Genomic DNA, 72089 nt, shown 5'->3' on the forward strand with positions numbered 1-72089 from the left:
GTGAATCTCGATACATCCATGAACGATCATCCATGACTTATATCGAACCTCTATAAAATTATGATGACATCATGTATTAATTAACTAAGTTAGGTAAATAAACTTGCAAAAATATTACTTTACCTCAAGATTATCCAACAAACCAATCACAACTTCTCATAAATATTAAATATTCATTATCATTTATCAACGTCCATACAAATTAAAATATATAAATTTACAGAAATTACCATTCTGCAATACCATTGATAAAACTTTAAATGGACCCATTAAGCAAGCTATTAATTATTTCAAAATAGCACATGTAATTCGGTAGTTCCATAAAGTTTTAACAATTTACAAACAAATACAATCTTACAAAATCTAAAACAAACCATAACAGGTATAAAATTATACATTCATATACTACAAGTTTGTTTGAGAAATAACAATAAAACATGTACATCTACTAACAAAATACATATACTAAAAAAACAATAAAATTGACATTTAATTAAATATTAAAATTTAAAAAGATAGAATTACTTACAAAAATTGATAAAATCCGTCGGTAAATCAGAACACGGATGTTGTGACCACAAAACTTCAATAAATATAACTTGTTGTGCTGATATGAGGAAGATTTGTTTTTAGGGAGGAGGGGGGGCTGATTGTTTAATTGCAGATGGGGAGAGTTGGGATTAGGAAGAAGAAGGAGAAATAGGGGAGGAGAGGGTCGGCAGAGCTGACATATATTAACTTTTTCCAACGGTTTCATCGACGGACTATCCGTCGGTGATTACATCGGTGATTCTGACGGAAACATAGACACGTCACCGTATGGATCTGCCATTTCAAATCCCTCGGTGAGTCCGTTGGTAATTTAAACGGCGAACCAGTCACGTCACTGTACGAGCACTGCACAGGCTGTCGTTTTGAATCCGTCGGTGATTCCATTGGAAAAAAATAACCCGCCAAAACCTCCACGTTAGCGACCCGCCTTTTTTTTTAATTCGGAAACTTTTCTATCCGTAATTCAGTCAGTAACTATCGACGAAAAATTCCGTCGGTAGTTACCAACTGAATTACGGACGGAAAATGGCCCGTCGGTAGTTACCAACTGAATTACAGACAAAAACGTGTCTGTCGGTAATTTCGACCTCAAATTACTGATAGAAATATTCCGTCGGTAAATTCTTTGGTATTTAGCGAATTTCTGGTAGTGATTCACATAGGATAATGAATCATCTCTTAATTACTCAAATACCTTCATATAGTTTATTTTATACCCAATATTAGTCTATTTGTTACCCTTGATTAGAATAACATGTCGTTAGGATCCAAGCATAACACTCCTTATATAAGATAACTTAATAATCTCAAATTTAAGGATCATTTGCATAACTATCACATAGGCTTTTCTATAGTCACATGTGATCTCTTTATATAGAATTCTCTTACAGGTCAGTTCAATGTGCATATTATTTAATAAGCACCTACATATTAATTTCAAGTATCCCTCTTATTATAGTTTATGAGAGCAATTGATTCATTTCATAAAACAATGAGCATATTATGCATCAATATCAACAACTCTAGTTAATATACAGTCATAATAGAATATTGACAAAGAATATTTAGAAATAATGCTTTGATGCAATAAAAATATCATAATTATAACAACTTTATAATTTTATATGCAAAGCATTTTTGTTCCACAAACTTTATTTTTACTGTAGATTCATTAATCAAATATAATTGAATATTAATAATAAAGAAAGCCTTTATTCATAATAAATATGTTTTACATGAATAAAATCAGTATTACATGTAATCAACTGATTGGCTACATGATATATTCACTAACATAAGCCATATTAGAGCTTCATCACCACTATGTGATGTTGTACAAAAAAGGCTCCTATTGAGATGATTCTAACGGCACCAAGAAAGACTGTCATCGGAGCTTGGAGAAGGTTGCACATGCCTCCCCAACATGTCAACTTTCCTCTTCATTTAATTCAATCTCTGATTCTCTAATAACTTGTTAATTTAATCTTGAATTTCATCCCACCAAAGCCCAATAAAGGCTCAATCAAGGAGGGAAGAATGGAAGGGAAAGGAAAGAGACAAATGACCCAACCATGTTAGTTCATCGTGCATGGTTAATGTTCATAATCTAAGTCATGATTTGGTGGGTTAACTTGGGTTTACCCGGGTCAATTCAATATGCATAGTCTCAATATTTTTTTAAAAAATAATATATTTAATTATTTTTTTAAGCGAAACCACATTTTTATTAGTCTTCTAGGTTGCATTTAGACCTGTCAAGTTAACGAGGTTACGTCAACTCAACTCTTATAAGATTTAATTTGAAGTTCAAGCTAAGCAAGGGGTTAAGCTAGAGGTTTCAAGGTTAACCCATAAGGTCTAGTTTAATAAAACTATAAAAAAAATCTCTCATGGCATAGATATTTTTAAAAAAATTTAAAAAATATTGTTTAATATTTTTTAGTCAAATCATGTTTCAACCAAATCAATGTTATGAATTTACATGTATTTTTTCAATGAAACAATTAGACTTGTAAGAACATTACTGATATTTCAAACCCATACATACATACATATAGTGGAAAGCTAAAAAAAATTTAAAACTTCACATGTATTAAACCAAATAATAACTACATGTATAAGAAGTTTTGTGATCTCAAATCTTTAGATATATAATTAAATAATAAATAAAATTTGTGAATTTGTAGTCCTTGTTTAATGATGGATTCTTATTATTTTTAATGGAGATATTACCATTTGTATAAAGATAAAGATCCTACATTTGTTTATTGCAAAGTGGGTAGATTATTCGCCAATTTAATTAAGAGCATAGTTGGAGACTATAATATTTTTTATTCCCCACGCAAAACATGATTAGGGGGTGAGCTGGTCCTTCTTACGGACAATGACAGCCTTCTGTTACTTTAGCACCCACTCCGAAACCTTAAAAAAGCCACTTTGGGACATTGGGGGACACAATGGCCATTCCATAAAAATAAAGGACAGGTTTCCACTTCCCCAGGGGGTTTATTTATATATTTCTTCCTTCTCTCAGAACAAAATAATAATACAATTATAAAATAAAATTACCGAAATAGGAACTACGGTCTACGTATCCGTATACCACACGCGTCGACGATCTATACGTTAGACGGCTCTATTTATTTTTTAAAAGTCTCTCAGCTTCTAAGTGGACCACGTGACCCAAAAAACAGAAAAAACCACTAGCTGTTTTATACACAAGACCAGTGGTTTTTTTAGGTTTTAAGAATGTGAACTTCCTAAAATACACTTTCCTTATATAGCTTCTTTGATGATGTACCCTCCTCGCCCAAGAACGACGTCTCTGAAACCTCACTTTGTCTCCATTAACACCCTCTCTTCTCCAAGTAAGCTTTTTTCTCTTTCTCTCTCCCTCTCTTTTTTTCCCTTCTCCTTTCTTCAAAGCTTTTTTTTTCCTTAATTTTCTCTTCTTTTTTTCTAACAAAACACACATACATAATACAAAAATATGATGGATCACCATCTCTTCCTTGTTTTTTGTTGTTGATTATTGTCTTATGACTTCACTGTTAGGTTTCTTTGGAAGAGAAAAAAATGGGGAGGGGGAAGATAGAGATAAGAAGGATTGATAATTCGACAAGCAGGCAAGTGACCTTCTCAAAGAGGAGGGGTGGGTTGTTGAAGAAAGCCAAGGAGCTGGCGATCCTTTGCGACGCAGAAGTTGGAGTCATGATCTTCTCTAGCACCGGCAAGCTCTATGATTTCTCTAGCACCAGGTCAATTTTTAAGATCTCTTTGATATATTCTTGTAGTTTCCTCTTCCACTTTAATCAATATCATCATCATCATCATCTCTTCAATATTACTTACATCATGATCTTATACTATGTATATTAATGTTTTTTTTTTCGCTATAATGCAATGCTATTATCATCATCTGTACCTTTGATTTGTGTGCTTGATCAAGTTAGCTTCTTATGGTTGTGATTTTATGAAGTTGTTTGACGTATTGATCCAAAAGTTTTGTTGGTAACTATCATCATGCAACTTGTGATGTGTGCAATAATAGGACCTATTTTGTTTGTTTGTTTTTTTTTTCTATTTTCAATTAGGAGAGTTTAGAAATGGAAGTGTTCGAGCAGAAGAGATGTTAATGTTGCTTAAATAGAGCACAACACAGCAGCTAGCACTAGAAATTTGGAAATGTTTTTAGTTGGAAGTTTCATCCGAGATATCAAGTGTTTTAGAGTCGGCATTAATTGCTGTATTTTCCCTGGAGACAGATCAATACAACTCTTCCCGTGGCAAAAAAATAAAGAAACTCACCGTGTTGTTGCATTTTTAGGACGCTCGATCTTAAGTTCAAATCCGAGTTCTTAATTATGAGGAATCTGCGTCTTCTTAATTTTAGGTTTTTCTTCTGGGGATTTGCTAAGTTTTCACAAGTTCTATTCATGGATGTGCATGATCATATATAAATATATCAAGCAGAAACTCTCTTTGCTCACAAATGTAGTAAGAATTTATAGCCCTAAATTGGTTTCCTAGCAAGCACATCAGTTTTTTCGATATCAACAATTAATTAGTTAAACTAGCGACTCATACATTTTCCAACTAACCATACATTAATTCTCCATTTGATGATCGAGCAAATTAATACATGTCTAATTAAGCTTTTCTCATATATAATGAAAAGAGCATATATATAGATATAGAATAGACTTAAATGAAGTTAGCTCCCTCCCTCGTTGAGGAGACAAATAATCGGGGCTGATTATTACAAGTGGGTGTTGGTTCGGGCACTAAGCGTAAACTTTGGAGAGATTTGGATTAGGTTTATGTATGTTTTAGAGTTTGGTTGGACTACATGTATACTTATTAGCTAGTCAGTCTTCTTAGAGAACCAACACTCATCATGGTTTAGAAGTAGTTGTGAAATTAATAACGTTAGATCAGATGGACTTGTGATCCAAATGATGAGGAAATTTCGCCAGACCTCATACAAATTAAAGATTCTATTTTACAGAATAAAAGCACCATATATATTACGCTGGTTCATTTAAGATTCACGTAACTGTAATGATCTGGATATACACAAGTGATGTGGTCTCGAATGAAACGCTGCTATGTAGAGGTTAGCTTTCGATCGATGGTGCAAATATATATAGTTCTAGCAGATCGAGGTGACAATTTAGCTGGAATAAATGGTGACTAATTGGCATGGATGGTTAGCTGATGATCTCCCATTAATTTGAGAAATTAATTAAATTGTCCTTTCCCTAGGTCGAGTAAGGAAACTAGCTAGCTAGGCCGAATTGAAGCTGTATGTATGCATGGTTTGCCACCCTCGGAATGTTAAACGAGTTTAAACTCTTAATAAACACACATTAGTTAAAGGAGAAGTTGTGTTGTAAGTGAAAGCTAGAGATTCGCCTTGAGTTAATAAGGGGCATATGAAATACATATGAAATATCCCAAATAATTATTAATTAGAGTGATTAAAAGATGATATATAAATAATTATACACGGTTTAAACTTTTAATTAATAAATTCAAACAGTATCACGCATATTTCTATAAAGATTTCGCAGCCTCACCATGCAGAATTAATGCAATGTAGAGAGATAGAGATGTAGTTAATATATAATGGTAAGAAAGGTACGTACGTTGCCTAAAAGATTTGAGTAGCTAAGGAACGCCGTCGCCGTCAGGTGGTATTTATTGTAATATCTAACTAATTAATTGAGAATAAAGGAATTCTTTATACACACAAACGCTATATATATATATATATATATATATATATATATATATATATATATATATATATATATTCCTAATAAGCTAGCGTGCGTAAAACTTTGTTTTAGAATTGATTCAGTCGATACAAATTAGTTTTAGAAGCGAGCTGGTTATTAGCTTTAGCTGTACGAAAAACATTAAAATGTCATGCTGAATCATTTCTCCGCATGACGAGGACACTTTTAGTGAATTTTCACTCTTTCGGGCTGAAAATAAATTTTAAAAAATAAAAAAATATAGTTTAATGTATTTCTAAATAAAAAAATACTTTAAAAAACAACCGGTTACTATATATATATACGGTCCAACTTCTAAGTTATATGATGTTTTCGAAAAGTTTAGTAACTCTGTGTATTATATAGTTCATGGCTTTCTAATTAAGATGATAAATTCACTTATATATCTTTATATTTTTGAATCATTTTAAATTATATACTCTTTAATGTATAAATATTTTAAAACTAAAAATATTTTTGTACCCTAGTTTTGCATAACCCTTTTAATTGTAAATTTGAAATGCAATACTTTTAGTGTTTTACATTGTTTTTAACCTAAAACAATGTAAAACTCTTAACTAACCTTCTTCTTTTTCTTTTTTAATTAAAGAGTTCATTAGAAAAAATAATTAAACTAAAATTATAATTTATTTTATCAAAACAAATTAAGATGTGATTAAGGAATATTTGAAATACGTTCATATATATGGATAAATTGACAAATTGTTTATATGCTCGTCTTGTATTCTAGCTAGGAAAATAAAAGTGTGATGATAAGTTAGCATATGCTCTAACTTGCGCGCATGTGTGTGTGTGTTAATTAGTCATATGCATCATCAAATTACAATATTGTACCTTCCAATCTTTCATGCTACATACAAATTGCCTGATAATCGATGACTTTAAAGTAAACACAAAGAACAGGCTTGTATGAAAATATGTGTGTGTGTGTGTTAATTAAAAATATATTCCTAATAATCAACTCTTGATTTTAATCCTATATTCAAAAACTTTAAATTAAAGATAAAGCTGGATCAAGGTTTGGCATGATGCATGGTGAAATGAATGATGCATTTAAACCTAAATCATAAATTAAGGATATAATAATAATAATAAAACTGTTGAGAGATTAGGATACGAAGACAGGCATATGCATGCATGCATGCATCCATAGATTTAATAAAATTCGCAAGATATATAAATGAAATGATCAAAACATACTCTGATGGTATATAATTATTAGGACACCAACGTCAGGGAGATCCTGAGTCATGAGTTCCAACTTGGAATCTCAAAAATCCTTAATATATATACAGTCATTTTAACGACGAACTCGATCTTTTCCTTCTTCCTTTCATCTGTTGAATTCTGTCAACAATGAGCAATTCCTTGGAAATCAATAGTGAAGAATCATGAATGTATTGCAGCATGGCATCTAATTAGCCGATGATTTTCCTTGAATGCAGCACATTATCAAAATACGTACAGATGCTACTGATCATGTGAAGAATAATTAATCGTTACGCTGGTGGGCCACAAACAGAGAGATTAGGTTATAATAATATTAATTAATGGATCTTAATTGTTCAGCTACGTGCATGCATTAGATTCTGAAATTGCATATATTGCACTATATCTGTGCTATCAATGATTAGCATATACTTCAAATCTCTTTTGGATCCAATATATATACATATATCTGCCTCGCTACTTTTCTTTTTCTTTGCAATCTTTGAAACCATTTTTTGGTTGAGCAAGCTAGGAAATAAGATGGAACTATACTAGTGAGATAAAACTTATAAAGTCTAAAAGTAAATGAATATAACTTATAAAGTATAAAATTAATTACACACGAGGCTTGTAGCTCAGTGGCCTTGGCAGGCTTTGCCCTGCCTGAGTGCCCTGGTTCGAGCTCTCGTGTGTACCCAGCACATGAGGGTTTAACTGTTGTGGTCAATTCGTGTGACTTGTTCCGCTCCCGTCCCAGGTTCGACCCTCTATGTGTACGCCTGTCACCCCCATGATGCCTTACCTGCTCCTGGGCTTGCAGGATGTCTAGCGGGCCGTGAGGAATAGTCGTGGTGCGCGTAAGCTGGCCCGGACACCCCACGTAAATCAAAAAAAAAAAAAGATTCATACAAGCTAATCCGAATATCTATATTAATAAAAAAAAAATCTAAGTAATGCGGATACGTTGTGTAAGAGTCAAATTGAGTAGACTATAAACTCCAGGCACAACCTCTCTGCCTAAGAGAAATATTTTGTTGATAAAACTCATCAAGCTTAATTCTAAGCCAAGAGTTAGGTAGGACCCCAACAAGGTAGAGGCAACATCTCTCGAAGAGAGACTATTTGTAGATAAAATCCAACAAGCGTATGGATAAAAAAGTTCAGGTTCAATGCAAAAATAACTCCTCTATAGAAACCTAGTTCTTGACGTGCAAGGGCGGAGCCACAAAAGAGCCAAATTAGAAACAAAAATTTAGAGAGGGAAAAAGTTAAAACTTACTAATTTTAGGGCTAAAATTTATAATTATTCAAGGGAGAGGCAGGGGAAAATATAATTTTTACAATCTCCTACATCTGTTTCAATTTACGTGGCTGAGAAAAAAAAAATTATTATAAGTCAAAACTCTTAAAAGATAAAAAAAAAAAAAAACATAATTACAAGTAATCTAAAATATTTAATCTTTATTTATTCAAGTGTCGTTCGAAGTCAATTTTGGAATAGTTTTGTGATAATGAAACCAACCAACAAAAAACATCAAGGCTGCAAAGACCAATACACCAATTGTTATAGAATACAATTGTAATTCACTAGTTATTTCTGAAAAAAAAAAAAAAACCGGAAATTATTTGTATTCCTCGAAAACTTCCACCCACATCACCATTCAATATTTCTTGGTCCACTATTGGCCAAACTACTTTGATGCTAGGCCCAACGTGAGTAGGATCGCTTAGCCATGCTTCATAATTGGAAAAACAAGCACCGTGAAAATACATGCCACTAAGCCAAAAAAAGATGACGGAGAGTTGGTCGAAATCAGCACTAGAGACTTTTTAGAAGATCTCTTCCAAATCACTGGTATGGCTATCAAAAGGCTATTATAAATTTTATATAAAAAAATTAAAAAAATTTAGTAATATTGTGTTAGAAAAATAAAATAGAAACATCAAAAAAGTCTAATAACATTGAAAATGAGAAATAAAAACTGAAATTATTTTTAAAAATAAAAAAATAAAATACAATTCATAAACTAAACAAGAAGAAATAACAATAAGTAAGAAAAATATTTATTTTTTTAAGAGAAGCTCTTACATCATTTTTATTAGTTTGGAAAGAACTTATCATTGAGTTTAAACTATTTTTAGAGCAAAATCTCCTCAACCAAAATTCATCATACATCGTGAAAACATCTAATATAACATGTTTTAAACAAAGACTTCTTAGTCTGAAACCATTCAACTCCACCATGAACACGCCTTTCTATGCAAACTTTAACCATAATAATTAAACCGCACACAATAAAAATCACTATAAATGATTGTGATACCAACAGATGCAATGGAGTAAAGAATAATAAAATTTGTGACAAATTAAAACTTTCATAGACTAACAGAATTTAAGTCAAAACTCACAAAATCAAAAACATTATGAGACATTCAAAGTATTTAATTTTTATTTATTAAAAAGTTATTACAACCTTTTATATTGAAAAACTAGAAAACCTTAATATTACTTAAATATGAAATTTAAAATAATTTCATTTTAATAGAAAAAATAAAATTTCGAAACTGAAAAAACTGACATCAGTTAAGTAAAAGTTTCAAGTCAACATAATCCATTCATCTTTCGTCAAAACACATGGTGTGCTAGAGACTCTCATCAATATCTCATGCTAACTAGGAGTCAAAGAGGAGACATAGTTTATAATTAAACTCTAGAAGCACCCTCTCTTTCAAGTTCATGGACTTCTTTCAACCGTATCAATATTCCCAGGGTAGTTTGACTTTGATTGTTCATAAATTATTTTATCATGTCAAACCTGCACAGTCATGAAATCGACGTTGTACCCCAGATGCTAATAGGCCCTTTGTTTACTCGAGTGAAAGTTCATACATAATGCAGAGGGTCTCATAAAATGCAGCTCGCTACATCCTGTGTGCAAAATGAAAATTTCCAATTAAAATGCAATACAGACAAGTGAAAACAAAGCATCAAACTGGGGTTCAAGTTCCTTTCACTAATATCAATAGAAAACTCGAATGCATTACAAGCATGCTTTTTGCTAACAAACAAACAAACAAACAAGTAGGGCTAATGTAACAAATTCAATGTGTTCGTCAGAAGTTTCAGATAGCACAAGTCAAATATCAGGTTTAGATACTGAAAACATATATATACAGTAGACAGCTGCTCATTCTCCTTCAGTAAATAATATCAACACAGCATCAACAACTAGGATATCGACAAGAGCTTGCTGTGATTTGGTCGTCTTCTAATCCAGTCTAATTTAATTCTGTTTATATATCCAACCTCAAGTTTCTTCATCCACTCTTGGTTGGGTCTTGGACTTACTTGAAGGACTATTACAGATCCGAGATGACATGCTTTAGTTGCACCAATGTATCAATAATAGGATCTAACAAACAAGATGAGATTACAGATTACTACGTTTATCTTGGTTTTGGGGGTGGGCGGGTGGCTGTAATCCATGTATTTGCTCTACTTGAAACTGTTAAGATCTGGTAGAAAATCATGTCAGTCTCATATAGAGTGGTTTATCAACACCAAAAACTTCAGATTGCTGGAAAGTGTATTAGAGAGGTTGACCACAAGGTTTTTGTAAGATCTCAATCACCCTAATGAAGAAATGTAAAGGGGAAGCAATATACAGAACTCAGATAATTTCGTTTTCACAACATATAGCTACAAAATTGTCAGGAAGGGATAAGTACTCTAAATGAAGCTCCAGATATGCAGCATTTAAGAACAAAGCTTCATTTTACGAATTTGGATATAGCTCACGAATAATCTTTAGCAGTATTCAAATATTGCTATTTTACTATGGAAGCAGCAAAAATCCACAGCCTTATGCATCCGCACAGAGGAGTGAAAGCTGTTCATTATTAAGTAGTTTGGAAGGTGTCCCTTCTTCCTGTGAATGGAGAGTCAACAATTCAAGAAGTTGAAAACTTGGGAGTCTATCTGCTGCTAATGAGTGTAAGAACATCTTAGTTGCGCATTTTCAGATGTCAGTTACTTGCCATTTTCCAACAGATATTTCCTTCTTTCATCTCTCCTTAGAATTGCCTTGGTCTAGCCCTAAATCTCACACATGGTCTAGCCCTAAATTTCACACATAGGCCTTATAAATTTTATTGAACCAACAATCCACATAATTTAAACTCCTAAAGATGCCGCAGCAGCTTTTCCAAGTACTGAAGACAAAACCATAAAATTATGGATTTTCACCTAATTAAAATGCAAAATATTACAATTCATATTATAAAATTTCCAAACATAGCAAGTCTATGCTTTCTGCACAATCATACAATAAATGATTGCAAGTAGTTTGTTATACACATTTCATCGGTACACAATTCTTGACAGTGTCAGACGAAGAAAAATAATGAAGAGGGAAGAGAGTACAATAGGAAGTGAGCTTCCCTTTTCCACCCCATAAAAGAAAGAATGGTTAAAACTGACGCGAGATCTATCAACATCAAAACCAGCATCAAATAAAACAAGGATTGGAAACTTATCTTGAGATGGTGCTCCAATTGCTATCCACTTGCAGACTAGATTTTCTTTATGGATATTCCACTGGTAGCTCAAACTCCTATAGCCAGGACAACTCGAATGACTTCTTCCACACATGAATGATATAGTTTAAATGTGTCCATTCTGCTTCGTCGAGAAATTATCCTTGCGGTGATTCCATACATTTTGTTCTTAAATGTTATTAGAAAGCATTCACATAGAACACGGCACCCATCCCTGATGCAATATAAATCTGCTCTTGCAGCATGAAATCAGTCATTGAACGATACAACAAATCAAAAGAGGTGCATCATCTAATGGGCAACCCAACCTCAGAACTCAAGGTATTTCAGTACCCAGTGAATTTAGATTTTATGACTTCTAACAAAATTTGATTTGCCTGATTTTTGCCACATTTATACATAAAATTTGGGTATGCATTAAAAAGAATATGTAGATTTTGATTGACTACTTTTACTTCAGAGAAACAGCTTACACATCTCTAGTTTTTCAACATTGCATTTTCATCAAAGATAGCTTCAAATACAATCATCATGTTGAACTTTGCTTTTGCTACTTTAAACAATGCTATTACCAACATGAGCAACAAATACAGCTCTTTTCTTTTCTTTTTTGTTTACAATAAAAGATACTGTATTTAACAATTTTGTATTTCAGCTAAAAGTCTGCACCTAAAGTGCGAGCTATACTTACAAACATAGCATTATGACATCCAAGGGTTGAGATATTTTGTTTCACAAAAGGAGTTAATAAAGTAAGAAAATCTTAATGTTTCTGGTAATTTATCTGTAGTATATGTTAACTAACATGGGCCATCTAACTAAAGAAAGTATCAGGCATAATGAGGCTATAAAGAATGGAACTGAAGATACAGTTGTACAGACTACAGATAAGATGTGTCACATCTAGGACATGGCCTTTGATATGATTGCAAAGAGGCAAAGAGCCATTTGAACATGAACATAAAAAATTGTCGCAAATTACAAAACCAGTATAGTTCCCAGTTCTACTATTGCTGAAGGAAATAACATATCAATTTTTTGAGTCCAGAATGACTTAGGGATGACGAACAGAAACCAATTATATTTCTCAACTGGATTCTGATATTTTAGCACATGATAAATACAAAAAAAAAAAAAAAAAGACAATGACAATGGGAATGCCTGGTGTTCGCTGCATGAATGTACTGTCTACTATAGATATCCTCCAAGTTAAAAGCAACAGGAAAATGAAATGCCAAAATCGTGCAGCAAAATCAACTAATATTGAAGTTCAGTTCATACCAATGAAGAGTACTTCATTAAGCTTCAAACTATTGACAGGAAATCAGCCTTGTATTATCTGTTATAAATTAGCAGGATAAACACACATTATATGACAACATTCATGTATTCAGGCTTAGGCAAAGCATGAAACAACTGATTAAATAAATATAACCACCTGAATAGATAAATAGTATTATGTCAAAAATTATCATAAAGCACATGAACTCAACACAGCCAAGCCTTATTGATTGATTCAAGTTATAAGGTGTAGCTACATATCTTACACTGGACCTCTGCTAACTGCAACTGTCCTTTATCCAGGATTGGGACCATTTCTGTCCTTTATCCGGGATTGGGACCATTTGCATGACGATAGAACTCACAAGACATTTTATCAGTAGCAAGAACAATAGATGACATCTTGAAGCACATTTGTGTGAAGATACTAAACAAAAAAAAAAACACTTCCTAGTTTTAGAGAGAAAAATTGGGGGAGAGCTACATGGATATCAGAGAGGGGGAGGTCATCAGACACAGAAAAGAAAAAACATGGTGTAATAAATCATAACCATTACATGGAGATCAGAGAGTGGCTTCTCAGCCTTGAAACAGATAGATGTTTTTTTTATCTATTTCTCTTCAGATGTGTTTTCATAACAATAGAAGCCAATTACTCTTCATTTTGGTGTGTGCATGTTGACCACAAAAGTTAGCAATTCCACTAAATTGCGCATTACATTTGCTAGTTCTGGCAAAGGGAGACAGCAATGTTGAGACTGCAACTGCAAAACTTGCAAGAAAATCATCGGTATGATCCATTCCCTTTGACCAATGTTGTTTTATATGAGATATATGAACATAACGAGTGACATCAGAGTAATTGCAACAGACTAAACATGAAAAACTGAAACTTCTGATGGCGCATGCTATTATTTAAGGTTGAATATGAAAAACTGAAACTTCTGATGGAGCATGCTATTATTTAAGGTCAGATGCTTGCAGGTATCACTAGTGTCCACGTGACAATTTAGTCACAAAAAAGATTCACTTGTGTCACACTGAAAAAGTTCATCTCAGTCACCTGAAAAGAATGTCAACATTGTGCATCAGGAGCAAAGGGGGGCACATGAAGGCATCAGCCACACATCCTCTCCTAAACATATTCAAGTAGTGCTGGTCTTGTTTAGGACCCCCAGAAATTTTATCAGTGTTAAACCAATGACTTTTAAGCCAATTAAACAATTTCAATAAACTATCTGCAACTTTTAAAACTAGAGCAAGTAATTTCCATAATGTCTTTCGAAGATTAACTAAACAACTAGAATATTTATTTTATGTACAAACAATGGAAAACTAAGGAAACATGAATAGACCCGCACAAGTGAGGAAAGGACCAACTGTTTTCTCATAGTAGAACTAAACAAGAAAAATAACCATGAGAGGAAAAGATTTGCATCTGAACAAAAAGGAAGCATCCGCAACAGCTTAATGCTATTGAAAAATCCTTCAGAAACTGAATACTGTAAGAGGATGAAATGAATTATTGCTTTTCACTATATGCCTAGCTAGCAAAGTTTACATTTCCATATGATGATAGCAGGCAAATGATGGGTGAAGAACTTTCTGGTTTAAGCGTAAAGGATTTGCAGAATTTGGAGAACCAGTTGGAAATGAGTCTCCGGGGTGTTCGCATGAAAAAGGTTTGAAATTCCTAAAACCCCAGTGTGCAGTAAATTTCCAAGATGTGGAGCACATTCATCTCACTGATACTGATATTGATTTCATCAGGACCAAATTTTAATGGATGAAATACTAGAACTAAATAGAAAGGTAGGCCTGTAGACAAAAGCTACTAACTTCCTTTACATAAGTTTTTTAATTCAAGTAGCTGAACTTGATGTATCTGTTGCAGGGAAACCTCATTCACCAAGAAAATATGGAACTCTATAAGAAGGCAAACCTAATTTGTCATGAAAATCAAGAATTGTATAAGAAGGTAGAAGTTTGAGCGTGCAGAAACTTATTTGCAAAATATTGATTCAAACCATCAATACCTTAGTCCTGAATGAAATTGTAAGGTGTTTTATTCCACCCTCATCAGCATATTTTCACATCCCAGGTTTATGGAACCAGAGAAGTAAATGGAGCAAACAGGAATTCCCTTCTCACAAATGGTCTGGGCATGGGAGAGGAATCACATGTACCTGTCCATCTCCAGCTTAGCCAGCCACAGCAACAAAACTATGATACACCAGCAAGTGCTACAAAGTTGGGGTATAATTTCGTCCATACAAGTACTTTGTGAGCTATCAATTACTTTATCAGTCTTTGATGCCAAACTTTTGTCCCCTAAAACTGCAGCAGACTACAACTGCATTAGCGAAGAAGTTGCGTGATGCATCGTCACCAGGAATGGGTATTTAATGGCCCATAAATTAAAAGACCATGCTTCTATTATTGCACAGTGGTATGCGTGCCAATAACCATTAAGAGCATGCTTTGGTTAGACATGACCAATGGAAAAAACTTCTGCACTGTGTGCTGATCAAGACAGCTACTTGTGTAAAAAATGAGATAACTGTAATAAAGAGAAGTGACATTGGACTGCGTTTTTAACACATTTTTTAAAATGACTTTAATCTTCAAAAATGGGTGGGCAGAATTAGAAGTCATGCATACTACCATAAGCAATTTTATTTAGGATGACATTTGATCAACTCACAACATACCGATAACACCAGGTAGGTACTTTAGGAAAATAGTAATTTGCTGACAGGGAAGCAAATTTAACAAGATACTTCAGAAATTTGTGGGGACATATACTGCATACTAACTTTGATTTCAACTATGTTTAAATTTAAGAAAATCATTGAATGCAGTGGCATAATAGTCTACCTTGTTCATTTCATAGGAACAGTTACAATCAATGAACAACTCACTTTCTATAAAATAAAAAGTTTCCAGACAGAACAACACATGGCACTCAAAGACAAAAATACCCTTTGTTGGTCAAATTTACAGAGGAGAAGATAAAAAGAACATGTCAACAACCACTTAGTTACAGGAAGGAGAGGGTGCAGGGGCTCGATAATGTGTGTTTTTAATGTTAGAAGCAGTGTTATTGCAAGTAGACTAGATAAAGAAGTTTCTATGAACCATGACTAGCAAAACTAAATCATGCCACGTGGAATGTGGAAAAAAATATGTGCTGCTTGTTATTCCTAAAGAAAACCTTTCTGTATGATACCAACTACACTTCTGATGCAAAATTTGAATGACAGAAAATTCAGTGATTCCAAAATGCAAAAGCCCTCGGATGCGATAGAAGATGCACCTCCATTATATGCCTTTTGGTCATACAAAATTCATATGGCTAAAGTGAAAGGAGAAGAATTCTTTCATCAATAAAAACATTAAGTTCCAGATGATAACTCGAATGCCAAATATGAAAGAGCAGCTGGGGCCTGGCTAATATCATCTCTTGTTCAAGGTTGGATTCTGATGCTGTCAGTTCAGTTTTGTAAGAAAGTTTAGCAGTACAGAAAACAGGTTTCCCTTCCAAATGACGCACAACTGAGAAGAACATCAAAGTTTTGGAATAATTTGGAAAATAAGATTTCAGAAACAGGTTAGTGGTGGTTGTTAAGTCCCCTACAAACAGGTATTACAGATTCAGGTTTGTTCTCATCTAGGACAAAAATGCATATAAGAATAAGAGTGTAAGCTCTTGATTTCTAGACCTCAAATTCTAAAGGATCATTTTTTTTAAGAATATTCTTCGTTTGAAAATATTTCAGTGGTACATTTTCAAAAATGTCTGTTGATGTTCTCCAATATTTTCCATCCAACTAACAAATAATAGTCTAAAAATAGTTATTTGGAAGGTTTACACATAATTCATTTCTAAACAGTAAAAAGGGGAAATGAAACAGAGACATAAAGCTCGTTTAAGTTACATTTGGCCAGAAAATTGTGTTAATTCCTATAGGGAAAATTTCTGAGAAAGAGTTGAACAAAAGTTGAATCACTTTTTGATACAAAGTCAGGGATTATCTGGTGGAGCACGAAATTTTTTGGCATGGTCATACAACTTCTCACAATTTACCATACTAAAATTATATTTTTTTTATGTAAGAACTTGGTAAGTTTTCAACAAGAAGAAAAAAAAATAACAAATTTTATAAAAAATAAAATAAAAAAATCCGATGTGTCCAATATATATTAGATGATAAATTGATGATGTAAAATGAAAGTTTTTGTCATGGAAACTATAAAAGACTAATGAGAACAACAAGAAGAAGAATATAAGAGTTTGATGCTAGAAGGAGAATAAGAGAAAAGGTCAGTGTAAATAACAGTAAGAACACGAAACTATGTCAAAAGAAATATATAATTAACATTTCGTGATATCTCATATAAGGTTATGACTGTTAAAAGCAATAAAGACGAGAACAAGTAAATCAATCATTTCATACATGCATGATTATGTATGTACAAGTATTTTTCTCTTTAACATAAATTAAGAATTTCTCAATATAGAAACAAAAATAATTAGTGCATAAGAATAGTGTCCCCTCTATTAGCATATGTTTTTCAAAATTGGGAGCTCGTATCCATGCTTGGTATTCATACCATGTCGGACTCCAATATATTTCATAAAAATTCAATGCATGCACACATGGTAGTTATTTGACTTTTGAAACAAACAACTAAACAAACACTCAAGAATTCAATTTACTTAATAAAATAAAAACACTAAGGTGCATTATGGTTAATTGTGTTGTGTTGTGCTTTGAAACAAAGCAATTAAACATCATTGATAATAAATTGTGATCTCATGTTGTGAATAAATTTATTGTTGTGCTATTTGAATTAAAATGAACATAAAGGGTATAAAATTAATATAAGGATTTTAATAACTAAATTAATTATTAAAAAATTGACATTACTATTTTAAAGTTGAAATATGATATTCATTTAATATAAATTTTAATACATTTATTTCAATTTAAAAATCTTATAAAAATTATCTTTTTATATATCTCATATTATAATGTATAACAAGATGAAATGCATAAATAAAAACTAAATGCAAGTTCATTTAAATGAAAATTATATTCTCTCCATCCCAAGGAGATTGTGCTACTTTTCATTTTTGTTTGTCATAAAATGATTGTCCGATCAAAACATTTAATTCATGAAATTTTTTGCAATACCCCTAATTAAAGTCCATTTGTAAGGTATCTATAATTAAATGTAAGATAAAAGATGAAAATTATACTCCTTCCATTCCAAAAAGATTGTCTTGCTGTCTATTTTTGTTTGTCCCAAATGATTGTTTGATAAGAACATTTAAGTCATATTTTCCTAATTCATAAATAGATGAGTCTTTTACTAACATTTTTAGTTCCATTAAAATTTTAAAAAAAAATTTGATTGGTATCACCCATGATTTTATCTTATATGTGTTGCAAAGTATCACAAATTTTGGAAAGAACCAAAATTCTAAATTTGATGTGGGATGATCTAGCATTTCTTCATTCATTCCCATCCGATCAAGAAGGTTTTTTTTTTGTTTGGTTCCGGTATCAATTCAGGATTCAATATCGAATTTCTTTCTAAGACCAAAATGGAGAATTCTCCAATCCAAATATTTTCTATGCGAGATTTTTTTCTTATCGATAATATCATCTTCTGCTAGATGCTTATTGACAGGGATACCTCCCAACATATCAAATAATTTGCTTTTATCTATTCTGTAATTATAAAACATCTCTTGCTTATTATTTAATTGGAATGGTAATTCATAAATAGATAAGTCTTTCTTATCTTCATAATTAATGGATTTATATAATAAAATATTATATCTATAGTATTTTTTAAAATTATGTTTTTGGTTAGATAATGAATCTTCTTCAAAATTATTTTGTATTTCATAATGAATTAATTGGTCTTTTTTCATATAAATTCCATTTATTTAAATCTTTATTTTGAATCATATATTGTTGATTCATTTTATTTTGCTATTTTTGCGATATTAAACTAGACCATCTGATCTAAGATAAATCATATTTATATTAATAATTACTTACCTAGTTTTTTCATTCATTCATTACAGAATTTTTAAAATTTATATCATTTAATTTGAATTGAAATCTTTCTTAGACTCCAAAATAATCTTTTATTTCATTCTTAAGAAAAAGAGATGCTCCATGATAAACAAATCTTAACTTATATAGGTTAATAGCTTGGACTTGTGATAATTAGTCAAATACATATACTTATGCCAAGGAGGTTACATTATAAAAAATCTTTGAGTTCTTATTAAAATTACTATAATTAAATGCCTTTTATAAATTACTATAATTAAATACCTTTTTTATAATCGAGATAAAGTGAATTAGTGTATTTTGATTTGTTTTATCAATTCTTTTGTGATTATCTTTTTTATTATACATATAAATGTATTTGTTAATCATTTTTCTTGGTGGTTCAAGAAAAAACTGTACATTGATCCTCAAAATATTAATAATAGCGAGAAGGATATTTATATATATCTTTTCAATCAAAAATTTTATAAAAAAATATGATTTACGGACTAATTGAGCATTGTTTCTTTTTAATATCTGTAAAATACTTTTTGATGATTTTAATTTTAATCTTTTAGCATTGTAAGTTGTTTTGTCGAATCAATTGCTCTAGACCTTTGGTCTCTATCCGGACTCAATGACAAAAATAGGATCACTTATTATGGACTTGTTGAGAATGATTCTGATCTAGTTCATGGCCAATTAGAAGTAGAAGGTGCTCTAGTGAAATCCTCATGGATAGAAAAAGATTGCATTCAGTTTAATAATGATCGAGTGACATTACTTCTTCGGCCCGAACCAAGGAGTCCTTGGCCCTTGCGAACAGCTTGATGCACTATCCTCCTTCAACCTTTTAGCGAAATGCAAAAAAAAGGAAGGAAAATCCATGGAACAGCCACGTTGTCTCCACCCGTATGAACTACAAGATCACCTAATGGACAGCTTCGGCATCCAGGGGTCGTGGAGCGACTATAGAACCTTGTTCAATACGTGGAACACATTATCTGTCCGCTCTCAAGTTGGGTAGTAAGGGTCGGAGAAGGGCAATCACTCATTCTTAAAACCAACATTCTTAAGACCAAAGAGAGGCGGAAAGGGGGGGAAAGCTCCTTGTTCAGAAATCATTTTTTTTCTTTTCTTTTGTATTTTTTTCTATTTGATTTCTTATTGTCTTTGTTCTGGCATTGAGATCTTTCTTCTTTTTCTATCAGGGAATAGTTTATCCAATCCATAGATCAAATTGAAGTGGAAAATTTATGAATTGTCCGATTATTGATTGGTGAATTTTTTACATTAAGATTATAGAGAGAGGGTTACTACATCTATAGAGGCATACAAGTATTTGATTATCAATAGCCTACGAAGTGGTAATTCAAAGATCTTTAACCAATTGAAATTATGCACATCTGATCTTACTTGGTATTAAAATAGTTTATTGGCGGGCTAAGACTCGAGGCCCTAAGAATCATCATCCTGTTAGGTTAAAAGCTGCTTTGAAAGTAGGGGGCTAATAACTTCAGTTATAACTAGGAGACAATTAGACTCATCTTATATAGGCTAATGCAATTAACGAGTTAGAAGATGTTGCTCATGACTGGGTCTTGAGAAAAGTTGGATTTGAAGCCTTCACATGAGACAGAAGCCTAGCAAGCCTGATATTTTGAAGCCTCTTATTCTGATCCTTAGGCTAACTATGACTACTCAGAAATCACATAAGAGAAGCAAGGTAACCGAATTGCCCAAGCTTAGGACAATGAGCGTCCAGAGTAACTTGTAAAAGGGTAAAACCAAAATTAGAAAGAATCGACTAAAAAGTTTGTTCCATAGGCTTTCATGAATGGGCTCATGACTTTCAGAGTCAAAATCATTCGAAAGAACATTCTTCACACTTCAAAAAAAAAAAGACAGAGACAAGAAGTAAGATTGAAATTTAGTTTATGCAAGCAATGTCTTTTAGCCGAGCCTTGTAGTGGTATACTACTTCATGTAATTCATGTAATTTTCCACTTTATCATTATCAAACTAGACCTTTGCTTTTGAACAGGGGTTTAAGGAGGAAAAGACTGGCCAAAAAGCCATTCCTCAGCTTGCAAACGTTGGACCCCTTGGAATGATGGCAAACTGAGGAACAGGGTATAGAGAGAATTCCATATTTGGCTTCCCATCAGACTATTCGGACCAATCGAAAGCATTGCATAAGAGGAATGTGGGTTAGTGGAAAAAATCCAACTACATAGGACCAACATCTAACAGTATAAGCTTGGAGGTCCTGGCCTGAAAAGATTGCCTTCTCTTGTATTCTCTTCACGATTTCAAGAAGACCAAGGCCATAGGCCCTGTACACAGGTAGTAAATACAGGAAAGAGGACTGCATCTTATATCTTATATAAAGAAATAGAAGCACGAGGTCTGGTCCAAGGAAGCAGGACTTCATATTACTATTATAATTTGATTTAAGGTACCTGACGTAAATGGATTGTTATTAAGGTGTGATGATAATAGTTGAATGCATTTTTTATTTTATTTTTTTGGAGAATAATTGAATGGTTGAAATGGTAAAATAGCTATACGGTAAATAGATGTAGTGTATAAAAAGGATATTGCGGCATGGTAAGCAATAAAAAGGATATAGTTTTGTAATTGAATGGTTGAAATGATAAGATTGGTTGCTTACTAAAAAATGCAATAATCTTCCAAGAGATTTAGAGTACTATTGCCACTCCTACAAATCTCTATATCATTTGCTTTGAGACAATACGTGTTAAATTTAAAATTATGGCATGGCATAAGTTATTTGCGGGTGACAAGGCTATGCAATTAGAAAGTCAATAAAGAACTAAAGTGAGAGTTTACAAAACTACAGTTAGAAGGGTTATGCTCTACGGTAGCAAGAGCTAAACAGTGAAGAAGCAAAATGTTCATAAAATAAAACGGGAATGATATAGATTTTGGTAGGAACAGAAAAAACAAAAAGAACAAATTGTCTAGACTGTATTTTACGTGGTTTCCATGACAAACTTGATTTTAAAGAATCAAGTTCTGCCTTATGAGATTAATCATTCACAAACACAGTGATCATAGAGCAATAAATGTCATAAAATAAGGTGAACTGGTGGAGATCTAATGAAAGATCGGTGTGTAAGAAGCTGACAACCATGTCCAAATTAATATACTATGAATCAATCAATCATATTAAAAACTGAAATCAAAGTAAAGCAGCAACACAACAGTTTAAACTTCAAGAGTGAACCTTGCTATACGCTGTACGGACACAGGCAAAAAGAACATGATACTTGAGTACTTACCTAAAAGCGAAAAGCATCTCGCTTCCAATCCAACTCCGTTGCTACTCTAAATATCTTCTGCAAGTGTTTCAAAATAAGAAAAACAAATATCAAAAACAAAAACAAAAGGACAAAAATAAAAATAGAAGGATATACACCAGACGAAACAAAAAAAAAAAACCATTCTTCTTCGTTTAACTGCCGAAAAAATCTCATAATTAACGAAATGGGAGTTTGCAATGAGTGTAATGATGTCAAAAATTTAGGTTTTGCTTATTTTTCTTAAAGTTTCTCAGCAAACAAAAGGATCGACGCATTTTGTTGATCCGACACGATACACACCCAACGCATGCAACATTGAAAAGGCACAAATAAGAACAAAATTGATGGTTCCTAAACCATTTAAACGACAACTTACTGTGAAGAAAGCAGCATTTGATCGATCGTGAATATCAAGCTGACAAAAGGTTTAGAAAGAGCCAAGTGAATTTGCGTAGATCAGAAGTGGATAAAACTGAGATCAGAAGAGAAATTCGGGCAAATCTCGGTGGGAAAATCGGAGCGAAACAAGAATTAGAAGCTTCAAGTAGATTAGAAGAGATCTGCTTCATTTAAGGAGACATGACAATTTGCGTTGAAGAAGATAGAGAGACGTTGGGGGCGGGGGGGTATGAAAATATTGTATAGCCAAGTATTTGCAGAGGCAAGGCACCGTTTTTAAAGTGTTTTTTTAAAATAAATTAATTATTATTTATTTAAATTAGTATTTTTTATATTTTTAGATAATATTAATATATTTATTCAAAAATTAATTTTAAAAAATAAAATAATATTGTTTTAAGTAAAAAGCAATAGTTAACGTAGTAATAATAAACGAGAGGTCTAACCGGAGATGGCCCACTCAATCTATACACGTAATCAAATAATCCGGTGTACTTTTTGCTTAAAGAAAGAAAGAAAGAAAAACAAATTCAAATGTCGAGGAGGTTCAGATTCTCCTAAAATGGTTTTTCTTCGTTTCGGGGACATATGCCTTTTTACTGTGGGTAGCACATTGGTTTACTATTCAATCGGCGCCCAGTTATATCTTCACCGCGCGTTATGATCATGTGCGCTGCAACCAGGTAGAATCGCAGGTTTTAGTTTTTTTTTTTTTTTTTTTTTTTTGATGTTTCGACATTAATAATAAATTTTAAATATAAAAAAATATTTTATTTTAATATATTTCAAAATAAAAAATACTTTAAAAATCAACATTTACCACATTAATACTAATTTTTTAAAAAAACACTTTCAAGCCATCATTAATCCTTAAAAAAAAGAAACTATGTTACTTGAGATAGATTATAAAGTTTAAATGATGTGTCGGGAAAAAAATAATTTTGAAGAAAAAATAATTATTTTTTAATGACCACTTGAATGCAAAATACCATAAAATAAAGTATAAAATTTATATAAATAAAAATTAAATTACAAATACTCAACTATAAACATACATAAAAGTCATTTCACACGGTTTACATATCAGTATATCTCATGTAGTTTTAAACAAACATCATATTAATAATTATTTGATGAAATCTAATACAAGCATTCGATAAGAAAAATTTTAAGAAATTACATATTTGAATAATATAAATAAATACAAATACATTCAAATCAAGAAAAAATTGCATATCAAATCAATCTACTAGCTTTTCTTTTTTATATGCAGTTTTTTGAGCCTGTTTGTTTTTGCGTTTCAAAAGTATTTTTAAAAAAAATTGAATTTTTTTACTTTTGTTTTGGTTTTAAATTATTTTTTTTATTTTTAAATCATTTCGATACGCTGATATTATAAATAATTTTAAAAAAATAAAAAAATATTATTTTAATATATTTTCGAGTAAAAAATACTTTAAAAAACAACCACATTTTCAAATATGCTCGAAATAGAAGTTAGTATATTTTCGTTAAATCCTGAAATGTGACTTAATCCCAGAAAAATAGCAGAGAATTTCATTTTAAAACCGAGATTCTAAATAATGGTTTTGTTTAAAATCATGATTCAAGATTTTTTATATGTCATTCTTCTAAAATTTTATACCAACAGTGTTATTTTTCAAAAAAAAATCCAATTTTTCTATTCTCTTTTTTGAAGGTATAAAGAAAAGAAAGGCACTCTTTCTGTCAGAAACACGTGTCCAGCAGAAGACTTTGGTTCTATTGTTGTTCGTCCTTGATTCTTGCGTTGTAGAGTTTTTTTTTTAGGACTCTAGCATGGTAAAACAATAATAAAATAATATAGTGTAAAAAATATTTTAAAAGAGAGTATAATTTAGAAAACTGCGGATGATATCTGGGTAAATGTTATTCGTGTCTCTCTTAAATTGCAAAATTGATAAATACAAAATTTAATAAAAAGAAAAGGAAAAGGAGATAAAAAAAGAAAAAACAAAAAAAAAATTTTATCGAAGATGACACTATAAATATTGTTGGAAAGATATTAATGAGATGAATCCAATAACATTAAAATATATCACTAATAATAACTATAATGGATCATATAAATGGCTTGAAGGCAAATAAAACCTGATATTTTTGAATAACTCATAAATATAATCTTAAATTTTTTATTCAAATGATATAGTATTATAAATCTGAATGCATGTTGAAGAAGAGATAATTATATGTGTAAATTATATCTAAAAAACCAAACTCTAATAAATAAAAATATTCATATAGATGAAAACACGAAAAAATCAATAAAAAGGGTTGTAGTTGTTTTAACATTTATTCTCCTTTAAAAAAAGAAAGGCGCACTTACGTGTAAAAGTCCCCGTTAAAAGAAGCAAACTTTTCTTTCTTTAAAGAAAGCACAGCATAAAGCATTAGGTCGTGTCAAAAAGAGATTGGTAAAATGGTTAGTTTGCTCGTCCTACCAGCCTCGATCATTGCTAGCTTGCTGTCATCACTCAAAATCTATGTCGGCAAGGAAGCAACATCCTTCATGCCAACCACATCCAAGCATCGGCATGGAAAGAACAGTGCATGGTGGATGAATCGGGAAGCCCTGGCTGGCTCTACTTTATGTAAAGTTGAACATGTATCAAACGATGCGTTGCGTAGACTCGCGTGAGCTGCATGTGCACATCTCCTCCTCCTCCTCCTCCTCCTCCTTCATTTTTTTTTTTTTTTTTGTCATTGATGATGATCGGGTTATAGGTGTATTTGATATTATGCTAATTTTTGTGATTATAATTTGACAAAAATTATTTTATAAAAAACATGTTTATTTGAGGTTGATTTGGTATTTATATATATTTGGTTAAAACTATGGTTGAAATTGAGGTTAAATAAAAAGTAATTTACAGTGTTTAGTTAAGAATCCGTTTGTTTTCATGATTGCATTTGCTGTTGCAGCAAACCACAGAAACTTGATGTTTGGTAACATGTAAAACGTCTATTACTGTGCATGGACCCCACCATTAATAGCGTTTAAAACGCAGGGTTGTTAAAAGCAGCTCAATGCTGCTTTTAACTCGTGAAGTGGAGAGTGACTCCACTGTTCACGTGAACAGTGGAGTCACCCTCCATTGTTTCGGCCGGACCAGGTCCGATTCAAAGCCAAATGCATTGAACCCGGTCTGATCCAATAAAATAAAAAATATATTTTTTATTTTTAATTGTACGTGTTTTATTCAAAAAATTAGTGTTTAACATTATTCAATGACACTACATAAATTAGACGAAGATCGCTTAATGACGTAGCATTTGTAGAATTTGATCGCAATCCCGATTTTATTCCTGATGATATTCAACCTGATGTTGTTACGCGCTTAAGAAACCAAGGAAACTGTAATTCTTGTCGGATGTATTTCATACATGATGGAGTTATAGATAATTTAATGGAACAATAAAAAATATTTTATATAAAGTATTATTTATTTCATGATGTAATAGCAGTAATTAAATTTACAATATTTAAATTAAAAACCATCAATATAAATAAATATTTTTTGAAATTATTTTATAACCTCAATTTGAAAAGCATTCCTAACCAAACACATTAAACTATTTTTTTTCAACCATAATTTTAACCAAACATATATAAATACCAAATCAACCTCAACTAAAAGTACCTTTTATAAAAATAACTTTTTTGCAAATCACAACCACAAAACCTACTACAATACCAAACACGAATGCTTTTCAAATTGAGGTTATAAAATAACTAAAAAAGATATATATTAATATTGATGATTTTTAATTTAAATATTGTAAATTTAACTACTATTATTATATCATGAAATAAATAATACTTTATATAAAATATTTTTTATTGTTTTACTAAACTATCTACAATTTCATCATGTACGAAATTCATTCGACAAGGACTATAGTTTCCATGATTTTTTTAGTGTGCAACAAAATCAGGTAAAGTATCATCAGGAACAAAATTGAAATTATGATAAAATTCTGCAAATGCTACGTCATCATGCGATCTTCTTCTAATTTATGTAGTGTCATTCAATAATGTTAAACACTAGTTTTTCGAATAAAACACAATTAAAAATTAAAAAAATTAAATTTTTTTACTGAGTCGGACCTGGTCTAATGCATTTAGATTTAGGCCAAACCCGAACCAGCCATGAATAGTGAAGATGTTCTCCACTGTTCACTTTTGTAAAGTGAACAGTGGAGAGTGAATTAATTCACTTTCCATTGATGGCATAAGAAGAGAAGCAGCTTGAAGTTGCTTTTGATTATCCTGTGTTTTAAACGCAAATTCTAATGGGTCCCATAAATAGTAAATTACATTTTATAATTTACTAAATGGATTGGAAATTTTGTTCCAAATTATGGTTAATAAACACTTTTTTAGTAATCAAAATTAAAAGTTGGATTTATTCCTTTTTTTATTAAAACTTTATTTGAGTTTATTTTTCAATAAAAACTTTTTAACATGAAACATTGTGAATGAATAAAATATTAATCTCAAAAAAATCTTAGTTGATATGTTTCGGGAAATATAAAGCACCCTTTCTTATATAGAAAATAAACAATATTTTTTTGTAGTTTATATAATAGGAATATGAAAAGTTAAAATTAGATTCAAAGGCATCAAAAATTTTAGGGGAGAAATGAAATTAGATTCAAAAGCATCAAAAAATTTAGAGGAGAAATGACCTAAGTAAAGTGAGTTTAAGTTACACGTGATTTTGCTTAGCTTGGGCTTACATTTACAGTAAAATAATCTTTTTAACCATAGAGAATTATCTTTTTTTCCAACCTATTTTTGGACTTGGATTTAGGTTTATAATTATTTGGCTCGTAAATGGCTCATAAAAAATTACTTTTTGTCAACTCATTACTATATCTAACCCATGAATAAAGAGTTTGAACAATTTCTTCAACATAGGCAATTTATTCAAACAAAACATCAAATTTAAAGTAAAAGCTATTAGGTCTAATACTGATTTACAATGGGTAATTAAGATTGATAATGAAGGGAATTAACTCTAGTAATTATCAAAATTAATTTTATATTAGTTTTGGTTCCAAGATTCTCTATAGAAGGGGTTGAAGAAAGAGTGTTTCTAGATAATTTTAGGAATTCTTTACAAACTTTTAAACACTTCTTTACCTCTGCTTTTTTAGCTTTATTCTCTTTGTTTTTAAGCTCAGTTTCTCTTCTCAATTTTCCTCATACTTTACAGCTTAAGTTTAATCTTTGTAGGGATATATTTGAGTAAATTTTTCTTAAGTTTGTGTAACTTGTTTAGAAATGCAGCTAAACAAGATGATATTGTTAAAATTATAGGAGACTTATTGAAATTAATATATATTTGTATCAAGAGATAAACAGTAAAACATTAAAGACAAATGATTGATTCTTGAACAAATATTTAGCTTAATCAATTTTTAATTGTTTCAAAAAGGAAATGCCTACATTTTTTTTGTTTAAGTTTAAAATTTAATATATACTTGCTATGCATGCTATGACTATGTAGTATTGGATCCCAAAAAGGTCAAGATATGACTTAAAACCATGTATTATGTTTTTATCAAATATACTTATAATAGTAGTGCATATATCTTGTTCACAAGTCAAGTATTAAGAATATTTATCCTAATACTATTATAAAATTAAAGAATGTTAGATTATGTGAAGATGTATTTCTATTTAAGAAAGCACAAGAAAGTCGTTCACCTAAGAGAATGATTGATATTAGCTCAGGTTATCATCATTAATTAGAAGATGATGAAGTTAAGCCTAAAATAACTAAAATGACTTCTTAAAAAATAAACCTATGAGTTATTCAAAGACAATGTTATGCCCCGAAGCTTTTTATTGGAAGGAGGTAAACAATAGAGAAATTAAATTCATTATGAATAATTATATATGAGGACTAGTGGATCTTCCATCTAAAAGTAAACTATTATGATATAAGTGGATCTTTAAAATGAAAATGAAAGTTGTTGGAACTATTGACAAATACAATACAAGATTTGTTATTAAAAGATTCAAACAACAATAATATATAGACCTTTTTTGACATAAATTTTTCTATGCCAAGAGTAAATTTTATATGAACATTAATATCCACCACATTTATTAACAAGCTTGAAATATATTAAATAGATATAAAAATAACTTTCTTAAATGGTGACCTTATGAAGAGGTTTACATGGAATAACTTGAAGAGTTTTTTTTTAATAGAAAAAAAACCCTTCGAGTTGTTCCATGTAAAGTTTTTCATCAAGGTCAAGTCTATGAGTTTGTTAAATCACTATATGATTTGAAACAAACACCTAAATAATGTTATTGAAAATTTTTTAAAGTCATGTTGTCAAATGATTTCAAAATCAACGAAGTTGATAAATATATTTATGTAAAAAATACAAATGTAAGTGATGTCTTTATAGATTTGTACGTGGATGATATGCACATTTTAGACAATAATGATCACATGATCAAGTCTATTAAAAAATATTAACTAATAAGTTTGATATGACAAACTTGGGTATAAAAAATATCACATTAGAAATAAAAACTAATATGACATCTAATTAATTGATATTATCTCAATCTTTCCAGGAAAAAGTTTCAAACGCGAATGATAAAGAAGGACTTTGTCTCCAACATGAAACTCTTTTCTTGTAAGCATTCGGTCATGAAGACTCTTAGTCTTTTCTTTGCAAATCCTTGCATTCTCATAAGCATCATTTTGAATCTCTTCCAACTCTTGAATTGCAACTTTCTTGCAATCCCAGCAGCATCATAATCCATGTTACGTTGTTTAATGACCTAAAAAGCTTTATGTTCAAGCTCTACCAGTAAATGACATGCTTTCCCGTAAAGCATCCTATAAGGTGACATTTCTATAGGTGATTTGTAAAAAGTCTGATAAGCCCAAAGTGCATCACCAAGTTGTAGACTCCAATCTCGCTGGTTAGGTTGCATTGTCTTCTCCAAAATAAACTTGATTTCTCGATTTGAAATTTCAGCTTGGCCATTCGTTTGAGGGTGGTAGGCTGTTGAAGTCCGATGAGTCACATGATATTTGCGTAACAATGCTTCCATTGAACAATTGCAAAAGTGATTACCACGATCACTAATGATAGCTTTAGGGATTTCAAACCTGTCAAATATGTGAGTCTTGACAAAATCTAAAACAACCTTAGCATCATTAGTTCGTGTGGCTTTCGCCTCAATCCACTTGGACACATAATCAACAGCAAAAAGGATATAAAGATTGCTAAAAGAAGAAAATAGACCCATAAAATCAATACACAAAACGTAAAAAATTTCACTTACAAGAATATTCGTTAAAGGCATTTGATTCTTATGATTGATATTACTTGTGCTTTGACATTTCTCACATGATTTGTAGAAGTGATATGCATCTTTAAAAATATAAGGCCAATAGAAACCACTTTCAAGTACCTTACGAGTCGTTCTTTTTGCTCCAAAATGCCCACCACAAGAATGAAAATGACAAAAAGTAATAATGAAATGAAATTCATCCTGTGGTACACATCTCCTTATTACTTGATCCACATAAAATTCCCACAGATATGGAGTATCCTAAAAATAATATTTAGCATCAGCTCGTAACTTGTTTTATTGGGATGTAGACAATCCTGGAGGGAATTCTTTAGTGACTAAATAATTCACCAAGTTAGTATACCATAGTCTTGTTGAGGAATGTAACACATACAATTGCTCGTCGGGGAACGTCTCTCTTATTGTTTTGGTTTGTATATCCTTCGTTCTTAGTCGGCTCAAGTGATTAGCCACATGGTTTTCGACATCTTTTTTGTCTTTGATCTTAAGATCAAATTCTTACAAAAAACAAGATCCACATAATCAATCTTGGTTTGGACTTCTTTTTCTTCAAAAGATACCTTAAAGCTGCATGGTCAGTAAAAACAATGACTTTTTATACCAAGTAGATATGACCTGAATTTTTCAAGAGCAAACACCACTGCAAAAGGTTCATTTTTAGTTGTATGGTAATTGCATTTCGCTCCATCCAACATGCGGGAAGCATAGGCAATAACATGCAAATTCTTCCATATTCTTTGCCCAAGCATAACGCCTACTGTATAATCACTTGCATCACACATTATCTCAAAAGGCTCATCCTAGTTTGGTGGTTGGATTATAGGGGTAGATGTGACACACCTCTTAAGCTCATCATGAACATCTTTACATGCTTGATCAAACATAAAATCCAATTCTTTGGCTAATAGTTTGCACAAGGATGCTGTAATCTTTGAGAAATCTTTGATAAAGTATCGATAGAAACCTGTATGACCTAGAAAAGAACAAACTTCCCTCATGCATGAGGGGTAATACAATGATGAAATAACGTCTTTTTTAGCTTTATCAACCTCTAATCCACGTGAAGACATAACATGCCCAATAACTATTCTTTGTTCTACCATAAAATAACATTTTTCATAGTTCAAGACAATGTTAGTTTCAATGCATCTTTTCAAGATCAAAGATAAATTTTCTAGACATTTATCAAAATAATCACCATATACCGTGAAATCATCCATGAAAACCTCAATTATTCTTTCAACATAGTTTGAAAAAATACTTATCATGCATCTTTGAAAAGTTGCGGGTGCATTACATAGACCAAAGGGCATTCTTCTATATGCATATGTACCAAATGGACATATAAATGTAGTTTTTTTCTTGATCTTCAAGATTAATAACAATCTGATTGTATCCATTATATCTATCAAGAAAGCAATAAAAAGACTTACCTGCTAAGCGTTCAAGCATTTGGTCCATAAATGGTAATGGGAAATGATCTTTACGTGTAGCAAGATTTAGCTTTCTGTAATCAACACACATTCTCTATCCACTCGAGATGCGAGTAGGAATGAGTTCATCATTTTTGTTTTTCACTAACGTGATTCCGGTCTTCTTGGGCACCATATGGATTGGCGCCACCTATTTACTGTCCGTGATAGGGTAAATGACACCTACATCTAACAGTTTTAAAATTTCAGCTTTCACTACTTCCATTATAGGCGAGTTCAACCTCCTTTGCATTTCCCTTGTTGGTTCACATTGTCCTTCAATAGTATGTGATGCATACACATTGAGGGACTAATGCCCTTGATGTCGGCTAAAGTCCATCCAATGACCGTCTTGTGATTACATAATAACTTCACAAGTTTTTCCTCTTGCGCACTTGTCAAACCTTTTGCGATGATAACAGGAAGTGTATTGTTGTCACCAATGAATACATACTTCAAATTATCAAGCAAAGGTATCAATTCTAGCTCGGGGGCCTATAAAATAGATGACAAAAGCTTTTTATATGAAAGTACTAAATCAATAAAGATATTACCATGGGGAATAGTTTGCAAAGCTTGCAAAGCCAATACTGATTCGTGCATGTTTTAGGGAACACATATGTGCCTCTTCATCTCTTCTATCTCTGTAAAATCATAGTCATAGTTCAAATCTATGCTTAATCCATCCTCACAATCAAAATCAAAAACTTGCTACACACACTTATCAACTTGGTCATAGTATGTGATATAATAAACATTGCTATAAGGATATTTCATTGCATCATGAAAATTAAATTCAATCTTTTCATCTCTTACTTTCATAGACAAAGTATCCTTACCATAATCAATTTTTGTATTGACAGTTTTCAAGAATGGTCTCCCAAACAATATAAGAGTGATGTTTGATGAATTACAAGAATCATGTTCCATATCAAGAATATAAAAGTCGCATGGAATGACTAAACTATTAATCTTGACTAGGACATCTTGTATCACACCAAGTGGGTAAACAAAATTACGACCCGCAAGTTGTATTACAATGCTAGTTTTATTCAAAGGCTCAAGACTAAGAGAATTATAAACATGTTTAGGCAATAACACTAATGGATGCACCTAAATCGCACAAGACCCTTTTGAAACTAGCATTACCAAGAACACATGGGATAGTAAACGAACCTAGGTCTTTTTGCTTCAAAGGCATATTCTTTTGAACAACAACAAATACAACTTCATCCATATTTACCATTTCATGACCTTTCAGTTTGAAAGCTCTCTTGGTAGTACATAACTCCTTCAAGAATTTGGCATGCTTGAGAATTTGCTTGATAACATCAAGCAAAGGAATGTTGAGTTCTACTTTCTTGAAACCCTCTAAAATCTCTTTTTCTTTGTCTTTTTTCTTTGACCTAGAAGAACTCACAGGAAAGGGTTGAATTGTTTTAAAACTAGAATTCATTGAGTGATGAGTTACCTTTGGAGTGTTGGTCGTTGTTTCAATTTGGGAAGGAGGAGGATGTTTCTTCTTTGTACTCAATTCAGTTTCTATCTCTTCTTCTTCCTCCATCTCAACCTGTTTTGACCTTTGCCTTTCAAGTTCTTTCCCACTTTTCAGCATTATTGCAATAACATTCTCTTTTGGATTCAAAGCTTGGAAAGGCAATTTTCCATTCATTTATGCTTCTAATTTCCCTACACTTGAAGCTACTTGCCCCATTTGCTTTTCCAAGTTGTGAATACTTGACCTTGTTTCTTGTTGAAAAGACATGATATTTTGTTGCAAGATTATAGTGTTAGAAGCCAAAGTTTTCATCACCTCACAAAGATCATCATTGGATGACGATCCCATAACATTAGAGTTTGTAAATGGAGGGGGTTGTCTTGCTTAATAATTTTATTGGGATTGAAATCCATGGGGATGGAACTGTCGGCCTTGATTGCTTTGTTGGGGTGGGTTCCTATAATATAAGTTGGGATGATCTCTCCATCCAGGATTGTACGTGTTGAAAAAGGGATCATATTTACGCTAGGGCTGTCCGTTGAATGCTCCATCAACTGCATTAGCATGTTCAATGTAATCTTCTTGCTTTGTTGGGCACATATCTGAAGCATGTCCTTGTAAGGAACATATGCTACAAACTTTCACCTGTTGTACATTTCCACAAGCCAAAAAACGCACAAGAGAAGTAAGATCATTAACTTTATTTTCAAGGTTAGAAATACTTACCCTATTTACTCGTTTGTTTGAGAAGTCTCCACGGGTGCCAAACTGTTTTGAGTTGGCTGCCATGTTTAAGATCAATTGGCGTGCAACCTCGGGTGTTTTATAGACTAATGCCCCTCCACTTGCAGCATCAATGATACTATGGTCAGTAGGCATCAATCCTCATAGAAATATTGAATGAGCAGTTGATCAGGTATTTAATGATGAGGGCATTGAATGCATAATTGCTCAAATCTTTCCCAATACTCGAAGAGTGTCTCTCCATGAGATTGTCGAATCCCACATATTTATTTTCTTATGTTGGCAACTTGAGATGCTGGAAAATACTTTTCAAGAAAGATCTTTTTTATGCCATTACAAGTTCTAATTGAACCTGGGAGAATGAAGAAAAGCCATGCCTTTGCTGCCCCTTTTAAAGAGAAAGGGAAAACTTTCAACTTAACATGTTCTTCATCAACTCCATTTGGTTTCATGCCAACACAAACCATATGGAACTCCTTGAGATGAGTATAAGGATCTTCTCCTACAAGACCATTAAATGTTGGTAGCAAATGTATAAAACCAGATTTGAGCTCAAAGTTTACATTATTGTTGATGTTTATGCACAATGGGTGATTTTTCACGTTAAGAGCAGCAAGCTCCTTGAGTGTTTGTTGTCGTGCAATCGCTATGGTGTTAAAGCGAGCTTCCTTTCGTAACCTGCGTAAAGTTTTTTTCTATTTCGAGATCCAACTGCACTTGATTTTGATTAGTAGAACATGTTACCGGTATAAATCATCAAGAAAACTGAAAAGAAACCAACCACACAAGAGATAAAAAAACAATGCAAATTGTACAAAAATCCAAGGCTAGAAAACTAAAACTACCTGAAAATCCTAGAAAAAAGCAGAATTTGGCCTCGATAGGGTGGGTTCAGAACGTCGTTTTCTTTTAGGAAACAAAAGGCCGATACTTAATACCACTAAACAAAAAAAATTTGTTTTGAACAGTACCGCTGTTGTAAGTGAACAGTACCGTGCAAGCACAACTTCTGTTTCTTTTTTTTTTCAGAGAAAAAAAATAATAATCACATCAAATAAAAATAACAGTACAAGCATAAGAATCAACTAAAATTACGTCCCCGGCAACAATGCCAAAATTTGTTGCGATGTCGCAGTCGCACATATTAATTACTTTAGCTTAAAACACAACACACAAGATAGTATAAAGCAAGCAAGGGGTCGATCCCATGAGAAAGATTTAGTTCAGATTTTTATGCTATACGTTATGCAATTGGAGGGTTTTGATTTGTGATGATCTAAACTATGAAAGAAATTAAACTAGCAAACAAAATCAATTGAAACTAAAATTTATCAAGAAAACAAACCTTGGTCGCAAGCACACATCCACCAACATAAATTAGAACCGATCCTTGAAACGAAACTTCAATTTATTTCTGAATTTTTATCTTTTCTTTACGTTGGTTAATTAACGGATCTGTCATATAACTAACCCTAACCAACAAACAATGACATCGTTTTTGGCTGAAATTTGGAGCGTTGATAGGTCTTTAAGTCAGGAATCTAACAAAATTAGGTTTGCATCAATTGGACTTCTGCAGCTCCAAATATTGAATTTTGAATGGCCAAAGGTCAACATTGGCAGAATGTGAGATTTGACTTTGAAGGATGTGATTTCCATGATCTTTCTCCTTTTATTTTCTTGCCTTAGATGTCCAGAAAGGTATGGATGTTAGCTTTTTAATGTCACTAGAATCACTTCATTTCGACCTCTAGAGCTCACGCTCTGCACAAAACACCGATTGAAGGTCAAATCTACCAATTACCTCTAATTTACTCCTTCTTGCATCTTTCATCCAAAAGTGCCTTCAAAACATAAAACAAAGAATATCAAGGCATTTTATATATAAAAAATAGGCAAAATACTAGTTAAATGTGGGTGAAACTATCGAATATTATGGTTGCATCAATAAGGATTTCCCTTCAGAACATGAAAAACAATCTTAAAAATTAATTTTAAGTGGAGATGGGCTAGCTGTTTTGGGTGGGAATGAGAGTTAAGATCAATGGTTGGAATATTGGTTTGAGGGCTAGTTCATCTGAACTTGAAGTAGTGCAATTAAGGGCTAGTTTGATCGGGAAAAATAAAGTAGAGTGGTTGGTTCAAACAAACTAAAAATGGTGGAAATAGGGGCCGGTTTGGTTGAAAAAATAAAGAAAAAGATGGAGATGTGGGGTTATTCATTTTAGGTCATTTAAAAATGAAGAATTAACTACTTGGTGTGCAAGACTATTATCCTCACCTCGTTCTGGCCTTTTACATTCTAGGTCATTTAAATGGGGCTCTAAAAAGGAAAGATGGCGATGACTATGATTATTGGGTATAACTTTGCCTCTTGATTTATGGACATCATATCTGAAGGTGGATTTTTTAACTTCATGGTGATGAGATCTACTTCTTGGCATAGTAGTGGTGTGACAATATTTCTTTTACTCTCCTGGACATCATTTTATCAAGTTCTTTCTAGGAAGCAAAGTTGTCTATGAAAAGGTTGCACAAGTTAAGCAAGTTGTGCTATTGGTTATGTTATGTGTAATGGAATATCTATGAGCTACTTCTAAGTGGCTAGAATTGCTTTAGTGAATGCTCTCATATGTTGAGCAAGGATATCTAAGAGCTGAAGAGTTTTGTATTTTTTATTATATAATAAATAAAAAATTAATGTAATCCAGTGGAGTTCATAACCTGAGTCGCAAGTTTAGCTCACATGTTTATTTTTTTCTTTGGATTTGCCTAATCGATAAAGTCATGTTAGGAAAACTTCCACACGATTTAATTTAAAACTTATGTTAAGCAAAAAGTTGAATTAAGAATTTGCAAGTTTGAATTGATATACCAAAATTAATAATAATACCAAAAAAATTTCTATAGTCTATATACTATATTTTCATGTTAAAAAAATTTGATACGGAGAAAAACCTAGTCATTTTTCTATATCTAATTCCTTGTCTGGAAGCTATTATTATAAGTATTAGAAAATGAAAATGTACTCTTCGTGTATATTGAAAGTATCAAAACATCATATGCACACACTCACGCTGCTTGAAAGTCGGTAAAAAAGAAAAATAAAATGTATGCTAATACTATTTAGCAAGCTTGTTAAAATTACGAGTTGACTCATAAATTGTATGATTTTACAAGTTAATATATGTTATCGTGTTAAACCAGCTTAAAAACTCAAAAAATAGTAAAATCATATTAAAATCGGTTGAAATCGATCAATTGAAATCATATAAAATTATGATTTTAACTCTTATTTCATGAGTTTATAAGGGATATATTATATACTACAATAACTTACCAAAAAGTGAAAAACCTAGCATCCTAGCCTCTTTTTCTCAAAGTGCTTCCACTTCTATTGTTCCAAACTTCCAAATTCAAAACAAATCTCCACCTTTAGCCTTTTCTCTTCTTTTAACTAATCTCCAAAATCCAAATCTCCACTGACTTGTACTCCTAGAAGCAAATCAATCCATCTAGATAGAAAAGAATTATATTTGCAAATTGCAATCTATTGGTGAGTAATCTGCGATTTGCAACTTTGAAGTTTTTTTTTGTATATGGACTTATGGAGCTTCTAAATTATAACTTCAGGATTAGTGTGTGTGTGTGTGTGTATATATAATGATCATCAGCTAATATATTTGAGATTATTTGAGTTGTGCTGCAAGTTTGAAGCAGATTCGTTTCTCTCTGTTCACAATCATATATTTTCATTACTAGGTCATGTGGTTATGTTGGGCTGCAATTTTTATTTACATTCTTGCATGTGAACACTACACATATTATATATATTTGTAAGCTACGGGGGTGATGGATGTAGGCTTTTGATTGAGAATTATAAGCTTTTTCTTAATGGTTTTATGCATGGGAAAGAGAGTAAGAGTAGTTCTTTGGTTTGGAAAAATGAACAGGATGAATGAGTGAGCTTTGATTTTGAACTTGTTTAGAAAGTTGTTGGAAAAAATTATTTTATGATGTTGAAATCCTTTATAATGATGATCACCTAATGTATTTATGGGTTACTTGAGTTAAATATATAGAAAAACAATTTTTTTATAATTTTGTAATTTTTTAATTTATTTTACTATCCAAGTTTATTTTATATTTTTTGTATCGTATTCAAAATATGCTTTTTACAACCTTCATTTGCCGATGTATAGTCTCCCTGCTTCGTTTTGAGAATAGCTAGAGCCACATCCTACTCGTTGTTGACATCCTTTAAGAAATTTTTGCTGTAATTTATTTTTTCTTAATTTGCTTCAATAATAATGTAGACATGAAAAAGAGCACCGCTGTATATAGAAGAAATGTGAAGACACACATTAATGCTGAAAACTTGGGAAACTTGGGCGTTCGTTGAGAATTAAAAACTTGAGACTACTGTGAGAGCTAGAATGTTGGACACCCATCAACCGAGATACCCTTTGCGGTGGGGCAAGTTGCTAGTGAACAGTGCTCCGGAAAAACATCAGGATCAGAACCCCACCAGTACAAGTTCTTATTTTCGAGCCCTACCGTCACATAAATAAGAACTGCCATGAAGGCAACACCTGCATCAAGAGCTGCTGATAGAACATAGTTATATCTCTGCCACCAGTCCTTTCTGTACCTGAAAATGAAAAAATTGAAGATTGTTCCAACTAAAATCCATGAGTTGTAGTTTATTGCTGTTGCTGGTGGCATAGAAGCTGTTGCTCCCAGGAGCACTGGTAGATTAATGAGTGGTATCCAAGATTGCCCAGGGAATGCCTTGTGGAGTAGCCATACAATAAATGGCCCCAACAGTCCTCCCAAGAAGAACCAGTTGAGGGCCGCGTATTCTCCGAGGGAGCCAAAGATTCTCCTAGGTCCAACCAAACCCCAGATGACAGATGCATCGAAGAACACACGGTCACTAGGGCAAGTCCAAGGACTATTTGCTGGAAGCAGGTTATCTTGGCATATATGTTCAACACTATTCAGAAGCCACCATGCCACCCCAAGGTTGATTGTTCCAGCTATGATGGTTCCAATGAACTGATGCAATTAAAATTAAGCCCTTATCAGGTATTAGCACGCAGAAACATTCAAGCACCCACGCACACAAGACACAAAATGAATAGAACATGCATGAGATCATAGTTAATTATGTCCCCAGTGAAAGTGGTTACCTGAACCAGGAACATGGACCTTGGAGGAATCTTCATATAATGTCCTAGCTTGAAGTCACTAAGAAAGGAAATTGCCTGAGCCATGCTCATATAGCCATAGGTTTTAAAGCAAACATTGGCTATAGGTCTCCCAGGATATATGATTCCCATTACATACTCAGTAATGATATTCAGCCCTGGTGTCTGAAAAAACAATTGTCAATAATAGGTACAAGTTCTGGTTCTAGTGACAGTAAACAGACCCCTCTACTATTGATCTGCTTGATCAAAGAAATATCTTCCTCGATGCTTATAATATATTATTGATTTGACTTAACAGGTTATGGAGCTATGGGAGTTGAATTTTCAGATTACCTGATTTGTGGTGGCAGTAATAATGCTGATAGGAAGGGAGAATATGAAGGCAAGGGCAGCTGCGAACAGAAGTCCCCAAAATGGCATTTGAACTTCCTTTTTCAAGAAGATGCAGAGGAAAAGGGCGACTAGTAATGTCATGGCTAGAAGCCCATGAAACCACCAGGAAGGTATGTCCTTGTAGTTCTTCATTAGTCTTGTGTGAATATCCTCCTTTCCCTTATAAGAGGCCCGGTAACGATCATAAATTTCCCTGTAATATAGTGTTGAATTAAATTAAACACACATCCATAATATGTAAGAATCAGCGAAAAGCCTTAACAAGTTTTAACTACTTCAAAAGGCCTCTATGCTCGCTTAATAATCCAAATCATGTCTTAATTTAAACGAAACTTGGATTCAAAAAGTCATTCAATTTTTTTTTCTTCCCAATTATTCAACAAGAAAATAAAATAATACACCTAAGCAGTTCTGTAGAGGATGAGCAAAGAATGAGCAAAAGCTTACCTTCCGTAGAACAAAGCCACGTGAGAAAGAGTGGCTGCAATAGTGGCAAATCCAAATCCATAGGTGAGAGCGAAGAATGTACTCAAATGAACCCTCCCATGCTTATCATACTGTGCCAAATCTAACTCGAACTTGTCGTTAACAACCTCAGTAATGTTGTACGTTGCACCTCGTGCATCGAACAGGTGCGATGAAAAAATGGGAAATGTCTTGGCATCGTATACATTCAGTCCCCAGTATGATATTGGAATTACGACGTACATTATCAGTGCATACCCTACGAAGACATTTACAATAGCGAAGAAGGGAGTAAGCAGAGGGCTATACAAGTACGAAGCTACTGTTGACCAGTCCAATGTCAAGGCTCCGATTCCTAGTCCTCTCATGCCAGACCCTATTTGTTGGGCAGTGACTGAATGTGGAAAAGCATAGCAAATCCAAGCAATGCTTTGTAATGTTTGGAAGAGGTACCCTGGCAACAAGTACCAGAGAAAGCTACATGTCATTGCAATGACAAAGAATTTCACTCGTGAGATACGGTGCTCGTTTTTGTCTTCCTTTTCATGCAATGTCCTGCAATTCCCATAAATGTATCCCTTTAAGTTTGTGACTGTACTAACAACCTTGTAAACAAAATTATAATGGAATCTAACTCAGACTATTTTGGTTAACTTGGTCAGGTAGTTTTTCAGAATAAAGACTAAATGATAGATAATATGCTTCTTTTACAGTCGAAAAGAAAAATGCAATCAAGCAAGTAGTAATTTTGTTGGAGGTAATAAGGCTGCCTTGGCAACAAAATCAGCTGCTTTATTTCTTTGCAGCACAGTCAACATATCTAACTGACATATCTGCCATCACTGACCGTATTTCCCAAGACTAAAATTTCGGAGAGACAGGGTGATCTATAAAAGAGAGAGAAAGACAATATTACTGCTGGCTTTTCGAGGGGAGCTGACGACATTTATTAGGACAAAAATTGAGACGGCAAAAAATCACATGTGAGCACTGCGGTAACCTTATTTGTTGCAACGATGATGTAACAATTATTGCTAGCTGGTATTTCTTTGTATTCAATTCCAAAACTAGGAAAAACTGTTGATTGTAAGCAGGAATAGTCCACAGGTTGCAGAATCAAGCTAATAAGAAGCCGGCAAACCTGAAAAGAGAGATTTGAACAAGAGTACTAGGCCACCACATATGAGCTGGCTCCACCACGTATTTCCTCAATAGCCCAGCCCAACCATACCCTAAAACCTGCACAATTGCGTTATCGCTTGTTGGTTTGTTAGCTGCTCGAGATTAGCAAAACTCAAAAGCTAGCTAGAATTAAATTAGTTATAGAAAGGAGGGAATGACAATAAGAAAGAACTAACAGGAATCACACACACACAAGAGAAAAATATGTGACGAGCACCTGTGTGGTGATGATGAGAACCCAAGCAGAGAAAAAGGAGATGTTCCTTCCGTAAAACGCCTTGGACTTGATAATGTTAACAATACCGACAGCATAAGCTGAACCAGACCCAAAAGCACTACCGGCATTAGCAAATATCGAAATCAAAACATGCTCTTTCATGTTAAACGGCCCAGGGTTAAAAGAGAACTCTCTACTCCCAAAACCAGGAATGTTAAACTTGGTTTTAGGCAGCACAGTAGCTAAAAACCGTCCGATGGGGAGAGTTGCCACCTGGACGGTAATCTGGGTGATGATGAGAGGCTCAGTTCGATAAGCAAAGAATTGGTTCAAGAAAGAAAGGACACAGCAAGAGAGAATGCCCAAGAACCACATCCTGAAAGTCCATACTGGGAGAGACGGGTCATCCGTGTTGGGTACTGTTAAACGGACTTGTTCTATTGGAGAGAGCTCTTCTTCGTCTATGTCAAGGTCTTTGCTTGGCGGTGCCTCTACCTCTACAGTTCCCATTGAATGTGAGACAGAGATTGAGAGCTGAGGAGTGGTGTTGTTGGGTTTTGAATTTTGGAATGTTGCAGGACAAGAGGTTGTTCCTTGGCTTTCCTCACATTCTTCTTTCATTTCAAAATTCAAACACCCATATACAGTATTTATATATAATGCAGATAATATATAGAAAATGGTGCTCTGACAGAGATGGAGACTGGAACATGGCTCCTAATTATTCATCACTCTGTCTCTTTGTGTATAGCTATTTACTTCAGTGCCCCCCGATTATGCTGATAATTTCCCCCTCCCCAGCTCCTTTTTTTTTCCCTCTTCTTTTCTAACATTTCACTCTATTGAGTCCGGTAACGTAAATATTATAAGTATTATAAAAAAAATAATAATTAAGAAATAGATATTACGGGTTGGATTATAATTTTTAAAACTTGATTAAGCCGACTTAATTTATATAATTATACCCCAACAAATAGAGGTCTTTTATCCCACCATCACTTTATCTAAAAAACAAAAGAACATTTAGAATGAAACAAATGATTCATCCTAGCTATTTAATTAGTTGATAAATTGTTCTTGGACGCCGTTTAAAATTATTCCATTCAGGCAACCTTGTTAAAACAAAGGTCAGCATAGAAAATCTGCCTGGTCGCAGTCTCGTTACAATTAACCTTTGCAAATGGGAAAAAGGAATTATTTCTCGCCGGCATTGGCTTTATACTTTTGTTTTGGCGGTTCAAACTTCAAGCGATGATTGTGACTGGCAATCCCAATTTGAGTCCGTTACGGTTTGCCTTAGCCGTTCGTTCACCGTCAACTCCAACTCTTATACTCTTATAAGCTATCTAATTTGCAGTTGATTGTTACCTCCATAGTCACGCTTACGGTGAGTTCCATTTATTTATTTATTTTTATTAACTATCCACGCATAGCTACAACCGAAGACCCGCCACCCTATTAGTTAAATTAATTCCGGGAAATATAGCTTAATTAATTAGATTTTAGATTTACTTCTTAGATGTCACCAGTTCAAGTGTTGCAAATTTTAGGACCATTGAAGACTTACATGGTCATTATCTTCAGGACCTTGAGAAATTAGTTGAGATGTGCGTAAATTGACTAGGACATTCAACATTAACAGAAAAAAAATTAGCTAAGATTTTTATCCGTTGATTGACGACTATTTTTTTGTTTTTAGCACTCTTTTTTAATACTAGTTTAATAATATATTTTTTTAAAAAAATAATTAGTAAACTAGCATATTTTTATAGATGTCGTGATTGAAAAACCCAACATTTAACCTGTCACTATTCAGAATCATGATATTTTAAAAAAAGAATTGAAATTGACTGCACATGAAGAGAGATGAGAGGAAAAAATAAATAATAAAAAAAACAACCATAAAGATACAATGAAACTCCCATTACGAAACAACCAACACCAGTTGAAAGATATTAATGAGATGGATCCAACAACACCAAGAAAGATCACACACGATGACCCAAGTGTGTCATACTAGTTGCCCAAAGGTGGTGGGTGGCTCACTTGTCTTTGGCTGCAAGTGTGGCCCTCTTAAGTCATCGTTGGTGACTTTTCTTGGTGTCATTAGATTCGTCACGTCTTGATTTTTTTAAAAGTACTAGTGCTGTTGTAATCGAAGTTTTTGTGTGCCTTCGATGTTTTTTTATTGTTTTTCTTTCCTTTTCTCTCTCATCTCTCATCACAAATTATAATGAGAAGAAAAGAAAAAGAAAAAGAGAAAGAAAGAAAGAAAGAAAGAAAGAAGCAAGATCCTAGAGACACATCAAAACTCCGATTATGATACTTTTGGTACCATTGAAAAGATTTTGACATGACAAATCTAATGACACCAAGGAAAGTCATCGACGGTGACCCGAGTGGGTAGCACTTGCCACCAAAGGAAAGTGAGCCACCCGTCATCTTTGGGCAGCAAGTGTGACACACTCAGGTCATTGTTGGTGATATTTTATGGTGTCGTTGAACTTGTCTTATCGAGAATTTTTTTATGGTTCCGATGATGTCGTAATTAGAGCTTCAATGTGCCTCAAAGATTTTTTTTTATTTCTTTCTTTATATTTTCTCTTCATGTGCAACCCATTTCATAATGTTTTTTTAATTTTCATGATTATGAATATCGATAATTTTTTATTTTATAATTTTTTTCAATGATTGCCAAGTTTTAGGCTTACAAGAAGTTTAAATACTCTTAGAAAATAACTCTAATGGAACTATCCTTGTGAACTAAATCGGTCCACTTATAAAATTGACCTAAAACCTGTACTAATAAGATTAAAATACTGATCCGAACAAGCCTTGGATTTTAGTTGAAAACTAAGTATTAATTAAGCCCAAACATAATGAAAATAATAAATCTCCTAGTTGAAATAATATCATGAACGAAGTTTTCATCATAAAAATACTAGGGTCTTTGTTGTCATCTTTATATATTCAAAATAAGCTAGAAAATTGATTGCTGAAGTTGCCTCTTTTTAGTTTTCTTGTATGTCTAGGAAAATTAATTGTAGCTTTAAAGAATTCTCTCAAAACATATATATATATAAAACCTTTGTTGCATTCCTTCAACCTTCTTTGTAGGATTGGAAAATTCCCTAAAATAAGCTAACCAGACCTTCTTTTCTTATGTAGCTAGGATGCATAAGGAATCTTAGTAAGAAAAGGAATTTGAAATATTAATAAATCATTGCCACATTAAAATTATGTTGCAACCCATAAAACATCTTTATAGAACTAGAAAATTTCCAAAACAAGCTGTCATATTCTTGTAGAAAAATGATCCTTGCCAAATAGAAAATCCACAAGTCAAAAGGAAGTAAATAAAAAAAATTCATACAACATATTTTGACCTACATCATAACACCTTTCTAAAATCTAACCCACTTGAAATTTTACCCCAACATAGCAAAATACATCTGAAATCTTTAGGTAAAGTTTCAGCTCGATCCAACAGTTTAATTTAAAGTTATGATCAATAACAGTAAACTGGACGGTCACATTCTTGTAGAAAAAGGATCCTTGCTAAATAGAAAATTCATAAGTTAAAAGGAAGTAAATAAAAAAAAGTCATTCAACCTATTATGACCTACATCGCAACACCTTCCCAAAATCCGATCCACTTGAAATTTTACCCTAACATAGAAAAATACATCTGGAATCTTCAGGTAAAGTTTCAACTCGATCCAACAGTTTGATTTAGAGTTATGATCAATAGTATTAAACTGGATGATAGGAAATTTTACGCCAAAATCTGAATTTGACCTTGCTTGGATCATATCATGATTTCTTTCAAATTTTATTATTTACTTACTTTCGACTTGAGGACTTTCTATTTAACAAGGATCCTAAAAAGACAAAAGAGCTTTAAAGGCTAGTTGACGAGTTGATGGAGAAGGGATACATTCATGAGAGTATGAGCCCATGTGTTGTGCCTATATTACTTATGCCTAAAAAGAATGAAACATGGATGATATGTGTTTATTGCCGAGCCATCAACAATATAACGGTAAGTATAAACATCTCATTTCTAGTCTTGATGACATGTTAGATGAGTTACATAGATCATGTATTTTCTCTAAAATTGACATGAAAAGTGGGTACTATCAGATTATGATGAAAGAAAGTGATGAGTGAAAAACTGCATTTAAGACTAAGTATGGTTTCTATGAATAATTAGTCATGTTGTTTGGACTTACAACTACATTTAGCACATTTATACATTTAATGAATCATGTATGCATGTGTTTATAAGTAAGTTTGTGATTGTGTATTTCGATGACATTTTGATCTATAGTAAGAACTTGCATGGACATCTTGATCATTTGCGTAATGTACGTAGTGTGTTGCGTAGTGAGAAATTATATGCTAATCTTAAAAAGTGTACTTTTTGTATGGAGAAAATTGTATTTCTTTGCTATGATGTAACTGCACAGGGTATCGAGATGGATGAGGAGAAAGTTAATGCCATCTAGGATTAGCCTACATCAAAATCGGCAAGTGAGTAAGAAGTTTTCATGGGTTAACTAGTTTTTATAAGTGTTTTATGAAATATTTTAGTACATTAGTTGTACCATTGAATGAAGTTGTTAAAAAGTTAATTGGGTTTAAATGGGGGGAGGAACAATAATCAGCTTTTCTCTTTTAAAAGAAAAATTATGTTTTGCATCTGTTTTAGTTTTACTTGACTTTATAAAAGCATTTGAAATTTAATGTGATGCATCTGGAATAGGAATAATAATTGTGTTAATGTAAGATCAAAGACCCATTACTTATTTTAGTGAGAAGTTAAGTGGAACGACTTTGAACTATCCCACTTATGACAAAGAACTATATGCTTTGGTAAAGAACACTTGAGACATGACAACATTACTTGTGGCTAAAAGAGTCCGTAAGACATTTAGATTATGAGTCATTGAAACATATAAAAGGACAAGGTAACTGACACGATCAAATGATTGATGTCTTCTCCCAAGTGCAGAAGTGTCGAAGTAATAAATAACCTGACAAGACCGGGGTCGAACCACAGGGAGGTTAACTGTATAAACTACAAATAAAAAAATAGATAATAACAAAAAAGGAGTTGAAGAGAGCTTTGAGATGTGATATTGATATAAGAATTAAACAATGATAAAATAATTGTCAAGGTTAGAGGATCTACTAATGGTATTTCAAACAAGTATAGTATAAACTCTTTTTATTACTCAACAGGAAACCACACACAAAGGAGGTTCCAATCGGATTATAAATTGTTAACATGATTACATTAGTTATCTTATTCGAATAATACTAATACTTGTAAATGTTGTTAGGTATTCATGATTATAACTTATGTTAACAATAAATCAAGTTTATTTTATAGCACAGGTGTCGGTTATACCATATAGTTGGGCTATGAAAGTGCCAAGTATTTGTTGTCCCAAGGGTTATACAACATAAATCTAGATTTACTATTTAACAAGCAAAGTATTAAGAGTGAATAAGAGAACAAATACAAAACATGTTAGTATCAAACATTAAAGTCCATGTTGAGTTTATATTATACTTATTCTTACACAATTAGTGTAATCTTTTCACCTTGACATAATAAACTTAGTTGAACATTATGAATAAGAGAAACATAGATAAACAAGAGGAGAACATGATTATATCAGTATAATAAAGGAAATGAAAGGCATAAACAAGAGATTAATGAAAACAAAACTTAAGCATTACAAAAATATAGCAAGAATATTATCTTGATCTGAAAACCAAGATGCCTAAATACATGAGAAATACCTCTTTTTATAGGCTAAAATTTAGAACTATTGATTTGATGACTAATTGTTGAGTGGGTGACCACATCTTGACTTGGTGACAATCCTTATTGTCTTGTTTGAACAAAACATCATTGCTAATGTTAGAATTTGAATAGATTGTCCCCATGAAAGTTCTAGGAAATTGTCTCATTTTTCGAACAAAAAAAGAATCAATGCATTTGGACTTCTAGAACTCGAGATATGGGTTGAACACTGAACAGTGTCTGGGCTATAAGACAGATTCTGACTTCTCCGTTGTTGCTAAGATTTTTGACTTCCAAATAGCAGAATTGAGTCTTAGACTCCGCATGAATGTTTTAGGCCTATGTCTTAGCTTTCTAGCTGATTAGTACTTAAAAGTGCATTTTTATCAAGGTTTTATATCATCATTTTGCACTTAAAGTATCAATAACTCCTTAACTAAAACATGTTTTATAATAACATATCTAATTATATAAGATACCTTTAATTTATGGTAAATGTTCATCTTAAATGCAGGCCTATCACATAAATGAAAGAATTGATTGATGAGTTGAAGTACTGAAATTGAAAGGACAAAGAGATGGCCAAACTTAGAAAAGAGATGCTGGTGTAGTCCAAACTGGAACACTGTTCTGTAATTGGGTCATATCTGGAGCTGTAGATCTTGGATTTAGGTCCATTTTATATGGATGGAAAGATAAGACATAGGCCTACAACTTTCATGCGGAGCCCAAGATTTAACAAGGCTGTTTTCAAGTCCAAATTGTAGCAACAAAGAAGAAGTCCGAATCTGTCCTACAACCCAGACACTGTTCAGTGTTCAGCCCATATCTCAAGTTCTAAAAGTCCAAATGATCTCAAAGTTTTACCCTGGAAAGATGAGACAATTTCCTAGAACTTTCATGATTTAAGTTTGTTCAAATTATGACGTCATCAATGACGTTTTTGGCAGACAAGAAGATAAGAATTGTCATCAAGTCAAGATGTGGCCACCCACTCATCAATTAGTCAACAAATCAATAGTTCCGAATTTTGGCCTATAAAAGGAGGCATTTGCCATGTATTTAGACATCTTGGTTTTCAGATCAAGATCATGCTTTTGCTCTCTCTTTATATTTTGTAATGCTTAAGTTTTGCTTATATTAATCTCTTGCTTATGCTTTTCATTTCCTTTCCTTGTTTATTTATGTTTCTTTCTTTCATTATGTTTAGTTAAGTTAATTATGTCAAGGTGAAAAGGGTACACTAATGGTGTAAGAATAAGTGTAATATAAACTTAACATGGACCTTAATGTTGGATACTAACATGCTTTATATTTGCTATCTTGTTCACTTTTAATACTTTGCTTGTTAAATGGTTAATCTAGATTTATGTTGTATAACACTTGGTACAACAAATACTTGGTACTTTCATAGCCCATACTGTATGGTATAACCGACACCTGAGCTATGAAAGGAACTTGATTTGTTGTTAACATAAGTTATAATCATAAATGCCTGACAACATTTACAAGTATTAGCATTATTCGAATAAGATAACTAATGTAATCATGTTAACAATTTATAATCCGATTGGAACCTTCTTTGTGTGTGGTTTCCAGTTGAATAATAAGAGTTTATACTATACTTGTTTGATGTACCATTAGTGGATCCTCTAACCTTGACATTTGTTGTTATCATTGTTTAATCCTTACGTTAATCTTCCATCTCAAAGTTCTCATCGACTTCTTCCTCTTCTTCTTCACTATTATTATTAACACTATTATTATTGTTGTTGTTGTTGTTGTTATTGTTGTTGTTATTGTTACTTTTGTATTATTGTTATCTATAATTTATACAATTAACCTCCCTGTGGTTCGACCCCGGTCTTGCCGGGTTATTTATTACTTCGACACTCCTGCACTTGGGAAAAGACATCAATCTTTTGGTCGTGTCAAGTTTTTGGCGCCGTTGCGGGGAGGTAAATTCTTGTACAAATTATAGTATTTATTTTATTTTCTCTTTTCTCTTTTCTCTTTTCTTGTATCTAACTTTGTTTCTTTTCTTTTGTTTCTCTTTCTTTTATTTTCTTCTTCTTTTTATTCTCTTCTTACACGTGCATGAGAGTGTGGTCACGTACATTAAGTGGTAGACTTTGTAAGGTATCCTCATCATTTTCAGAAAATATGGCTGAAGAAGATAACCAATCGCTTCATAATGAGAATAATGAGAATATTCGGGTTAGAACTCTTAGAGACCACATGAATCCCACAAGAACAAGTGCACCCTCATGCATAGTTTTTCCTCCTGATGCATCTCATTTTAATTTTAAGATAGGCATTATTCAACTTTTACCATCTTTTCATGGCTTAGATTTAGAAAATCCATACTTGCATTTAAGGGAATTTGAGGAGGTTTGCAACACGTATAATGACTCAAATTGTAGCATGAACACCATTAGATTAAAGTTTTTTTCCTTTTTCATTAAAAGATAAAGCTAAAACATGGCTACAAAATTTGAGACCTGTATCCATTCGTGCTTGGGATGAAATGCAACAACAATTTTTAAAGAAGTTTTTTCCATCCCACAGAACAAACTCTTTCAAAAGACAAATCATTACTTTCTCTCAAAAACCAGGAGAAACATTTTACCAATGTTGGGATAGGTATCGAGACTTGCTTAATACTTGCCCCCATCATGGTTTTGAAACATGGAGATTAGTTTCACATTTTTATGAAGGGTTAACTCCTAGAGATAGGCAAATGGTTGAATTGATGTGCAATGAAACTTTTGAGGATAAAGACCCTAATGAAGCAATGGAGTACTTAGATTTGCTAGCTGAAAATGCGCAAAATTGAGACACAACAGGTACTTATGAGGCACCAAGTAAAACCCAACCTCATACATCTAGTGGGGGTATGTACAACCTTAGGGAAGATCATGACCTCCAAGCCAAGTTTGCATCTTTAGCTAAAAAAGTCGAAGCGCTAGAATTGAAAAAGAGTGGTCAATTAAAATCTGTTCAAGACATTGCATGTCAAATCTGTGAAACCAACGAACATTCAACCAATGACTGTCCAACCTTGCCTTCTTTTAAAGAATGTCTCCATGAACAAGCCCATGCATTAAATAGTTTTCAAAGGCCCAACCATAACCCATATTCGCAAACATATAACCCTGGTTGGAGAAATCATCCAAATTTCAGTTGGAAGAGTGAGAACAATAATGCTCAAACTTCACAGCTACCGTTTCAAGCACACCATAATTTCCAAAATTCTCATGGATATGCACCTCCTTATGCTCCCCCTCCTAGAAGAAATCTTGAGGAAACATTGCATGCACTTATGGAAAAGCAAGAGGCAATTAACACTCAACTTGCTAAAAGCATGACAGATTTTAAAGATACTCTTGTAAAGTTCACATCTGCTCTCAGTTTCCAAGAGAAAGGTAAGTTTCCATCTCAACCACAACAAAATCCAAAGGGGCAATACAATGTAAATGCAAGTAGTTCTGGAAACCAACACATGGATCAGGTCAAATCAGTCATCACTCTTCATAGTGGTAAGGTTATTGAAAAACCCATTCTTGAACCTTGTGAGAATGATGATGAGTCAATCTCTGAGGGTAAGGAAGAGGTTGAATCTGATCATTGCAAAGAAAAGACTGATTCTCCGCCAGCACTTCTATTTCCTCATGCCATGACCAAACAAAGGAAAGTCAATCACAACTCTGAAATCTTTGAAACCTTCAAACAGGTAAGGATCAATATACCTTTGCTGGATGCTATTAAACAGGTTCCTTCTTATGCTAAATTTTTGAAAGATCTGTGCACTATGAAGAGAAAACTGAATGTGAAAAAGAAAGCCTTTTTAGCCGAACAAGTAAGTGTCATTCTTCAGAACAATAATGCTTTGAAATATAAAGACCCTGGTTGTCCTATAATTTCTTGCTTTATTGGAGAACATAAAATTGAAAGAGCCTCACTTGATCTTGGAGCTAGTGTGAATTTACTTCCATATTCAGTTTTTCAAAGTCTCAAACTAGGTGAGTTAAAACCAACTTCTGTGACTCTTTTACTTGCCGATAGATCTGTAAAAGTGCCTAGAGGAATAGTTAAAGATGTGTTAGTACAAGTTGATAAATTCATTTATCATGTGGACTTTATTGTCTTGAACACACAACCTGTTGAAGCATGTAATTCATTTCCTGTTATTTTAGGGCGTCCATTTCTTGCAACTTCTAATGCATTGATTAATTGTAGGAATGGACTGATGAAGCAATCTTTTGGAAACATGACATTGGAGATGAATATTTTCAACATTTACAAGCAACCTGGAGATGATAATGATTTACAAGAAGTAGATTTTATTGAAGAATTGGTTTATGATCAATTTGAATCTACTTTGAGTAATACTGAGTTTGATGAATTTGAAGATTTGCAAATGACTTATTCTCAGGAAGAAATCACGGATGAAAAAGGTATTGAACATGTTGATGCGAATCTTTTGTCAAGAGTGACAACAGATTCGATATCTGACAGCACACCAACCGATGATTACTTTCCTGAAAAATCCTTACTTTCTCTTAGTTCAATGCCTTGGTTTGCTAAAAATATCAATTTCCTTGCCTCAGGAGATTTGCCAACTCATTGGAGTACCGAAGATAAAGGAAAGTTTTTGAACGAAGTGAGAAACTTTTATTGGGATGACTTTAACTTATTCAAACATTGTCCTGATCAAATATTTCAAAGATGCATTGCGGACAATGAGGTAAGTAGTGTCATTAAATTTTATCATTCTGAAGCATGTGGGAGTCATTTCTCGTCAAAAAAGACCATTGCAAAAATCTTTCAAAATGGATTTTATTGGCCCACCATGTTCAGGGACACGCATACATTCTGCAAAGCTTGTGAAAATTGTCAAAAGTCAGGATTTATTTCAAAACATAAGGAATCTTTAGATAATCTTCTATTGACTTTGAAGACATATCCTGGTGAAGATGTGCATTGTGCATTTCAAGACTTATGACCCCATTTCCATAAAGAACGTGATCGACTTAGTCTTGGGAATCTGACTAAAAAAGACCCTGTTTGCTAATTTTTAAGAAAACTGGATGGGAAGCCTATCCCCGACCCATAGAGGGCGTTTAAGCCGTTCTTGGACGTAAAACCAAGGGAAGATTGAGCCACAATCACAACTACCTGTACATACACATGTTTTTTTTCAAATAAATAAATAAAGAGAGAGAATGTGTGTGAGACTCCAGCTGGCCTACATATAGGTGATATGATTGCATTTTCAATTCCGCATCTATAAAATCTGCTCTTCCTTCCCCTCATTTCTACTCATCCCTTACATTAGACAGATATAGAAGCGTGTAGAAATGGCAGGTTCCTCAAGTTATCACATAAAAAATATTTGTGTTTTCGGTGGATACAGTCCTGGGAAGGAAATAGCTTTTTTAGAAGCAGCAAATCATCTTGGTCAGGTACTAGCTGAGAAAAAGATTCATTTAGTGTATGGGGGAGGCAGCCTTGGGTTAATGGGGGGTGTGGCAATAGCTGCATTTTTAGGAGGTAGTCAAGTTTTGGGGGTCGTCCCCGAAGCTTTAACAAAAGGGGACATCATTGGAAGAACAATTGGAGAGGAACTACAGGTCTCCACAATGTTTGATCGAATGAATACAATGTTTAACCATGCTGATGCCTTCATTGCCTTACCAGGTGGTCTGGGCACATTGGAAGAGATCTTTCATATTTCCTCTTGGGCCCAACTTCACATTCACCATAAACCTATAGGTTTGCTCAATGTTAATGGTTTTTATGATACTTTGTTGTCTTTTCTTGATCAAGCTGTGGAACAGGAATTTCTAACATCTTCGGCACGACAAATCATAATCTCTACTTCTACTGCTGAACAATTGATCGAAAAACTACAATCTTTCACCCCTGTAATTGATCCTTCCATGAGTCGCATAAATTGGTCAACTACAGAAAGCCGTAAAAAGCTTAGATTGGATTTGAGCCTTCGTTTGTGAATCCTTGTATCTTTTGGTTTTATTTCTAGCATAGTATTTTGTTCTGTTATTTCTTATATTTGTTTAAGTGTGTTTCAGGTTTGTTAGTGTTCGTTGTTTCAGGTGATGTCTTCTATACTCTATCTTTCTACCTTAGGACATTGAGGACAATGTCTCGTTTTGGTTGGGGGGAGAGGGTAGTAGTATTTAAAAAAAAAAAACTAACCAACTAACTGTTTTTGTTTTAAAAACCATTTGGCAAAACTGTTATTACTAGGATGGCAGAGTAAGGGGGAATGACTCTTGAGACGCATTTTAGTAAACATTTTCTAATGGTTATTTGCAATATTCATAACAAGGCCTATTAGAATACTTCTTGAAATATTCAGGTTTACAAACTCTCGCATTGTTATCACTTGGTTCTGCTCATATACTCATTTAACAAATATTCTTAAACCTTCATTTTCACACACACACTTTAACATCTGATTGTGGGTTGCACATTGGATTATTACATTATTTATGTTCTTTTGTTAAAGGTAACAACTAAGGGATAGGGATAGTCTATAATTTCCAAAAAAAACAAAAAAAAAAGAAAAAAAAAAGAAAAAAAGAAAAAAAAAGAGAAAAAAATGATGATAATAAAAACGTAGATAAGTTTGGTTTTGTAGCCTCCCTAACCTAAGCAATAAGCCTAAAGGGGTGTTTTAACACCTAATACCCTAAAGTCAACTGACTTGGGAGCTATTGGCCCAAAGCTTGTTACATGGGTTAAGGAGAAAAGCTTAAGGGAATCAAACATGGCACTATCTACGTATTAGTATCTGCAACCCGAGTTACTAAGCTCGTAGGGGTGTCTCAACATCTAATGCCCTAAGATCAACTGGTCTGGGAGTCATTAGCCGAAAGCTCGTTACATGGGTTAAAGATGCATTGTGTTTTAAGTTTTATGTATAGATATTAAAAAAAAAAGAGTAAAATAAAATAAAATAATCCAAACCCAAGGAAGTTAACCTTAAACATTAGAACAAAATATTGTTTTCTTCCAATAAAAGCCCCATCATCTATGTTTCATACATTGAGCAATAACAAGGAAGGTTTATTAATATTTTGTTTAAGAGATATTGAGCAGATATATAAAATTTAATGAGAGTTTGTTTATCTGGATAGATTAATGGAAGTTGAATGATGAATGCCTTGCTTTGTGGAATTTGCAAATTGTTTTTCTATTTTAACGCCTTAATTACTAGGGACTAGTAATAAGCTGGTTGGGGGGTGTGATTAGTACTTAAAAGTGCATTTTTATCAAGGTTTTATATCATCATTTTGCACTTAAAGTATCAATAACTCCTTAACTAAAACATGTTTTATAATAACATATCTAATTATATAAGATACCTTTAATTTATGGTAAATGTTCATCTTAAATGCAGGCCTATCACATAAATGAAAGAATTGATTGATGAGTTGAAGTACTGAAATTGAAAGGACAAAGAGATGGCCAAACTTAGAAAAGAGATGCTGGTGTAGTCCAAACTGGAACACTGTTCGGTCATTGGGTCATATCTGGAGCTGTAGATCTTGGATTTAGGTCCATTTTATATGGATGGAAAGATAAGACATAGGCCTACAACTTTTATGCGGAGCCCAAGATTTAACAAGGCTGTTTTCAAGTCCAAATTGTAGCAACAAAGAAGAAGTCCGAATCTGTCCTGCAGCCCAGACACTGTTCAGTGTTCAGCCCATATCTCAAGTTCTAAAAGTCCAAATGATCTCAAATTTTTATCCTGGAAAGATGAGACAATTTCCTAGAACTTTCATGATTTAAGTTTGTTCAAATTATGACGTCATCAATGACGTTTTTGGCAGACAAGAAGATAAGAATTGTCACCAAGTCAAGATGTGGCCACCCACTCATCAATTAGTCAACAAATCAATAGTTCCGAATTTTGGCCTATAAAAGGAGGCATTTGCCATGTATTTAGGCATCTTGGTTTTCAGATCAAGATCATGCTTTTGCTCTCTCTTTATATTTTGTAATGCTTAAGTTTTGCTTATATTAATCTCTTGCTTATGCTTTTCATTTCCTTTCCTTGTTTATTTATGTTTCTTTCTTTCATTATGTTTAGTTAAGTTAATTATGTCAAGGTGAAAAGGGTACACTAATGGTGTAAGAATAAGTATAATATAAACTTAACATGGACCTTAATGTTGGATACTAACATGCTTTATATTTGCTATCTTGTTCACTTTTAATACTTTGCTTGTTAAATGGTTAATCTAGATTTATGTTGTATAACACTTGGTACAACAAATACTTGGTACTTTCATAGCCCATACTGTATGGTATAACCGACACCTGAGCTATGAAAGGAACTTGATTTGTTGTTAACATAAGTTATAATCATAAATGCCTGACAACATTTACAAGTATTAGTATTATTCGAATAAGATAACTAATGTAATCATGTTAACAATTTATAATCCGATTGGAACCTCCTTTGTGTGTGGTTTCTAGTTGAATAATAAGAGTTTATACTATACTTGTTTGATGTACCATTAGTGGATCCTCTAACCTTGACATTTGTTGTTATCATTATTTAATCCTTACGTTAATCTTCCATCTCAAAGTTCTCATCGACTTCTTCCTCTTCTTCTTCACTATTATTATTAACACTATTATTGTTGTTGTTGTTGTTGTTGTTGTTATTGTTGTTGTTATTGTTACTTTTGTATTATTGTTATCTATAATTTATACAATTAACCTCCGTGTGGTTCGACCCCGGTCTTGCCGGGTTATTTATTACTTCGACACTCCTGCACTTGGGAAAAGACATCAATCTTTTGGTCGTGTCACTAGCCATATAAAACAAATTGAAATCCAAGATCTATAGCTCCATATATGACCCAATGACTGAACAGTGCTGCAGTTTGGACTGAACCAATATCTATTTTCTAAGCTTAACCCTCTCTCTGTCTTCTCAATTTCAGTAGTTGAAGTCATCAACCAATCCTCTGATTTATATGATAGGCCTGCATTTAAAATGAACATTTACCATAAATTAAAGGTATCTTATATTATGTTATTATAAAACATGCTTTAGTTAGGAGTTATTGATACTTCAAGTGCAAAATGATGATATAAAACCTTGATAAAAATACACTTTTAAGTATTAATTAGTAACTTAAATATGAGACATGCAAAATGGGTTGAATTCATTGAGATTTTTCCTTATGTAATCAAGTATAAGTAAGGTAAAGAGAACATGATGGCTGATGCACTTTCACACAGGTATATTCTTCTAAACACTATGAGTTCTAGATTCTTGGCTTTGAATATGTGAAGGAATTGTATGCTAATGATTCTAACTTTTCCAAAATATATAATGCATGAAGCCATTTGATTTTTGGTAAGTTTTATTTGATAGATGGTTACTTATTCAAAGAGAATCGATTGTGTTTCTACTAGTTCTTTGCGTGAATTGCTTGTTCATGAAGCACATAAGGGTGTTTTAATCGGTCATTTTGGGGTTGCAAAAACTTTGAATGTATTGAATGAACATTTCTATTGGCCAAAGATGAATAGCGATATGCAATGAATCTGTGAATAGTGCATTGCATGTATAAAGACAAAATCTAGAGTACAACCACATGAACTATATACACCATTGTTTGCACCTACTAAACCTTAGGTAGATATATCTATCGAATGTTTTTAGCTTTACCTAGGTCAAAGAAAGGTAGAGGCTCTATTTTTGTTAGGCTTGATAGGTTTTCTAAGATGACGCATTTCATTGCATGTCATAAGACTGATAATGCATCTCATATCATAGACTTATTCTTTAGAGAGATTGTATGTTTGCATGACATTCCTAAGAGTATAGTTTCAGATCGTGATGTTAAGTTTCTTAGCTATTTTTGGAAGACTTTGCGGGGGAAGTGAATAGAACTTTATCATAACTTTTGTGTGCTATTGTTTTTTTTTGATAAAGTAAGTATATTAACCAAAAAGAAACAAAACAATAGCAAAAGGGAAAAAAATAAGGAAAATAAAAAGGAGACAACTTCAACAATCAATTCCCTAGCTTATCTTGGATATCTAAAGGTGGCAACAAAGACTCTAGTGTTTCTAGGATGAGAATTTCGTTCATGACATTATTTAAATTAGAAAAATTATCTATGTTAGGTTATTTTTTTAAATTAGTGCAACAACTTTAGTTTATGTGTTAGATTAATTTTTTCTTATTATTTTCTTCATGTTTGGGTTTAGTTAACATATTTTGAGTTTGTTGTAAGTGGGTAAATATTAGCCCACAAGTTTTGGATCCATTAAGGTTACTAGTTGAACTATTATATAAGGTTTTGTAAGCTGAAATTTTCAACAACCATGAATTTATAAAATAAACTTATGTTTTGCTTGAAATAAACATGTTATTTGTTGTGACAAAGAAAAAAACATGACTTCTTAATGTATAACTAACCTTTTGGTGTCAATTTGCAAATTCCAATATCTCTGGTTCTTAATTATAGGTTAACAATGGGTCAAGGTTCTCAAACCTGATTTTTGGTTTTCTTGGGGAAGTATCATCTTCTTTAGGGATGTTTGACCGTGTGATCAAGAGGTCCACAACATTTGGTATCAAAGTTAGGCTCTAGAATTAAGTTATATCCCTTATTTCTTGCATCATTTATGTGTTTTTCTTAAAATTGATATCATATTTGTCCTTACATCTTTGTTTTCAGTCAAAATCCTAAGGGTCAGTTTTGGTCATATTTGTTTTCTTTTCTTGTATCATTTCTTGTTTATTTTCATTATTATTGCTCTTCTTAAAGTAAAAAACAAATTACACACCAAAAATGTTAGTTATGTTTAATCTGGTCTAATTACATTTGTTTCATGTCAGCCTATCAAAACACCTTATCAAAATTCATATTGTGGTTATTTGTGGTGGGAATACACCAATTATAAAATTTCCACTCATTTGGGCATTAATTTCTTAGGGTTCTAGATTCGGATAAAAAAAGGATTATTACTTATTTCTTTCGCGTTAATATATCAAACATTATCATAATTAAGACGAAATTGATATTCTATTTGTCACACCTCCATTATCGGAAAACTATAATTAAAAATACAATGTATTTTTTTTTAATTTTTATTAAGATACAAATCTATTACTTCTCTCGACTTTATTTTATGGTGAATCTAAATCCTAATCATTCGTTAAACTAAACCCCATCTATTTTTAAAATTCTTAAAATTTTCGACAGAATTTCCTTTGTTTTTATAAGTACCAAGTTATCGACATCTTCTATATACCTGCACTTTGCATCAAAATAAATCTATATATCTGCAACCCAATCATATCAAGACAGCCTCAAACATTTCCAACACATCAACCCATTCATTTATCCTTTCCTTCCAAACTTTTGTTTCCATTATATACTTCCCCTTTTTTAGCACTAATTACCCATATTAAATATTACTACCTTCATCAATTATACATATTTTCAAAATAAGAAGTATCGTACAATTATTACAAACCAAAAGAAATTATAATATTTTAAATACAAAATACAACATATTAAAGTGTTACAAAAGATTGTATTACACAGAGAAATTACTAAATAACTAAAATAAGTAAATGTCTAAAGGGGTCCAATAGTATGAGAGTGTCATGTATAAACAAAACATAAAAGGAATATCCATAATATCAGAATGATATTACATGTAAAATGTCATCTACCACATTTCACTTTATACTCATGCTTAAAATCCTTACTAAAAATTTATTTCACAATAATTACCCATATTCTCTCAGAATATCTAATTCTTTCAAATTCCTCCATTTAAAACTTAGACCTTCATCTATAATTAAACGTCCCAAAATAAAAAAAAAACAAACACTTTACTTTAGCATGTGAGTCATCTCATCATAATCAGTTTACTTTAATTCATTCAATTTCAACATAACTAAAATAGCCTTCCTAACCATAACTCATCAATTTCTCAATAACCCCATGTTAATTTAATCCATCCCTTAGTTTTCGACTACCAAAAAACTAAGTTACAACTCTATCTTCTTACTTTCTGATTTATTGGATGATTAGGTTAAACCACTAACTCTTAGTTTTATTAACTACAGACCATTAAGTTCCCAACCTTAACTCAACAATTGTTACTTTAAAACAAGTTACCCAAGTGTATTAAGCAAGAATCAAGATTTACTACATTGTCCTGGTTTTCTATTCATCATCTTCCTCATTCAAAGTCTAATTTCTCTTTTTAGAACTTCACTTTGTCTCTTAAGTTCCCTTGTTTCTTGATGATTTCTAGCTAAAAATACTATTCCTAACACAATTTTAGGGTTCCTTCTTACCTTTTTCTCTCTTTCTCTCTCAAGCTCTCTTTCTCTCATTTTCTCTTCATGTTTTTCTATCCAGCTGTTGTTTAAGAAAGAAAAGAACTGCTGGAATTTTCCAGCTCATTAGGCATACTTACAAAATTGTCACTAATGAATTTCATGCAATTTTCAGTCTAATTGTTGATATTTTTTTAATGACCTTACCGATCTCCGATCACTCTAAACTTTTAACTGTATATAACACTATATGTGAAGAGATTCCTGGTAAACGTTCAGCCCGGTATGAAGGTCGAATTGAGCGTGATGCTTGATAGTACAAAATTGGTCGGTAGGGAACTTTACGTAAGAAAATTTAAATTTTCTTGTTTAACCCTTCATAAAACATATCAATTAGTCCTATAAACCCTATGAGCCATTTTGTCATTTGTAAAACAAGCATATAATTAATTTTTATTTTTACTTTTTTAGCTTTAAAAATCTGGGGGTTTACACTAGGGGTGAACATTTTCGGTTCGGTCCGGTTTGAGCCAAAATAAGTAATTAAACCAAAATTATTTTTTTCAAGTGTTTGAACTCAACCGAACCGCAAACTGGTTCGAACCGACCATATTCGGTTCGGTTTTTTCCCTTCCAAACCAATTTAAACTGAAAATTATTTCTGGGTTTTTTCACTAATCATATTTTTTCACGGATTCTATTTTTGTTTTATTTCTAATTTCACATATCTATGCTTTCTCTGCTTATTTTCTAAGAAATCTTGGCTTCCTCAACAAGTATGGCTCTTTTTGAACTGGTTGGGCATGCATGATATCCAGAAAATTCAATCCCGATTTCTTTTTGTTAGATCTTTGCCCAAAAATTAAACTTTGCAAAAAGATACACAAAACAAAAGGAAAGAACATAAGTCATTTGACTGGAGAAAAAAAATACAAAGAAAAGTTCAAAAGATATTTGTTATTAAAATGTAAAACCATCAAAACATTATTATTTGAACAAGAGGAAACAAATCAAAGAGGAAGGGCCAAACCCTTATACGCTAGTTAAAAAAATCCCCTTTTTTTCCTCTCCAATCTTCCCTCCATTTTGTTTTGGAGCCGCCACCACACACTTGCAAAGAAAAAACCCTAAACTCACTTTTAATGGCGACCAATCCAACTCTGTTGCACCAACTCAGTCTCCTTCTCTAATCAAAGAGGAGAGATGCAGAGAGAAGGGGAGGGGAGAGATGCAGAGAGAAGGGGAGGGGAAGGGGAAAGATTCATAAAGAAGGGGGGGAGGGGCGGCTGCTTTTGTGTTTATGGAATGCAGAGAGCAAAGTTTAAGTTTTAAAGTGCTGATCTGGTTGAACCGGTTCGGTTCGGTTCAATCGGTTTCAGATTTTGAAAACCGAAACTGAATCGAACCAGAATTTTTTTGTGATTTTTTTATCGGTTAATTAGGTTTTTTTGGTTCGATTTTTTCAAAAAAAAATTCGGTTTAATCGGTTTATCGATTTTTTTCTCACTTCTAATTTACACTATTTATTTGGGTTTAAAACGTGCAAAATATCAATTTTTTGCTCAATTAGACATCATTTGGTTTAGGGTCCAGATTTGGTTCATATTGTTGTTTTCATACCATAAACTCTATTTATATCATATCATCAATCAAGTTATATCCTTCTATTAAGTCCATTGTTTTCTCTTATTCCATGTCAAATCTACTTGTTTCTATCTATATTTTTGTTTTGGGTCAGTTTTCTCCAGTCCTCAGTTTCTTATTTTTTTTTTACTATCATTAGCATTTGTTTTAAAGTCTATTTTTTAAAAGAAAAGGATTGGTCGAGTTTTTTTGTTTTCTGTCTAGTTTGAAAACTTAGAGTAAAAAAAAATACAAAGGGAGTATTATAATCAAGATTACATGTATTCGGGGTATTATGACAAAGAAAAATGAGGCATCAAAAGAAGAGGTGGTATTAAAGGGAGAGGAACAAATAAATTAGTGTTTCTGATGAAGAATGTAAAATATCTATCCTGTAAGTTTGGGGTTTAATGAAAGAATTTGACAAGTTAAAAAAACTATTCTATGAATGACAAGCTTTAGTAATAGAGGAGCAACAGCATTGAAAGGATGAAAGACAAAAGATAAGGGTTGCTACTTTCATACAAAATTATTAGAGGCGAGTGTTGGCAAGAAAAGAGTTCTGAAGGCTTAAACAAGAGACTTATGAAACATCCTTTATATCTATTAGTGATTCAAGGATGAATCATCTTAAAAAAAAAGGGAATTATATGATCCAAGAAAGGGTTGAACAAAGAAATTCGGATTCAAGCGTAATTGTGCCTATCTTCTAATTTTACAACAATAATCCTAATTCTCAATTCGACCGTTAGATTGGGGTGAAACTTTATCTAGAGTTTCCCGACATATTGTTCTATGTTTGGGTAATAATTTAGGTCAATCGGGGTTTAGAAAGGTCTTATGATATAGGTCAAAACAAGTTGTACGAGTGTTGTTATTTACTTCCTTTTAACTTGTTGACTTCCTATACAGATTTGGGTGCAGATGTTAGTGATGAACTACTAATTTCTCGTCTAAACCTATTACGATGGCCAAGTCTAAACCCATCTTGGATTTGATCCTTTGTCATCACTTTGTGTTTCCCATTAAGAGTTTAAGCCACCAAACTTCGCAAGTCCTTGATTATTGATTCTAGCTAAACATCATAAGTTTTCCCAAAATGGCTTGAATAGAACCATCCATCGTCCTGTCCCACAGATCTGTCCATCATTTATGCAACAAAATTGTCCATTGTTTCTTCTCAAATGCAAACCATGCTCTGATACCAATTGTCACAAGGTTTATTTGTTGTTGAAATTTCCAGCCGCTATGTGGCAGCCAAACCCCCTGCCAGACTCAACATTCTTTAGTTCTATCCACTCGTGTTTGCCTAGCAACTAAGTATTTCTCTTACCTAGAGGTTTCTCCACTCTCTCTTATTACTATACAAGCGAAACACACAAGTAGAAAGGATACAACGTATACAAGCACACAAATTATTACAGGAACCAATCTCAACCTTGATAATCTCAACAATAAAGAAAATACATAAATATGTGTGTGTGTGTGTGTGTTATGCACAAAACTTGCACGCTATACACAAAACTAGCATACTATACACCCAAGCTAGCATCCTCTATATAGCCAAGGCTCTCCAACCTATTTATAGACAAACATATGAAATGTTACAAAGCATAAAACTATCATACCTACATTTTAGGAAGTATTAGGGTATTTCTGCCCCATGTTCTCATGAACTTAATGGGTGGTTTTGACCCATTATCTCATAATCTTAGTGTCTTAAGAAGCAATCTCGGCCATGCTTCCAAGTTCAGCAGCCATACCCCCATAACTTGGACATCCATTTCCTCTTTGATCGTAACTACCATAACACCCCACTACATTGTTGTGTAACTATCATTCTGTATTGTTGAATCAATTATGTTTGTTATCTACCTTGGACTGTCCATTGTCCAATTCCAAACTCGCATCAGGCTACTAAGCATAGGCCAATGTTGCTAATTTTGCCATTGCTGCCAAATTTAATGTTGTCACATGGACTACTATTGTCCACTACATCATTCCAACAATGTTTTTTGTCAGTGTATTAATGCTGGATTTTGACTTCGTTAATATGCCCTGTAGCTAATCAAATGGTTACATGTAGCACTGATTTTATTCATGTAAATTATATTTATTATTAATAAAGATTGTCTTTATCCTTAATATTCATTTCTATTTGATTAATGATTCTAGTGTTCCTGGAATTATGAATAAAGTAAAGATAAAGTTCGTAGAACAAAAAAAATATTTTATAAAGAAAATTATAAAGTTTTTATAATTATGAGATTCCTATTGTATCAAAATATTATTTATAAATGTTCCTGGTTAATTTTCTATTAAGATTTGAACATTAATTAGAGTTGTTAAGACTTCTGCATATTGTGTTCCTTCCTTTATGAAAGCAAGTAGTTGCTTTAATAAACTAAGGTACGAACGATACCTGAAACTAATATGCAGGTGCTTGTCATATGACATGTATACTGAACTAACCCACAAGAGAATCTCATATGGAGAGATTACCTATATTTATGGAAAGGCTCTTGTAATAATTGTGTAAGTGATCCTTAGACTTGAGATCACTAAGTAATCTTATATAGAAAGTGTTATACTTTGATCGTCACCACATGTTATCCTAATCAAGGGTAACAAATGAGTAGATATTAAGAATATCATAAAATATATGAAGGTATTTAAGTGATCAATAGAGGATTCATCATCTTAGGTGAATGAGAAAAAATATTCTATATGTTCTTAATTGTATTGATTGTAAAATCATTGGCTAAGGTAGAATGAGTTTTGAAAAAAGTTTCAAAATCTTATTTAAAGAATCAATGATTATTATATTGAGAACTAAAATGATTTAACAAAGAAGATATACCTTATGCTATAACGTTTAAATTAGAACATTCATAATAAAGGGATAATAATTACATTAAGAAACTAGTCACTAAAAGGTTAAGTCAAGCCACTTATGACTTTCCTAATATTTTGAAGATCATAACAGGTTGCTAGATATTGTACTTGATCTTCAAATATAAATCAATCAATTATTCAATTGATAATAAATCAAATTATTTAATTTATTCAATCTATTTTATTTGGGATTATGATTTATGTTTAGGCCAACTTATTTAGGAACCTAATGGATCATACACATAAGAACCATTGGTCATAAATTAAAATGATACAATTAATGAAATATGACTTGATTGTCAATAAATTTTAGAAATTAAGGATTAGAATGTAATTAATATAGGAGATTACAATTCTATACCTAGAAAAATCAAATAAGGACTTTATTGAATAAATTTCTAATATTATACTAAAATAATATATATGATATTATTTAAGGGGCAAATTGATATTTTTTTTCATTTATAGGATTTGTTAGGTTTCTTATAAAATATGAATGATATGTCTCTTATTTCCTATGGAAGAAAAGGAAAAGGGTGAGAAAAGTACAGTACTTAAACACCTAAAACACAAAAGAAAAGAGCTAGCATTCTAAGGTGTAACAATCTCTCTCTCCTAAATATGTTTAGGAGATTTCTCATTGGTGGTTCATGTGGATTACCGTTAAAGGCCGAACACTTAGATGACTTGTGGTTTGTGACAACCTAACCTTGAAGGAAATATTCAAAGCTGAAAAAAATATTTGATTTTTAGATAATCTTCGCATAAACCCTAAACAACTCTTGATTTGTCTAACAAAATTTTTAGACTCCTAAAGAAATCTAAATTTATCGTTTCTTCTGCGTGTATGTGTTTTGGGAAACCCAACAAAAGGAATGTAGATAACCTTTATATTTGACATGACTAAATATTTTAAAAAGAAAATTACTTTGACCCTCCTCACATTTGAGCATGCTTATACTTTTCCTTTATTTTTTTTTAAATTACACTTTACATACCAGGTCAACACCATATTCAAATTTTGATGAAAAGCACAAAATATCTCTTGACATTTTTTCACCGTTTTCCCTTTTTTGACTCCTCTTTCTCCTTCTGCTTCTTTTCTTTCTCTATATAAAAATCACCCTTTCTCTCTCCGATGATACATTGATTTAACTTAGCCATGTGAATAATTGTATTATATGTTCAAATTTTTTAGTGGTGATGGTATTTTACAGAGAAGAGACTTGGCAGATTTAGGCATCTACACAACCTATGACACTTTCAGTATTCTTAATCCTAAAATAGTTAGAGTTCACCATAATATTTCTCAAAGGTGCCAACCATACTAGATTTACCTTTCATGATCATCCATATGAAAGTTTTAAAGGGTTAAGTTAAGACTTTTTATTGACCATATTCATTTACAATACATGGTTTTGTAATAATATAACTCTTTTATTTATCTATTTTCCTCATGAATAAAATGCATTATTATAAGTTCTAGAGAGACTATGGTAATGCTATCAAAAATAGTTTGTATAATGATCAAATAATGGTCAACAAGACATCATTATTGGCCATTAATGATCTTCTAATTACAATAAAACATCTAGCCAATGAGGTTTTGGAAGGAGTTGTTTTTTAGTCTACGTAACTTCTAAGATGGTGAGAAGCATCTTGACTAGGAGCATGCATGGCGTTGGCTTATCTACTTTTGATTACAAGAGAATTTGACGAGCTTGATCTATGTGAAGATGTAGGCTAGCAAAAATTGATGTATTTGTAGTTTTTGATAAAATATATAAGAGGAGTTGTAAATACATATAATGAGAAAAAATACCTGATCTTTCTATAGATTAGTCATTTTTACCTTATCTCTATTATTTTGAAAATTATAGTTTATATCGAGGGCCAAATATTTTTAAATGTTGTATTGTTTTACATAATTCTCATGAAAGTAGTCAATAAAATAGTTTAAATTATTTATATAATTACCATTATTTTCCAATTAATAACTAAATATGCATTGAATGTTGAAATTATAAAAGTAATAAATTTTCGTCTTTTTCTCGTTTACATTTTTCTTTTTGACCATAGTCGCCCCTCTTCTTTCTTTCTCTTCCGCCGACCATCACTAATATCACCAATCAACCATCATCTATTGATGCATACATGGAGCATGCTTTTATGAATTCATAAATTCTTGCATGTATGAATGCACCCTAATTTTCTAGTATATGTTGACTTTGTTTTTGAAAGATTGGATTAGAAGACTAGGCAAGAGCATTTACAACTAGAACCTAGCATAAATCTTATGAAACCAATCACCTTTTGTTTGAGTTATACTTTAACATGTTGGCGTCTAACATGGAAGTAAGGTTGTTGATATAATACAAAATAATCTTAAGAACGTGAAAACTGATAAAATCAAACTGAAAACATAAACTCGTGCTAAAATTCATAATATCATGATGATTTTAGTACCAAGTTTACATTTTCATTTGAAATATAAATTTTGCAGCAAACCCGTAACCTCTCGTTCTCTTTGTTGTTGCATAACCAACCACCACACATCTCTTCACCAAAACGAGAAGCTGATCACCTCTAGACACCAAACATATAAGCTGTTGTTTTCAATCATTGCTTTACCTTTTCAATTGGTTTATTTAAGTTATTTTAGCCATTAAGATAGTTCTTAAACTATTTGATTTTTAATTATGATCTATTTGATTTTTTTTTGTTAAAGTTTACTTTGTAAAGAAATGAGTTGCTTTTTGTTATTAGTAGTCAGTCTCTATAAATTTGGGTATTGGTTATAGTATTTGAAGCATGTATTGGTAGAATCTCTATTTTGTAGGGTGACTTAAAGCCTCTGTAAAAAAAATGGATAATTCTTTAATTCCTTATATGTTCATTTCCTGATGAAAAAAACTATATATTTCATTATTAGTAATAAAAAAAATGTGCCTTCTTCTTTTCCTCTTGAATTAAGTAATTATTTACCTTTTTCCTTACTCTCTCTTTTTTCTTCTCTCAATTCCACATTTTTTTGTTAATTTTTTGTTGCAACCATATATGGAGATGATGTGGGGCTTATGGTGTATGAAGACCTTCTTATGGCCTGCAATGAGTGTGCTTTCCCTATTTGTAGAACTTGTTATGAGTATAATAAGCATAGATAAGAAAATCAAGTCTACCCTCAATATAATAATAAAATATTTAAGTATCTTAAAAGGATGATGAAGAAGATGACATTGATGATTTGAACAAGTTCAATTTTGATGGAAAGAATAGCAACAGACATGATATACAGAACCGTGGTGGTTTTGGAGGACCTGAATCTATCTTTCACTATGATCCTAATCTCCCTCCTGATCGTCATCATCCTTCGCCCCAAGTCCCTCTCCTTACTAATGGTCAAATGGTACCTAACTTTGTAAACTATGTTTAAATTTTTATTTAATTGAATCATGTATGAAAAATAAATCTTATAAAAGCTAGTTAGTTTTTACCTTTGCCATATGCTGACAATTATCCATATTCATTACAAAAAATACTAAAAGACATCAGTGATTTGTTGTGCTTTTAGACACATGTTCCTATTTATTGTAGCAGTGATTTTACTCTTTTACTCTTAAGGCAAAAATGGTTCTACTTGCAATACAATTATCTTTTCCAAAAGATACACTAGTCAGTGCAAATTTTATCAGGGACAAAATGGTCCAAGCATGTTTCTTTTGCTATAGTGTAACAATTGATTTGCCCTTGAAAACAAGAAAAATTAGGCTTTGGGTAAAAGGCTCTTTTGTCTTTTGCAAGAACAATGTGTTTACATTCATACCCTTGGAGGAGAAAAAATAGCATGGGCAGAAGGTCTTGTCAGTCTTTTCTATTTTTTTAAACAGTAAAATTATGATATAACCCTTTGACTCCGAAAAAAATAGACTGCTCGCAAGGATGTTTTCATTTTTTTGATATGGTTTTGTTGTAATTTTCAATGGGGGTTAGGGGTATTTGAGTATTTTTAATATGTATAAATTATTATTTAAATTTGGAGGTGGTTGAAGCATGCTTTGGATGCTCCAGCAAGTGGGCGCCTCCCACGCCCTTCGGGTGGCGCGTGCAGCACCTAATTTGCACCAAATGTTGCCTTTCAGGGTAAAGTTCAATGCGACTCACCACCCCCATCACGGTGACGAGGTGCGTGTTTGTAGTCGTGACGCAGAGGAGCGCTGACCGCGAGTTTTTCCCTCCCCTCCTTTCTCTCCCCCTAGAAAATCATGATGGTCATTGCAAAAAAATAAGAAAGTATAGCTATTTGTTTGTTAAGTTAAATTAGGTCCCCATTCTTTTGATTGCAATATATTTGGTCTTGAATTATTTATTTAGCTAATTTGTTTTTTCAATTTCATTCATTGACGCTTGATTTTTATATAAGATTTGGTCCTTATTCTTTTAATTGCAATGTATTTGGTCATGAATCATGTATTGAGTTTAAAAAAATTAATTTCATCCCTTTACTCTTGATTTTTGTGTTAGATTTTGTCTTCATTCTTTTAATTCTTGAATCCTTGATTGAATTAATTTATCTTTGAATTTCATCCATTGACATTTTATTTTTGTATAAAAAATTATCTTCACTCTTTCAATTGTTATTTTAGTTGTTCTTATCATTTTCTTAATTCATTGTTTTTCAATTTCATCCCTTATGATTTGTTTTTTTTCTTTTTGTGTCAAATTTTATTCTCTTTCTTTTCAAATATATATTTTTTAAACCACTTCTTTTTTTAATTTGGTTTTCCAAGTTTATTCCTAATTATTTTGGTTGGTTGGGGATTTTGCATTGTTATTTTTTTGGATTTACCTTTTATATTATGATTCATCCTTATGATTCGTGTCACATGTTCTTAAGGTTGGACTAGGTTAACTTCAATAATTTTTTTTTAAAAATTCATCCATTGTCATTAAGTTCGTTGAACATTAGTATTTTTATTATTATTATTCTTTTGTGAATTTGATTTTTCTTTTCAATTTTTCCCTTCAACTCAATATCTGATGATATTTATAGTTTCACCATTAATGTTTTAATTTCTAATTATGATCCTTCACCCCTTTATCAGATTTTAATTTTTTTTCAATTTCATCCTTAGATTTATAATCTTGTTTTTTTCCTAAAGATTTGGTCCTCATTATCTTGGTTTTTATTTTTTATTTTGGATTCAATTGTTAATTCGATTTTTTTTTCAATTTCGCCTTTCAATTCAAAATTTCATTTATCCTCTCATTTTTTTTTTCAAATGAGGTACTTATTCTCTCAATTATTATTTTTTTCCTTGAATTTTTTTATTTCATCATTTGATATTTTATTTATTGGGATTTGGTCTCCTTGGTTTTTCCGCTTATTTCTATGCCCCATCCAAGAGCCAATCTGGGGTAATTCAGGTTATAGGTTGAGTGGGTTGACTCTAGTTAATCCAAGTCAACCAAATACAGTTATGTTATTAAAAAAGTTAAAATGATACCATTTTGGAAAAAAAAAATAGTCAACGGGTTTTGACACTATTTTTATTGGATTTTTCACGGGTTAACCGAAACATGGTTTAACCCAGGTTTTTAGTCGTCTTACACTTGAATAATGCTCCCCAAATTTCTTTTCATGATTATTATTTTCTTCCGTTTCTTTTCAATTAGATTTTTCCTATCTGATGATCCACGTGGAAAGTTTATTCAGGTGACCCAAGTTTTTTCTAATGTCGTTTTTTTATTTTTATAATTATTATTTTTTTTTAGTTTTTTTTTATGGTGTAGAATCCTAGATTTTTTTTTCATTCTAAAAAATTCAATAATAACACTTGGACATTATTCCTTTACACTTCAGAAAAAATCAGCTTTTGCGGGCCATGTACCAGGGCATCTTCCTTTTCAACAATGTAATGAGAAGACATCTAAAGATGATAATTCCAAACCTTTCGGTTTCTCTTTTTTTTTTTTTTTTTTGGAATTTTATGGAACTGAAACCAATCGCTATTCACAAGCACTCCACACATTAAACAAAGAAGACTTAGCTTTTGATTTTTGTGAGATTTTATGTTCTTAGAAAGAAGAGAAAAGAAATCAATTTGGGTTTTTTTTTTCTGTGAAGAGCAAATTCTGGCTTGTTTATGTTCTATTATATACAAGGATAGATTTATCTTTTTGTCCAAAAATTAAAAGTTGAGTTCATTAAGGTAAATCATATTTTTAAAAAAAAAATTGAGTTAAAGGTAAAGAATAACTAAAATAAACGAGGGCTAAGACAATTTCCTTACTATGTTTAAGGGCATTTTAAACATTATATTAATTATAATAATACTTTTATAAAAATTTTGAGATTCTAAGCGAGTGCTACAAAACCCCTTTTTAGCCCATTAGGTCCATCTTTGTACAGTACAGGACTGAACTAGATAGTATTTGAGATAAGAATGTTTAAGGTTAGGATTTAAGTTATTTATAAAAGTATTTTTTATTTGAAAATATATTAAAATATATAAAAAATTAAAATATTTAAAAAACACCTTTAAACCATAAAACAATCAGGCCCGCAACTATATAAATAATATGATACAAAGTGTAATTTTCTTGAAAAACAGAGGGCAAGTAAAACGCACACGAGGCAAGCAAAAGGCCATTATGATACAATCCAACGATCCCTGGTTTATATCAGCATCATCATGCTATTGCCGCCGTGATGGACCCACAACTTTCAATCCGCGTTTTCTAGGCAAGCGATGCTTATCTCCCGTAATAAAATAAAATAAAATAAAAAGAAGTGACCCTCCTCTTCCGTCGTCGCCATTCAATCATTAAAGAGGCGAAGAGAGAAGAAAACATAAAAAGAAACAATCAACAGTACTCTCAGAGCCGAAAGATGTGTTCCAGGAAGAGATGCTCAACGTGCGGTAAGACCACCTGGGATGGTTGTGGCAGGCATGTTCCTTCCGTTTACAGGGGCATCCCTGAGGGGCAACACTGTTTCTGCCGTGAATGGCCTGGTGTCGATCCCAATAACCCCAAAGGAAATGGTGCTGGATCTTCTTCCTCTTGCTCTATTCTATGATTCCTCTCTTATGCTTTTCTTGCCAGTTATTTGCAGCCTTGCGTTTAAGTTCGTGTTTGTTGTCTTAATTTCTCCCGGAATAAAAAGCGATTTGTAGACTGTTTTCTGCTTTCATTGCATCTGCTGCAAAGGCAAAATAAAGTTGGATTTTTGTAAATAATGGAATCGACGCTGTTTCTCTATGACAATTTCTCTGTAACTCTCTTGTTCGTTTTGCTGTTGTCTTTGTCGTCGTTGAGGGGAACTCTTCAGCACTGAAAGCATGTATGATTGATTATACATATTGTAACATACTTGAGTTTAGTTCAAGATCTGATCTAAAGATTTATCAAAGTCTTGTTTATTAATATGGTGAATTTTTTTTTTTTAAAAGAGTAATAATTTCAAATTGCTAGTATAACATCCTTTTATTTATATCTAGTATCTATAAAAATTAAAAAAATATTATTTGCCATTATATATCATTCATTTTCATTTAATAATAATAAAAAAAATAATCATCACAAACATGCAAAAAAAAAATCTTGGACATTTTAAAATAAGAGAAAAAAATATGTCTAATTAAAATTTTTTTTTCTTATTAAATTGTGCAGTGACCATTTGATTTGGCTTAATCATGTAGAGCTTAAATTAATATGAACTGGTTAATTTAAGGATTCAATTATTATTTGGTTAACTTGGTTAAACCCAGATTTGACTAAAAAAAATTATAGACGACTTGATATGATCTAAGTAAGGTTAGATTTGGATTTTAACATAAAATTTTTTATCATCTAGATTTATGTTATTGAACATAACTCTAAATCAAACTGTTTGATCAAGTTTAAATTTTATTAAAATATTCCAGATGTATTTTTCTATGCTAGAGAAAACTTTTTGGTGAATCGAAATTTGAGAAGGACTTGCGATATAGGTTTGGATAAGCTATACAAATTTTGTTATTCATTTTTTTTTAACTTGTGGACTTTTATTATGATATCACGGTTATACAAATTAATTACCCTAATTTAAACAAACAAGATAGTATATAGCAAGTAAGGGGGTGATCCTACAA

General features: G+C 32.3%; 2 protein-coding genes, 1 long non-coding RNA gene and 1 other non-coding gene across 9 annotated transcripts; 2 read left to right on the forward strand and 2 right to left on the reverse strand.

The window, feature by feature from the left end:
* Positions 1–3348: 3348 nt before the first annotated feature.
* On the forward strand, positions 3349–15497 carry LOC133695271 (MADS-box transcription factor 23-like). Of its 3 annotated transcripts, none has more exons than XM_062117186.1 (9): positions 3349–3419; positions 3607–3809; positions 11861–11939; positions 13628–13689; positions 14482–14581; positions 14670–14711; positions 14794–14877; positions 15001–15155; positions 15243–15497. In XM_062117186.1, the coding sequence occupies exons 2-9, from the start codon at positions 3628–3630 to the stop codon at positions 15259–15261; spliced, it is 723 nt and encodes a 240-aa protein (XP_061973170.1). In that variant the 5' UTR covers positions 3349–3419; positions 3607–3627; the 3' UTR covers positions 15262–15497. The 3 variants fall into 3 exon arrangements, with proteins under 3 accessions (XP_061973170.1, XP_061973171.1, XP_061973169.1); XM_062117187.1 differs by having other exon boundaries at positions 15246–15497; XM_062117185.1 differs by having other exon boundaries at positions 15001–15497.
* On the reverse strand, positions 9646–22946 carry LOC133695272 (uncharacterized). 4 transcript variants are annotated; one of them, XR_009842414.1, is made up of 5 exons: positions 22673–22946; positions 22276–22332; positions 14936–15236; positions 12900–14841; positions 9646–11848 (listed from the first exon to the last, which is right to left on the reverse strand). It is a non-coding gene; the product is annotated as an uncharacterized LOC133695272 (long non-coding RNA). The 4 variants fall into 4 exon arrangements; XR_009842416.1 differs by having other exon boundaries at positions 9646–12957; XR_009842412.1 differs by having other exon boundaries at positions 9646–14841.
* Positions 22947–33973: 11027 nt separating this feature from the next.
* Positions 33974–34080, forward strand: LOC133695545 (small nucleolar RNA R71). Its single transcript, XR_009842493.1, has one exon. It is a non-coding gene; the product is annotated as a small nucleolar RNA R71 (small nucleolar RNA).
* A 4032-nt stretch (positions 34081–38112) lies between these two features.
* LOC133693150 (oligopeptide transporter 4-like) lies at positions 38113–41944 on the reverse strand. The gene is made up of 6 exons (XM_062114297.1): positions 41270–41944; positions 41012–41109; positions 39853–40425; positions 39346–39598; positions 38992–39174; positions 38113–38857 (listed from the first exon to the last, which is right to left on the reverse strand). Exons 1-6 carry the CDS (start codon positions 41888–41890, stop codon positions 38231–38233), a joined length of 2355 nt encoding a protein of 784 aa, XP_061970281.1. The 5' UTR covers positions 41891–41944; the 3' UTR covers positions 38113–38230.
* Positions 41945–72089: the final 30145 nt, after the last annotated feature.

The sequence above is a fragment of the Populus nigra genome, chromosome 5 (genome assembly GCF_951802175.1).
Source record: "Populus nigra chromosome 5, ddPopNigr1.1, whole genome shotgun sequence".
Classification (NCBI taxonomy): domain Eukaryota; kingdom Viridiplantae; phylum Streptophyta; class Magnoliopsida; order Malpighiales; family Salicaceae; genus Populus; species Populus nigra.

What these genes read in the sequence shown, in the direction of transcription:
- LOC133693150 (XM_062114297.1), bottom strand. Translation starts at nt 41,890, where the DNA reads ATGAAAGAAGAATGTGAGGAAAGCCAAGGAACAACCTCTTGTCCTGCA. An exon ending in TTCTCATCATCACCACACAG is followed by an intron (nt 41,110 to 41,269) that starts GTGCTCGTCACA and finishes GCAATTGTGCAG; the next exon opens with GTTTTAGGGTATGGTTGGGC. An exon ending in TTACTGCCACCACAAATCAG is followed by an intron (nt 39,175 to 39,345) that starts GTAATCTGAAAA and finishes TTGTTTTTTCAG; the next exon opens with ACACCAGGGCTGAATATCAT.
- LOC133695271 (XM_062117185.1), top strand. Translation starts at nt 3,628, where the DNA reads ATGGGGAGGGGGAAGATAGAGATAAGAAGGATTGATAATTCGACAAGC. An exon ending in AACTTGCAAGAAAATCATCG is followed by an intron (nt 13,690 to 14,481) that starts GTATGATCCATT and finishes TGATGATAGCAG; the next exon opens with GCAAATGATGGGTGAAGAAC. An exon ending in ATCAAGAATTGTATAAGAAG is followed by an intron (nt 14,878 to 15,000) that starts GTAGAAGTTTGA and finishes TTCACATCCCAG; the next exon opens with GTTTATGGAACCAGAGAAGT.